Below are 72089 nucleotides of genomic sequence, written 5' to 3'. Positions count from 1 at the left end.
TGTACTTTGAGAGTATTGAGAGCCTTGAAGCTCCTCTACTCTTGAGAGAACATCATGTATTAATGCACCTTCCATGGATTTCATAACTCCACAACTTGGAGTATTTGATACAATCTTAGGGCCATTTGTACTAAATGTACTCTGAGAGTGTCGAGAGCCTTGAAACTCTTCCACTCCCAAAAGAACATCGCTCATTGACACATCTTGCATGGTTTTCATAGATCCACAACTTTGTTTGACATCTAGTTTATCAACATCCATGTAACTCATCCATGTCTAAAGTGACAAAGCTTGGCACGTAGGCATATGCTTTAAGTCCTTTGACATTGTAGTATACTTGGTATTTATCATTGAAAACCAGATGCCTCTTTCTAATCTTCAAAAATTGCATGCTCGAATCTCAAATCCTTACGTACCTCATAGTAGGGATCATCCAATGAAGCAGCATTATCGTCCATACCATCATCAACAACTTTTAGAATCCTCATCTACACAAATAACCATTGCTCCACATCTCAATACTTGACCTTCTTCTATGTTCTTATTTGCAAATGATATCATTTGTAAAATATCTCCCACTCTACAATCAAAAGATATGCACTTTGTATTCCTGATGACATGTGTTGGATAAGTCTCATCTCTGTCCCATACAATAAATGATTTATTGGAAGTATTATAGGGCATAACATCTCCAAGTATTTTCATATCTCCACATTTATGCTTAAGCTCAACATGTGCACTAAGAATCTTTGATACAATAACTGCCACCTTATCTTCGCCAAGTCTTTTAAAGTGGCAGATAGAATTTGCATCACTATGATCATGGATTGTAGCAAATGCAACTACTCTTTTGCAACATAATATCACCTCCCACTAATACATTAGTCTCTTTTCAATAATCTACTTATTAGTTATAATGTTTTATTAAAGAACAATAGACTATTCAAAAATTTTGGACTTATGTAAAGTCCAATTTCAAAACTGGACTTAACAAAAGTCCAAAAATTATGAATACACTCGTAATGCTATTTTTAAAGCTATAACATCAATAGATGACCAATTATCTTAGAAAGGTGGTGTACATATACACCTTCTTGGTGTAAATTACACCCTTAAGAAAAACCATCTTTAAAGCTAGAACATCAATAGATGACCAATTCTTGTAGAAAAGTGGTGTACGTATACACCTTCTTGGTGTAAAATGCACCCTTAAATATGAAAACATATTTCATAAAACCTTCACGGTGTAAAACATACCCTTAAGGTAGGCAAGGTCAAGGGATTGCACCACCCCCTAGCCTATTGCATGTGCAATATCTTTGGGGGGGGGGATTTCTCCTCCTCCCCTCCCCCCAACCTATTGCGTGCACAATAGGTTGGGCAGGGGGGTAATCCCCCTCCCCACCTCTGACTCCACCTCCCTCCCTCTCTCTCTTTCTCTCCCTCTCTCTCCCTCTCTCTCTCTCTCTCTGTTGTGTTGTCGATTGCAACAGGGAGCCATAGGTTAGGAGTGGAAGGGGAGGTGATGGATGGGGGAGGCTGACAAAATATGAAAAGGTGAGAGGAGAAGAGTGGAGATGAGGAGGGAGGGCACAGCTAGAGAGCACACCACAAATGACTAACTGTACACTAGATTTAGTTGAAATTATAGAATATATACAAACCCTTTTCGGATTAGGGTTAGGGCATTTAACCCTTTCCTTTATAGCACTTTATGTGTTAGTGCTATGCACAATATGGAACACATGATGTTGAGATGGTTTCTCAACACCTTCCCTCAAGATCAACATCATGAAGTAGACCTTCCATCAAGATGATGATTCTGGGGAATTGAAGAAGGACTGAGCATTATATTCCATCACACCTCTTTAATGGAAATGTCCTTCCTCTAAGTCAAACCAAGATGTCGGTGCTTCTCGTAAAGCTCTTTGCCAAGTGGTTTGGTAAATATGTCTGCAACATTTTTTTTGCTATCACAATGCTATAGTGTGATGTCACCAAGTAACACTCTTTCTCTAATGAAGTTCTCTCTGACATCAATATGCTTGGTCCTAGAGTGATGTATGGATTCTTGGCCAATGCTTGAGCCGATTGATTATCTCAATTATATATATGAAATTATGCTTAAGTACATGTATCAATGGATCTTTAAAAATGAAAGCTTCGATAAATTAAATCATTAGTATGCACTTGCTCACAATGCTCGGGAAGAACAAAAGTATCACTTTCATTGGTCCAAATTTTGGTGGAGTCTATTGTAAAGAAACCCCTACTATCTTTTCTCATTGTCGCATGGGGACCATTGTAAATAGTTCTAAAGCATTTTACATCAAGAATGAAAATACTAAATCGTCTGAAATCAATTTCATAGATTTCGTATATGGTCCCACAATAATCCAACTATGAGGAGAGAAGATTGGTATCCAAAGCACTTGCTCGGCTATCTTGTGTGAAGTTAGCCATGACTCCACAATCATGCATGACTCTCTTTGAATCGATGCGTTCCACTCGAAAATGTCGTCCATATGACCATAATGCACTGTACTTTTTGTACAGCAAAAGAGCATCATTAAAACAATGAAGATGCATCTATTTTATAGCATATATTGCCACAAATAATTACTTAATCACGTCAAGAGGTAAGAAACTTACATGTATGCATCATACATCTAGATGATAACTCTCGCTTGTGCTCATTTATTGTCTCTCCATTGCGTTCGGCTTTACATAGAGCCAGTTGTAGCCAATCAAGTGACATGTGAGTGGGGAGAAGGGCGAGATCCCATGGATATGGTTGTGATCGCTTGTAAATTACTCTGAATCTCTTCCTTGCAACTATTCTTTCTACTTTGGCCACTTCATATCTCTCAATCCACTTTTGCATCTCCTTGCTATTGAGGATACAAAACTTATTGAATTTCTCAATTTGCTCTTTGCTCATCTTTCTTTCAATCCCTTTTCCTTGGGGAACCTCACCAATGATGCAATAATCATCCTTGTTATGCCAAGCCTGCGGCATATCGGGATCCGTGGATGCAAGAAACTCCATGATATATACTAATGACTCTTGCACAAGCCATCCCTTTGCCATGCTTGCTTTTGGTCTTTCTCTGTGCCTTACAAATCCCTTCAAAGTTTTCATAAACTGCTCGAGAAAAAACATCCACCAACTATGAACGGTACCTGCAATGGCCACCTCATCAACTATGTGCACAAGTAAGTGCACTTGAGTTGTCATAATGCTCGAGGGAAAGTGCTTCTCAAGCAAGCATACGGCTTCGATGGAGTCCACCCTAGCCTTCTCGATGCTCGATATGGAGATCTCTTTTTGAGATATCCACCTATTTCACATGCCCATGTAAGATATATTCATAATCAATTTACATATTATTCAGCTTAAATTGAAGAAAATGCAATCAATGTGATTTGATAGTAAGCATACCTCACAATACCACTGATCTTGAATATAGCATTTCTAACATCTTCTTGTAAGCACCCTTTTATTGTAATTGGGAGGATGAACTATCAAAGCAACAAAGAAATGTCAATAATATAACATAATCATAATTACACTAACGCATCACGATTATCGGTACACTAATCCTATAGCTTAGAATATCTGTAAGACCTTGTGCCAATCATGGGACTTAAGCCCACTAAGCTTATTGTCCTTTGAAAATGCTCCTTTCAAGCAACATAGGTACCCTGTGGGTGTTCAAAAAGAGGCAATGTCTGCCTTGACTGCTACCTCCTCTCTCTTGGAGAGGATCCATATGCTTTCAAGAGGACAACTTTTCTCGAAGCACGCACTTGGGGCCATAAACGAGACATCCTATTCATAGCACACAAGTCTTCTCGCACTCCTCTCAAGTCTTTGGAACCAAATAAGTGTGCCCAAATAGTAGCCCCCACATTCTTGAAGATATGCATGGGATCCAAGAGATGATTTATTTGTAATTGACCCTAATAAGGAAGCTCATGAAAGATGTATAAACACTTATTTCATTAATTTTGGACTTGTCAATGTACAAATTCATTTTTACATATACTTTTGGACTAGTTTTCAGATAAAATTTAAGAAAAACCCAATCTTCAAAGCACATATAAAAACATAAAAACAAGCATTTTTTTATATATTTTTTAAGGACATGAAACTAAAATTATAAAATTTAACGCAGCCTAGATAAGTTACATGAAAAAATAAGATTCGGTTGTTGTAAACTCTCTTAATATTTAATGGTGTTAATAAACACCTTCAAAAGTTAAGCCTGAGATTTTCAAGACTACAGCCATTCAATTTGATGAATTTTCTATTTTCAAGTCCTTAGCCTAAATTCAACCCATTCAAGAGCTGAGCTCATCTCTTCCTCATCGATGTAGTTAAAATTATAGAAGAGAAGTAAGGATTGATGAATTTTCTCCTGCATAACACTTTGTTTATTCCGAATGGCTTGCGCTTCCTCGGGGGAAAATCTTCCATAACGAGCCACACGCGAAGATATCTCACTTTGAAAGTCTATCAACTCTCTCCTATATGACTGCAATTCATCTATTTCAGTAGTAGCCATACTTATTTTTCTTTCCTCTTCCTTCTCTAAGCCCTTCTGACAAGCAAAGTCATCCTTCTCGTACTGGGTTAATGGAGCTGGATTTTGCTTTCTCTCCTCTCTCTTTCCTTGGTTCTCGGCAATCCATTCTTTGAGGCTGCTAATGGCTTGCTCGACAGAATCGATTACCTTAAAAAGATCCATAATGGCTGCAAGATGAAAGGAGTATGCTTGAGAAGAGGAGGTAAGGCTGCGGGCAAGATGGAAGGAGCAAGCTTGAGGAGAGGAGTAAGGTAAGAAGAGTAAAGTGGAAGAAGTGTGGAGAGGAGTAAGGTAAGAAGAGTAAAGTGGAAGAAGTTTTTGCTGCGGGTGAGATATAGAAGACGAACGAGGTGAGGAAGGTAACGAGAGTGAGGAAAGATATAGAAGACGAACGAGGTGAGGAAGGTAACGAGAGTGAGGAAGGTAACTAGAGGAGGTAAGGCAAGATGAAAGGAGTATGCTTGAGAAGAGGAGGCAAGGCTGCGGGGCAAGATGGAAGGAGCAAGCTTGAGGAGAGGAAGGAGCAAGCTTGAGGAGAGGAGTAAGGTAAGAAGAGCAAAGTGGAAGAAGTGTCTGCTGCGGGTGAGATATAGAAGATGAACGACTACTAGGGAATTTATAGAACTACAGATGCAAGACCGTAATGCGAGATGACTAGATGCAAGACCGTAATGCGAGACATTATAAAATAAATGATGGGATGCAAGACCGTAATGGGAGACATTTGAGACATGTAAGATAGTGATAGTACATTGAAATCTATAAAATAAAATAATGGAACACAAGAATGATATAATTAATAGAATCTCATCATGAGATATTCTTTTAATATAATATGTTAGTAATTATTAGAATCTCATCATGAGATATTCTTTTAATATAATATAAGTTAGACTTGCTGTACATAATAAATGATAGATTTTGAGTACATTGAAATCTATAAAATAAAGTGATGGAGCATAAGAATGATATAATTATTAGATTCTCATCATAAGATATTTATTGTACATAATAAATTAGACTTTCAAAAAAGTAAAACCTAATGTATTGTAATGAATAAATATCATAAAATATCCTAATGTATTGCAACATTTAACATAAGTTTTAAAAACACTATCATTAATCAATACAAACAAGATAAAAATCTTCAAGGACTCATGTTTCTTTCTACATGTTTTACAACTGAATAGAGTCTGATGATGAGTCCTCTTGAGGCTGTGATTCTCTAAGAGTACATTGAGTCTCTACTTGTGTGGATGGTGTACATTGAGATTCTACTTCTGGTGCAATCGGGATAGACTTAATCTCTTCCTCCTTTACAAGATGTGATGTTGTAGATGCACATTGAGTCTCCACTTCTTGTGTAGGAAGAATGCATTGAGTCTCTAATTTAAGTGTAGACTGTAATGCTTCTACTTGAGGCTGTGATACAGAAGGAGACTGAATTGTCTCTTCTTTTTCTTTGGCTCCCTCAGGTTCTTCATTGAGTCCATCATGTTGTTTCCCAATGATAGCAGTTAGATAGTGAACAGTCTTAGCCACAAAATCTTGTAGCTCGAGCTTGGTATATGCTTCTATGGAGACATGTTCAAAAATTTCATTGAGATACAACATGAAGTTGTAGGCAATTCTCCACCCACTACTAAACATGTCTTTCTGCTCCACTGCGAGGCGTGTCTGGAAATTTGGTTGGTCTTGATGCTCCCTGATTTTCATAATCGCAGAAACTAACTTGTTTGCAAACCTGTCCATCATGACATATGACAAAGTGAATTTGTGTAGTAAATAGTAAGATGCATGTTCATAATGATATGATAAAAGAACACTTACCTGAACACCCCGTGAAAGCCTGTAATTGAGTTGACAAACCAACAATGGTTGTCATCAAGGTCCCATACTATTAGGCTCCAATGTGAACTACATCACCAATAAAGAGCGATAAGATTTATCACAATATTAAGTATTAATTAACACAATATTATAAATAAGAGAGTAAAAGAAAGATTGAGACCATACTTACTTCTCATAGTATGGCATAAAGACAAGTAGTATGCCATCCAAGTCTAAAGGTTGTAGAATTGAACAAACATCATCTACTGTCTTCTTGGTATCACTAAGTACAGCTGAAAGAAGAGAATTGAGCATACAGACGTGATTCTGTACTGATCTAGGAAAATGAGATATAACCGTACTGCAGCAATAAATAAACAAATGTTAGAAGTAGATTGAATCAAATGATTGAAGTATCAAGCCAATAGATGTTCATATCAAACCTGAGGATGGCCATCATGACTTTGTCATTAGCCTCTTTCAAAGGGTCGGAGAGGATTGTAACTTCCTCACTACCAAAAGTCAAAACACGAGGTTGCTTGCTAATGATGACCCTAACCTCAGAAGAGCTCCCCATTTCGTCCAATACAGCGGTTACATCAGGACAACTTATGGGTGTAGCAACCAATGTTTCCTCTAGATGCTCCACCACGTTATCAATAAATGCCTTAATGATAGATGACATAAATGCATATAGATGCAAGTCTGTATATGTGGACAATGAGGTTTCACCGCCTCTCAAATTAAAAATTTGAGCAAGGAGCAAAAAGCAGTTATATCCGACTCTCCACCCACAACTGTGGTCATCATTCTGCTTCGCTGCAGGGCATGTTACATACTCTATTTGATCTTCCAAGTCACCCTCCATTTGCATAAGTGCATCTATAGCACCTACCAACTTTCGAGCAGATCTACACATCAAAATAGAAAACATAAATGAATGTGCGCATTGCATAGGATGCATCTCATTGACATAATTATGACACAAGTAGGTTATACTTACTCTGACACACTGCCATGGATAGACGCTATTGAATTGACAAAGAAGCATTGCTTGGCTAAGATGTCCACAATTACCAAGCTCCAATGCAAGCTGCATTATCAATTAAGAATAATTATTATTTGATATAATCCTCCACAATGTAAGAGATAAGCTAGGTAGGGATTGATACTCACTCCTCGTGATATGCGGTAAAGATAACTCGCGCCGCAGTCAAATCAATAGGTTGCAACCACTTAAAAACATCATCTATGGTTTTCTGCTTATTGCTAAGTACACTAGAAACAAGAGGATCGACCATATATGCACATCTTTGTATATATAACGGAAGCTGTTGTAAAACCATACTGCAATAAAAAGAAAAGAATATTAGTTCATTTGATCCAATGGAAATACAAAAGCATAAAGTCAGTAAAAAGTTTGTGTCAAACCTGAGGATGGCTATTATGACCTTGTCATTGACCTCTTTCTTGAAGTTTATGAGGATTGAAATGTCCTCTTCATCGAATATAAAAGTAAGAGGTTGTTCTCGAACTTGAAACCTAACTTGAAATGACTTCTCCATTTATTGCAATGTATGATTATTTTCTAGAGTCATCCGCCAGAGCAGCTTTGCTTTCTTGAGATGAGCTTTCTATATTCTCTGCTCTAGCTATGTCCTCCTCATCCTCCTCCTCTCCCTTCTCCTATAAAAGGATAAAATAATTATGAGATTCAAAATTTTAAATTAATTATAAATTTAAAAAGACCTTTAAATGAATAAAGAAAATTAAACATAAGTTTTCATACCTCTACATATCTTCGTGGTCTTTTTATGTAACCTTCAGAGGCAAGGTCAGTGTCATATCCATCTTCTTCTGCTTCCTTGCTATCGCTGGTGTCCTCACTATTATATCCAGAGCTTTGATCATTTTCATCATCTTTCTTGCTCTCATCATACATGATCATCTCTATGTCATCCTCTTCATGTGAGATTGGACCTTTCTTATCAAACTTTATTGTGAGAGAAGCCACGGTATCAAGGTATTCCAAGCAAGCAGGGCTCTCAATAATATTTACATTGTGTCCTTTTCTGATAAGAGCTTCAAACAGATGTCCCATTCGGCACAATGTGACTTCCCATCCGGACGGTAGCAAAAATTCCATCATACTAATTAAAAGATCAGCACTTTTTGCTGGCCTTTCATAGTGATTTGCGTTGCGATGGAGGGGACTTGGAGCTTCATGCTCTTCCAGCAGTAGTTGCAATCTCTTTGCATTCCCTCTTATATTGTTTTGTAAGGAGTGATCATTGTAAGGGCTCTTCATGCACAAGAAAAAGGTTTCTAGACTCTGTATCTTGAGACCGCATTCTCTCTTGTCCCTTTTTCTTGAGTATATCCCATTGTAAATCTTGAGCTCATTGCCATATTGTTTTTCTAGGGTAGCAGACATTTGTTCCTTGTCATGTTTATCAGCAAATATGACTATATTACATTGTCCCACTCTACCAATGGTGGTATGTAATATTCTGTCAAGGAGTTGACGGATGTCATCCGGTGATATTTCATAGACAAAGAAAAGCTTAGGTCTCTCCCAAGCAGTGTCGTCGGACAAAAAATCATTCAATGAAACTCCCTTGCACTCAACACTCTTTCCAGACTCTGAAATGATTTCATGTATGAAATAAAAGCCCTTGTTCAAAGTTTTTTCTTTTCTGAGAGTGTGGTTATTGATGACTTTTTGTGCATATGCATACACATTTTCCGGAATGTCACTTCTCATAGAGGGAGTAATTTCAGATCCATCATCTTCTACCTTCACCCATTTATGCGCCCAAGCCTTCTGTTTAGCTGACGGTAAAGCTGATGCCATCTGCCTCACAATGTTATGATCAATTTTACATTGGCTAATTGGAATATTTTTTTCTCCCAATAAATATTCAATTGCACTCTTTACTGCATCACGCTTGACCTGTTGGATGATGCAATCTTCCATGCAATGATCTTTATCCTTTTTGCCAAAAAACCATTCTTTGGACATTAATTTCTCTGCAGCAAGACTTGCGTATTTGTCTGGTAGGTTTCTTAAAGGCCTCCACATCCGAGCTGTCATCTCTTTTTTCTCAATCTTCTTTGCCTTCTCTTTAATCAATGATGGAGCCTCATATGTGACATCTCCTTTCTCACATGCAAGACACACGTCTTTGATCTGATGAAAAACTTCATCACTACGGAAAAGTATGCTTGTGTAGTCTTGATACCTATCCCTTACTGTCTTGAAGCTTGTAATCACCTCTGCTCTTTCCTGCTTTCCCCTTGGTACAATGGCACTCAAGCATGTGTAGAAGTCAACAAGATTATCCGCTTCCACTTTAGTTGCAGTTCTTTTGAGAGTGGTCAAAGGAGAATTAAAAGTTTTCCATATGGTCCTAGCTTTGAGCAACATCTCTGAAGTGGAGGTGATTTTTCGTAGTGCATAAATGTCATGATTAAGTCTTTCCGACTCAATCAAATATTTTTTATCGTTCTTGAAGATACAGATGCATGCAGAATAGTAGTGAAATTGAGGCACACTCGCGAAGGTTTGATAAGTAATTTCTCCTTTCTTGTATGCATCTCTAGAGCACTCATTACAAGCATAGGCATAGTGCTGACCATCTATTGCCTCAAATGTACAATGAGCTAAGAAATTTCTCTTGGCATCCCTTATATGTCGTTCTGGATCATTCACTGAACTCTGTCCTTCTTGAAGTGAGGGAACTTGTTTTCCGCGGAACTTAGTGAATTGCATCTCAAAATCTATAGGCTGAGAGAAATTGATGGATTGACTATAATCTCCCATGACTGGCCAAAATGTTCTTGGACGGAGTACCAAATTAGAAACAACTGGTTTTTTTCCATCAATCAAAGCCTGAAAAATCTTTTCAGCATAGGCTGTATCTAAGGTCCTGTTGTTGGTGAAGACACTTGCTTTGACCACTGTTGAAGCATGTATAACTTGAGTCTTCTGGCCCCATATATATCCTGGATCCTCATCTGTCACAGCCTCATTCAAGCGAATATTTAGGTTCTTCATTGATAACATTTCTGCTTCTAGATCTGACTCCATTTCAAGACCCTCCGCATCCTCTTCATGTTCTTCCTCTTCTCTTCTTTGCCCTTTCTTTGTATATGAACGACCTCTTTTTCCAGTTATAGGACTTGGAACTGTAGCTCGTGAAGTACTTGCCTTTTGCATTTGACGTCGAGGTTTATTTTTTAGGGGCTCAATGTGAACTGCTTTAGATCGCCCTACTTCTTCTTCTATTGCCTCAACTTCAGGTATACTTAAGGGCTTCACTTGTTCTGTTATTCCATCAACTTCATGAGTTACACCATCTAAGTGAGTAATACCATGAACAAGAGATGTGTGTGCATGTCCTGTCTTATCTGATGCATGTCGTGTCTCACTCAATTCAATTTCTGTCTGAGATGCATGTGCATGTCCGGTCTCCACTAATTCAATTCCTGTCTCAGATGTAGATCCCTTATAAGCATCCACGTGTACAAGACCCTCATCCATTGCTACAATGTGTTCTGTCTCATCCACTCCACTTCCTCTCTCATTTGTATTACCATGAACCAGGTCTACATGGCGTGTCTCATCACTTCCTTTCTCATGTGTGGATTCTTGCACCTTAGGTCCCTCCAATGAAGTTGAACCTTGTTGGATGACACCCTGAAAGTATTCAAGGATAATCTTTGACTGCATTTTTCTTGCTTCCTCAATGGGAAATTCCTCCCACACATGTTGAAGGATCTCCAATGCAGGAACCAATTCAGGAAATCTAGGTGCTTTTGGCGACGGCATCACAAAGTGCATTGCATCTTTCTTAGAAAGAAGAAACGATCTGTTGCTCATTCTTGACTTTGTGTAAATCATCATTGTACTGCTGTCTTTTTCAATTTTTATTCCTACTAAGGTGCCCCCTTGAATCAAATTGCTCTTTGAGAAAGATACATTTGATGCCCACTCATCTTTCTCCAACTCTCTCTTTGTCATCACTAGAATGAGATTTCCTTTACTTAAGACCAAGAACCATGCTTTCTTTGTTGTGTCAACAACTGTCCAGTTTGTGAAGTCCTTTGGGGCATAAATGCTTCCATTGTATTTCAGTGTCATACCATTGACAAATGCTGTAGCCTCAAGATCCATCCTGTATTCAAGCACAACACAAATTTTAAGTACTTTGACAAACTACAATTACTTTGAAAAATCAAAAGTACAATGAGTCCCATTAATACACCTCAAGTTTTTATTCTTCCCAATCATATAAGTATCAATTTCATGCTTTGGGAATAGCCTAAAAGGCTTTACAAGGCTTAGAGCATAAATGCTTTGGGAATAGCCTAAAAGGCTTTACAAGGCTTAGAGCATAAATGTGAAAAAAAATAAGGATTTACAATGATCTCTGAATACAAATTTGAAGTCTGTCATATATAAGTGCAAAATGCTCTGTCAACTCCCGCAACTGATATAAGTGTAAAATGCTCTGTCAACTTCCACAACTGTAATCTGTCATGTCCACTGATACAACTTTCAATCATCTTGAAAGTTTAAAAACCTTAATCGTTGCTTAAATGGTAGGGTTGTTGTGACTGTGAAACCGAATGTGAACGAATGGACTGTAGGAACTAGTCGGGAAATTTTGAGCATGGCTTTGATTGGTTTCTTTGGAGTTCTCTCCTCTAAGGACAAACTAATCTATGCTAATCTAGACTACACCAACCATCGAAGCGAAGAAAAGCAAGAAATAATTTCTTTTCCATTGTTCTTTTTAATATCCTTAGGTTGCGAATTAAAAGCAAAAAATAATCTATTTTCCATTATTCTTTTTAATACACTAAGGTTGTGAGTTTAAAAAAGATAAAATTTATATTTTATCTTTTTTAATCTCACACCCCTTTCTCTCTCTCTCCCCCCCTTCTCTCCCCCCCCCTTCTCTCTCGCTACCGCCCCCATCCTCCCACCCCACCTCCCCCATTCTCACTCCCACGCCCACGTCCATTCTTTCACCTTCCCCATTCCCACTCCCTCTCCCACTCCCATCCTCCCACCCCTTTCTCTCTCTCCCCCCCCCCTTCTCTCTCGCTGCCGTGGCAGCGGCCCCCCCCCTTCTCTCTCTCTCCCTTCCCCTTCTCATTTTAAAAAAGATAAAATTTATATTTTCAAAAACTAATTTACTTACAACTCATAAGAATTGAACATTCACATTAATAAGAAGTTAAAATCTTAATAAATTTGAATTTAAATAATAAAAACTATAAAGTAGTTTAACTTAAAGTTTAATTTAAAGTTTATGAAAAAATAACGTAAAATAAAGAAAACAAGACTTAAAATTAAAAATTTAATATTTACCTAGAAGAATATATTAATTCTCCCTAAAAAGAAATAAATTAAAGTAATAATAACGAATGTAAGTTAAACTACTTTTAAAATTTTAATTTAAAATGTAATAAAATTAAAATTATACTTTTTATATTCCAAAACAAAATGCATTATAGTCTAAATTAAACTAGTAAATTGAAAATGAAAGTGAAACTCATTTTAAATTCAAAAACAAAGAAAAATTTAAAATTCAAGTTTCTACAAGTTTTGCTTTTAGCATACATTTGTCTTTTCACATCCACGCGTTTGTCTTTTGAAACACAAGGTTGTCTTTTATCACAATTTTCACATCCACGCGTTTGTCTTTTGAAACACAAGGTTGTCTTTTATCACAATTTTCAAGTTTTCACACGTTTATCTTTTCAAACACAAGGATTCATAGTTTAAACAAAGGCGGGAAATTTGAAATTCTAGTTTCCATACGTTTCTCTTTTCAAACACCAAGGTTTATAGTTTTGTTTGTTTAAGTTTCGACTAAATCACACACCAATCTCCTCTAATATGCCTCATTGATCGTAGCTCCCTAATTCTTCCATCAAAACATCTCTCCTTTATCTCTTTTTGATCGTTGCCCACTCATTTTTTCTCCTCATTGGTAAGATTTTCTATCTCGATCGTACTTTCTCTTGTGCCCTTCCTCTCTAAATTTTCATCAAACACCAAGGTTTATAGTTTTGTTTGTTTAAGTTTTGACTAAATCACACACCAATCTCCTCTCATATGCCTCATTGATCGTAGCTCCTTTATCTTTTCTCGATTGTCGCCCACTCATTTCTCCTCTTCATTGGTAAGATTTTCTATCTCGATCGTACTTTCTCTTGTGTCCTCCCTCTCTAAATTTTCATCTCTCGTCCATCTCTCTCACTCTTCTCTCTCTCTCTTTCCTCTCCGCTCTAGTCTACGTTTCCTCTCATCTTAGTCTACTCTCTCCCCTCCTCTTCATTTCCCCTCTCTCTATCTCTCTCCCTCTCTCCTCACCTTTTCCCTCTCTCTCACTTGCGCTCCCCACTCTCTCTCTCACTTGCCGCGGCCTCCCCCCTCTCTCTCTCTCCCCTCCCCTCTCTCTCTCTCCCCCCCTCTCTCCCTCTCGCTGCCGCGGCAGCGGCCTCCCCCTCTCTCTCTCTCTCTCCCTCTCTCTCTCTCTCCACCCCTCCCTCTCTTTCGCTGTCGCGGCAGCGGCCCCCCCCTCTCTCTCTCTCTCTCCCCCCTCTCTCTCGCTGCGCCTCCCCCCCTTCTCTCTCTCTCCCCCCCCTTCTCTCTCGCTGCCGCGGCAGTGGCCCCCCCTCTCTCTCGCTGCCGCAGTAGCGGCCCCCCCTTCTCTCTCTGCCGCCCCCCTCCTCTCCCACCCCCTTCTCTCTCTCTCCCCCCCCTTCTCTCTCGGCACGGCAGCGGCCCCCCCCTTCTCTCTCTCTCCCTCCCCCTCTCTCTCGCTGCCGCGCCCCCCCTCCTCTCTCACTGCCGCGGCAGCGGCCCCCCCTCTCTCTCTCCTCTCCTCTCCCCCCCTCCCTCTCCCCCCCCCCTCTCTCCGCTCCCGTGGCAACGGCCTCCCCCCCTGTCTCTCTCTCCCCCCCTCCTCTCTCGCTGCCCCCCCTCCTCTCTCGCTGCCGCGGTAGCGGCCCCCCCTCCTCTCTCTCTCTCCCTCCCCCTCTCTCTCGCTCTCGCATCCCCCCCCTTCTCTCTATCCCCCCCCCTCCCTCTCTCGCTGCCGCGGCAGCGGCCCCCCCCTCTCTCTCTCTCTCCCTCCCCTCTCTCTCGCTGCCCCCCCTTCTCTCTCCCCCCCCTCCTCTCTCGCTGCCGCGGCAGCGGCCCCCCCCTCTCTCTCTCTCTCCCTCCCCTCTCTCTCGCGCCCCCCCTCTCTCTCTCCCCCCCCCGTTCCTTTCTCGCTGCCGCGGTAGCCCCCCCCTCCTCTCTCTCCCCCCTCCCCCTCCTCCCTCTCCCCCCCTCTCTCCGCTGCCGCGACAGCGTGTGGCGGCCTCCCCCCCCTCTCTCTCTCTCCCCCCCTCTCTCGCGCTGCCGCGCCTCCCCCTTCTCTCTCTCCCCCCCTCTCCTCTCTCGCTGCCGCGGCAGCGGCCCCCCCCTTCTCTCTCTCTCCCCCCCTCCTCTCTCGCTGCCGCCGCAGCTGCCCCCCCCCTCTCTCTCTCTCCCTCCCCCTCTCTCTCGCTGTCGCGGCCCCTCCCCTTCTCTCTCCCCCCCTCCTCTCTCGCTGCCGCGGCAGCGGCCCCCCCCTCTCTCTCTCCCCTGCCCTCCCCTCCCTCTCCCCTCCCCTCTCTCTCCCCTCCCCTCCCCTCCCTCCCCCCCTCTCTCCGCTGTCGCGGCAGCGGCCTCCCCCTCCCCTCTCTCTCTCCCCCCCCTCGCGGCTTCCCCCTCTCTCCCCTCTCTTCCCCCCCCTCCCCCTTCTCTCCCCCCTCCCTTTCTCTCCCCTCTCTTTCCGCCCCCTTCTCTCCTCTCTCTCCCTCTTTCTTTCTCTCTCTCTCTTTTGCTGCCGAGGCAGCAAGACTCTCTCTCTTATATTCTCTCTCTAAAAATCTTTCCTTCACTTTTTTCTCTCTAAGTTCTCTCTCTATAATAAAATATCAAAGAATACAAATTTTAAAAAAAGTACCTGGAAAAAAGTTGAAATCTATGCTTGTGCTTGCTTGTGCTTGCTTTTGCTCTTCCTCCTCTTTTTGCTTCTCCTCTTGCTCTTCCTTGTTGAAATGAGAGAAACAATGAGAGAAGGAGAGTATATATAAGAAAAACTAGGGTTTTAAGTGCTTCTCTCTCATTGGTCCTTCTATAACATTATCTCCTCTCCCATTGGCCTCTCTATTAGATTATCTTCTCTCTCTCTCCCACCCACTCCCATCCTCCCACCCCATTCCCACTCCCACCCCATTCCCACTCCCACTCCCACCCCCATCCTCCCACCCCACCTCCCCCATTCTCACTCCCATGCCCACGCCCATTCTTTCACCTTCCCCATTCCCACTCCCTCTCCCACTCCCATCCTCCCACCCCACCCCTCCCACTCCCACCCTCACCCCACCCCCACCTCCTCCATTCCCACTCCCACTCCCACTCCCATTCTCCCACCCACTCCCATCCTCCCACCTCCACCTCTCACTCCCACTCCCATCCTCCCACCCCCACCCCTCCCCCCCCATTCCCACTCCCACTCCCATTCTCCCACCCTTATCCTCCCACCTCACCCCTCCCACTCCCATCCTCCCACTCCCTCTCCCACTCCCACTCCCACTCCCATTTTCCCACCCCCCCACCTCCCCCATTCCCACTCCCACTCCCATTTTCCCACCTCCCCCATTCCCACTCCCTCCCCCATCCTCCCACCCCACCCCTCCCACTTCCACCCCCACCTCCCCCATTCCCACTCCCATCCTCCCACCTCACCCCTCCCACTTCCACCCCCACCTCCCCCATTCCCACTCCCTCTCCCACTCCCATCCTCCCACTCCCACTCCCCACCCCTCCCACTCCCACTCCCATCCTCCCACCCTCACCCCACCCCCACCTCCCCCATTCCCACTCCCTCTCCCACTCCCACTCCCATTCTCCCACCCCCACCCCCACCTCCCCCATTCCCACTCCCTCTCCCACTCCCACTCCCATTCTCCCACCCCCACCCCCACCCCCACCTCCCCCATTCCCACTCCCTCTCCCACTCCCACTCCCATCCTCCCACCCCCACCCCCACCCCCAGCGCCCCCATTCCCACTCCCTCTCCCACTCTCCCTTTCTCCCACTACCACCCTCCCACACTCCCTTTCTCCACTTTCCCACTCTCCCTTTCTCCCACTACCACCCTCCCAACTATCAATTCCACTATTACTTATGAATTCTAATTAAAACTATTACTTAAATGAATGATATTACTTGAAAACACTCATAGGATTTAAGGTTTAGGATTTCGTGGTTTGGGTTTAGGATTTGGGGTTTGGTGAGTTAGGGTTAGGGTTTAGGGTTTAGGGTTTAGGGTTCAAGGTTTGAAGGTTAGGGTTTGGGGGTTAGGGTTTAGAGTTTGGTGGTTTAGGGTTTAGGGTTTGGGGGGTAGGGTTTAGGATTTAGGGTTTAGGGTTTAGGATTTAGGGTTTAGGGTTTAGGGTTTGGGGGTTAGGGTTTAGGGTTTAGGGTTTGGGGGTTAGGGTTTAGGGTTTGGGAGTTAGGGTTTAAGGTTTAGGGTTTAGGGTTTGGGGTTTAGGGTTTAGGGTTTAGGGTTTGGGAGTTAGGATTTAGGGTTTAGGGTTTAGGGTTTAGGGTTTAGGGTTTAGGGTTTAGGGTTTGGGAGTTAGGGTTTAGGGTTTAGGGCTTAGGGTTTAGGATTTAGGGTTTAGGGTTTGTGGGTTAGGGTTTAGGGTTTGGGAGTTAGAGTTTAAGGTTTAGGGTTTAGGGTTTGGGAGTTAGGGTTTAGGGTTTGGGGGTTAGGGTTTAGGGTTTAGGGTTTGGGGGTTAGGGTTAAGGGTTTAGGGTTTAGGGTTTAGGGTTTAGGGTTTAGGGTTTAGGGTTTGGAAGTTAGGGTTTGGGGTTTGGGGGTTAGGGTTTAGGGTTTAGGGTTTGGGGGTTAGGGTTTAGGGTTTAGGGTTTAGGGTTTGGGAGCTAGGGTTTAGGGTTTAGGGTTTAGGGTTGTTATTGGTTAGGGTTGAGGGTTGAGGGTTTAGGGTTTAGGGTTGTTTTTGTTTACGGGTTAGGGTTTAGGGTTGTTATTGGTTTTACGGTTGTTATTGGTTAGTGTCTAATTAAATTTTCAAACAAATTCTGGATTTTAAATCATTAATAAAGTAGATTATTGAGAAGAGACTAATGTTCTTTATAATGGTTGTTACAGCTTATTTGCAAAGGAAACTCACAAAGGAGATGGCTACAAAATTTATTCCGGGGATGGAGGTGATTTTATGTTGCAAAAGAGAAGTAGTTGCATTTGCTACAATCCATGAAAGTGATCCAAATTCTATTTGTCACTTTAGAAGACTTGGCGAAGATAAGGTGGTGGTTATTGTATCAAGGATTCTTAGTGCACATGTTGAGCTAAAGCATAAGTGTGGGGATATGGAAATCCTTGGAGATGTTATGCCCTATAATACTTCCAACAAAGCAATTATTGCATGGGACAGAGATGAGACTTATCCAACACATGTCATCAGGAATACAAAGTGCATATCTTTGGATTTTAGAGTGGGAGATATTTTACAAATGTTATCATTTACAAATAAGTATGTAGCAGAAGGTCAAGTCTTGGGATTTGAACAAGTTGAACACTGGACATTTGCGCAGATGAGAATTCAAAAAGTTACTGATGATGGTATGGATGATAACTCAATGTCATTGGATGGTCCCTACTATGAGGTAGGTAAGGATTTGAGATGGAGCATGCAATTTTTAAAGATTGGAAAGACTCGGCATGTGGTTTTTAATGATAAACATAATGTATACTACAACATCAAAGAATTGAAAGAATATGCCAATGTACCAAGCTCTATTCCTTCAGAGATGGATGATTCCAATGCACTCAACTATAGCACTGACGTCTTATCAGAAGTCGATGAGTTCATTGGTACTGAGAAAGAAAAATATTTCACAAGTGATGCCTTATCCGGGGTGGATGAGCTCATGCACATTGAGAACTTGGGCAAAGATGTCAAAAGTGTTATATCTTCAAGCATGGATGGCTTCATGGATATTGATAAAGTTCTTGGAGTCAAAGCAGGTAACTATGGAATTATGGAAATCATGCACGATAGTATAATGAGTGATGTTCTCTCTGGAGTAGAGGAGTTTCAAGACTATGGAGTTATGAAATCCATAGAAAGTGCATCAATGAGCGATGTTCTCTCAGGAATAGATGAGTTTGAAGATCATTCTGGACACTCTATCACCACTGACTATGGAGTTATGAAATCCATAGAAAGTGCATCAATGAGTGATGTTCTCTTAGGAATAGATGAGTTTGAAGATCATTCGGGACACTCTAATGCCATTGTGACAAGTGGTTCTACGATTGTATCAAAAGTAGGGATGAGATCAACAAAGGACTATTCGGTGTTTGACTTTGATTGTGAACTTGTAAATGTTACAAATAGTTTGACGAATGTATCAAAAGCAAGGATGACATCAACAAAGGAATATTCAGTATTTGACTGTCAGAGTGATAAGATCAAGGATGCAACATCTCATGAAAACAACGTGACAAATAAATCTTACAAGGAGAACTACACAAATCCAAATAAGAATGTACAGAAGGTCCCAAAACGGACATACAGATGCATGAAAAGACAACGAGTGCAGGCAGATCCAGAAAAGCAACCAAAGAGAATAAGAGTAATGAATGAAGATGTTATGCTAAAAGCAATGCGATCTACATGCTGTAAGCATACATGTATGCGATCCATTAACTTACATGACATCAAGGGTTGTAGAGAACATGTCTGGCAAAGGAAAGGAAGCAGAAGAAATGAATACCTACTCACGAGATTGTCTTGCTTTCTTGTAAATGATAAGAGAAGGCGAAGTTCAGGACATCAAATAAGGCCTCTTATAAATGGAAAAAGTATATGCAATAATGCATATCGCATTATTACAGGATTATCACATGGCACATATTGGAATTTGGCTAATAAAGCAAAGTATGGAGTTAAATTTAACATTCATGGAAACATAGGAAGGCCCAAAACAAGAGCCTCAACGGTTGCGGCAACAGCAATTTTGAAAGATTACATTTATGAAAATGCTTTACCGCAACCCCACCTATCAGAAATGCATCTTCCGATAGGTTTGACCAAAAAAGAAGTATTTAACTCTATTGGAGAAACATAGAGGCAAAGAGGGCATGCACCGACATCTTTTCATACTTTATATACTCTTTGGAAAAAAAGCTTTGGACATGTTAAAATCCCAAAGAGGCAAAAAATGTCAAAGTGCAATGACTGTGATGATCTAAAGCGAGCACTTGAGAGTGCAACATCTCCAGAACAAAAAGAAGCTTACAAAAGAAAGAGAGAATTTCATCATGGACTTGTTCGACATTCTAGAATAAAATATGCATTTTGGAAGGAGCAAGCTATTTCTCACCCAAATGAGTACATGTGCATTATTGTAGATGGTATGGATCAAAATACAACAACATTACCTCGATTCGTTAACACTCCACCTAAGCTACAAGGCAAATACTTTTTAAAGACACATCTATGTGGAGTGTTAGTGCACGGATTTAAGTTTTTTGCAGACATATGGATTGATTCCTTGCATCTACACGATAGCAATCAAGTTGTAACATCCGTTATGAAGGCAATTCACAATGTACATGCAGAAAAAGGTCGCCTACCAGCAACTTTGAGAATACAAGCAGACAATTGCGGACGAGAGAATAAGAATGTACTCTTCTTTGCATTTTGCTCAATGCTAATCGCTCATAGAATCTTCAATGAGATTGAAGTTGGGTTTTTGTTGGTTGGGCACACACATGAGGATATCGATCAGGTATTTAGCACAGTTTCAAGAGAACTAAAACACAAGGACATGGAGACAATGGATGACTTGATAAGAAAATGTGGGAGGCAAGTTGGTGGCCGTAAGGAAGGAACAATATGCTCAATGGTTGAGAGGATGTATGATTGGAAGAGCTTTATTCTACCTTTCATACAAAAAGGTGGTGATGCCCTGATTGGTCATAGCGCTCCACACTATTTTCGATTTTTCTTAAAGGATGAAAAACCAGTGATGCAATGGCAACACTATTCTCTTGATACAAAATGGGAACCTGAAGAACCTTACTCTCTCTTAACTTCAATCCCGAGCAAAGAAATGCATCCAACATGGGCTCCTATAAAAGAATTCAGCGAGAAATCCAAAGGTGAAATAGAAGGCTTAAAAGCTTTTATTGCATACAAAGAGGAAATGCTCCGGAGATTTCCTGATTGGAAGCCCTCTTGGAAGGAACACACTACTGTTGTAATTAGCAAGACCTACCAATTGATAAAGGACCTTGCAAAAATTCGAGAAGATGATATTAAGGCAGAACGGCCTTTATTTTGGCCAAATGTTGGTAATGACTTGCGTCCAGCATGTGGTCTCTTTGAAACTGAGTTTGCCCATGATAACACCATTCAAATATCGAGAAAGAGTGAAGGTGGTGGTGGTTGTCAGATGAGAGTGAATGAAGATGGCACCCAAGCGACAAGTGACGACAGAAAGGACATTCTGAACAAGCAAATGTTTGGATCGCTCATTTCTGTGATCATGATAGAAAAGGACATTCCAACAAGCAAATGTTTGGATCGCCCATTTGTACTAAACTCATTGTAAAGGAAAAATTAAATTATTGAAAAGGCCACAGGAGATCCTTTGTACAAAGACTCATCCAGAGCAATATTTGTTGTAAAACTTATGACATGATAATGTAAAATTGCAAGCATAGCTATTGCTATTTTTTGGAGTATAAAAGAGGCTTCCATCATGTCTCATGTGTATATAAACCTTGTAATTTCTTGAATATTCAAGAGTGTTATAGTTTTCTGCATTGAAAGTAAAAAGAGTCTTACAGGTCTCTTATGTATACATTTTTAAAATGTTGTGAATCCTCAATAGCATGGTTTTTCATGGATTTAAACTAATAACTCGGATTTTTTATTTTAAGAATATGATTCTTATAAACAAGAAATACAAATTTAGGATTTAATAGTAGTTTTTGCATTATTTGTACAACATTGTAGAGAGATATTTTGAAATTTCTTATGTGAAAATGATAGTGCCAGAAAGTAAACTTTTGATTCTCGAATGACAGTTTCATAAAGTAAACTTTTCAGTTGGGAAGGATTTTAAGGAATAGTCCAAAAGTAGACATATGAGTCCAAAATTAATGAAATAAGTGTTTATAGCCTCTTCATATCATGAGGAGGTTCTTCTCCATTTGCCCTCCAAGCATGAATCCAGTCACTTGCCTTCAAATATGGTGGTGGTGGATCAAGCTTACCTCCACGCGGGAGATGGTCCAGCGAAAGGTATCGAGCATGACCTTCATAAAGATTTTTCCTCATATGTTTGGAGTATCATGCAAGCAGTTTCAAACCCGGTCCACAAACAAGACAAGCATAGTACCCACTTGTAACAAGTCCTACATGTGTGCATGAATGTGTTAGTATAAGACATGCATGCAAAAGAGAGTCATAAAAGCATAATCCTATATTATACATGTAAAGACACAACCATGTACCTGTGCACTCTCCATAACCTGGGTAGTCATGCATGGTCCACATCAAGATACCCCTGACCAAAATATCATTGGTATGTCTAGGAGCTCTGGAAATATCAAAGACCCGCACTTCTCTCCATAAGATCTGTAACCCCTCTATCAAAGGTGCCATGTACATGTCCATATTTTTGGCCTTGTACTTCCCTAACACAAGTAGTGCAAGCATGAGCTGTCCCTTCTTTATTGTTAGCCATGGTGGGATATTGTAATTCACCAAGACTATGAGCCATGTTGACCAAGATGTCGAGCGTAACCCAAAAGGATTCACGTCGTCCATGGCAAGCCCAAGATGTAAGTTGCATGGCTCCCTAGCAAAGTCTGGCCACTGATTGTCTATGTGCTTCCAAGCTGCACAATCTGCGGGAATCCTCAATGTGTCATCAGTGGACTGATGAGATGCATGCCAAGTCATCAACTCTGCTATGGATTTGCATCGAAACATGTGTTGTATTCTTTCAATGATGGGAAAGTGTCTTAAGACCTTTACCAATATCTGCTCACCCTGCAAGTCATCTGTATATCATTGTTCCCCACACTTCGAAAAACTAGCCAAATCTCCATGCTCATAATGAAAGAGAATACAATCATTACGGCAAGCATGGATGGTATCATAATCCATACCCACCATTGTTAGCATCTTCTTTGCTTCATCTCTTGACACGGGCATGGTATTTAGTGCAGGCAACATCTTCTGGAGAAACCTCATTAAGGCTAAGACACTTGTATCTGGCCACCTATACTTTGCTTGTAGATTCAAGATTGAGAGACAAGCCCGTAGTTTAGACATCCTAGCACCCTCGTACAATTGTGTTGATTGCAACTCTCGCATTTTGACCTCAGACTCGGACATCACATGTACATGTGATGTAGTGCCCCTAAAAATAGAATCCATCATGTCCATCATACCCTCGTCATCATGTGGCACATTTGGGAGACTATAGTCTTGCTCAAAGTGTGAAGGTATATGCGCACCCTTGCCACCCTCCTCATCCTATCTCAAGATTTCATGTAAATATAAGATCTTGTCTGAAGGTTTCGTGTCATAATGGTATGCAATATTAATCACAAACTCAAATAGCATTGGCTTACCGATGATCCATCACCACATGCAACACCAATGGTGGATACTGGTTCGGGCTCCTCCCCATACATCCGCAAGTGGCACATGACAATATGACATTGATGGCGTACTTCTCGCTTCCAATGAGTGCAATGACAATACAACCTCTCCGTAAGCCACTCTGCACTCTCGGGCATTGGCGCATCATCTGGCGAGCTTCCACTCGTCCCTTCCATGTGCACACCTCCAAAATCACAACATGAGCTACAAGGAAATCTATTAAGTCCAAAAAATAGCCACCCATGAGCTCCTTTCCTCTCTTCTAACAATAAGTGTCCTGAACCATCGTTAATTTGGTATTTCTCTTCCTCCTCTTTCTCCTTGTTTGTAGGCTTATGCTTGTCTCCTTAATCCAATCCCTTTGAAAAGTTGCTTCTCCAAACTCCTTTCTCTAACTAGTTATCTGAAAAAATGGTATGTTCCCTCTTTTTTGTAGGGCCAATCCACAAAGCACCGAGTGGGACTTTTCTAGGTAAGAAAGTGCTTTGTCTTTTTTCCTTTTGTTGTTTTCGTTATTTGCATTGGCCTACAGCTAACGCCTTAAGCGCTAGCTACAGTGATGGGCATAGGAACCCTCTCTTTCCCTCTCTTCTCTTATTTCCTCTTCTTCCCCTCTTTTCCTCTTTCCTTCTCTTATGCTTATGCTTATGCTTTTCCTTCTCTTATGCTTATGCTCTTTTCCCCTCTTCTTTTTCTTCCCTCTCTTCTCTTTTCCCCTCTTCCTTATCTTCTTTTCATAAGCATATGCCTATGCCTATGCTTATGCTTATGCATGAGCATATGCTCATATGCTCATGCATAAGCATAAGCCTATGTCTCCTTCTCCTTCTTTTTCTCCTTTCCTTCTCTTCTTTTCCCCTCTCCTTCAGTCTCTTTTTCTCCTCTTTTCATAAGCATATGTATTTGCCTATGCTTATGCTTATGCATGAGCATATGGTCATATGCTCATGCATAAGCACAGGCATATGCTTTCTCTCTTTTTCTCTTATGCTCATATGCTCATGCATAAGCATAAGCATATGCTTTCTTTCTTTTTCTCTTATGCTCTTTTCCCCTCTTCCTTCTCTTATGCCTATGCTCTTTTTCCCTCTTCCTTATCTTCTTTTCATAAGCATATGCCTATGCCTATGCTTATGCTTATGCTTATGCTTATGCATGAGCATATGCTCATATGCTCATGCATAAGCATAAGCATATGTCTGCTTCTCCTTCTCTTTCTCCTTTCCTTATTTTGTAACAAAAAACATTCTTTTGTAATTACTTTAAAAAAACATTAGTGGGGCAAAACAGGGCTTGTTGTGGCCCTGTTTAGCCCCACTAATGTTTTTTTTAAGCTTTTGTTAATCGTCGCTATATAGCGACGTTTACCAGTGTCACTATATAGCGACATTTACCAGTGTTGCTATATAGAGACACTAATATAGCGACCGTTCTTTCTCGATGCTAATAGCAACGTAAATACCAACCTTTGCGCCTATTAAAAAAAATGTTTGTGTAAAATAGGTCGGTATTTCTATCGGAAAAGGGCCTATGCCTTGTAATGTCTTCGACATAGTCACTGTCACATTATCCATGCAGCCTTGGATGACTTCCTCTATACTCTATTCCAAACTTTCTTGTACCTCTGATTCATCTCAAGACTCTTTTGGCTATATTCTAGTGAGACTATTTTGGATTTGCCATAAACTGTGCAAGTGAACCTACTGCATAACAAATATTTGGTTGTGTGATAGTTAAATATATAAGATATCCGATGATTTGGCAATAGTACCTATCATTGACGGTAGGCTTTTCTAAATATCTTGTAAGTTTCATGCTGAGAGTTGTGGCGCCATGAGCACATAGATTAAAGGGCTAAGGTATGTGTTAAGGAAAGAATCAAAGTAGCCACCCTAGGATGTGGATTACATGATGTGGAGATGTGGATTAAGGATATCCACAAGGAGAGATGTGGATCAGAGGATCCCACATGTGTTGACTATTCAAAGGGCACTTTCTATATAAGAGGCCTATCATGTATTGTTGAACACACACATTGCAAGAGATATAGATTTGCTATCTCCCTCTCATGTCTTATTTAGTGTGCTTTGATCCTCCCTAGTTCTTCCGCTGATCTTGTGTGCACTAGGCAATCCGCACTTTGTCATGGTATCAGAGCATAGGTTTAGCTCTCCTAGTTTAGCTCATTAGTAGGATTGCTCCCACCTAGATTAGTTTTAGATCTAGAGAGTAGAGAGTTCAGTTTATTGTGAGCTTGAGTGTTCCTTATTGCTAAGAGAGAGAGAGAGAGAGATTTTCCGTCTCCATTGTTCTTGTGAGAAAAAGATAGGGATAGGCTGCCTCCTCCACGAACCACCTCTGCCTTGAACCTTCTCTACAACAACCATTGACGTCTATTGCTCTCACGACCTCAACCACCCTTCACAGAGGCAACTGCGACCTCCAGCGACTAGCAGCCTCCATCATTCCAACATCCTAAGATCAAAGGCTTTAGCTAGGACTCCATCCTTCTTGGTGGCCTCCTACAACAACCTGGGCTCAAAGGCTCCATCGCAACTTCTTCCTTGACCTTCCAAGCGGCTCATTCAATGAACTCTCCAGTAGCCACACAAGCCTCTAAGTGAGTGGCTCTCTAGCAACGGTGACTTTGTTTGTAGCAAAAAGGCCCATCCTCCACACAGCAAGCACCTTCTCGTAGTTGCCATCCGTGCCTGCGTGGTCCAATGGAGAAGCAAAGTAGCCTTGACCAACAGTAGTGACTGATCACCAACAACTACGCTAGCAATTCCAGCTGCTTCACCTCGATCGCGCAAGTTTCAGTAAATTAGAGAAGCAACGATCCCAAAGGATTGACAACGCAGGAGCGAAAAACCATAGGATGTCGATGGCGCAAGACTAAGTAGGCAAAAACCAAAATCATAAGCAAACCATCTGCTCCATCCTTGCCATAGCCAAATCTTCCATTTCCCTTTGCCCCAGCCCTGATAATCCGAGAGCGTAGGTTTGGGAAGTCCACCCAAATAGGACATTCATGGAAGAGGAGGAATCCAAGGGATGACGAGTCCCAGCATCAATAGCACCAACGAGACAATGTCATCCTCACTCCAGCGCTACTCCGCTCTTAGCTCTCCTACAAGATAGCTGCCTCCCACGTCCAACAATAGCGCCATAAGCTCCCAATGGCGGCAGTGGCTGCTCAAACCTTGCTAGCTAAAGGCTTCTACCGACGACCTTCTGCCAACGGCTCTACCAATCGACTGCTGCACATAGCATGCAACCGCCATTAGGACTCTAGCAAAACTCCAACAATCTGACGCACATCTCTCTAGCCCCTTCTCAGAGGCTAATTACACTTCGACGCCTCCATATGCATCCAAGCCTCCGTCGCTCTCCAACTCTACAGCGCCGATGCCCACATTGCCCGCATCGCCATCGTCATTTCTGAGCTTCTCCAAGGTCTCAGACCTTAGAAAAAGCCACGTGGCAGGCCGTTGTTAATTCTAGGTTAGATTAATGCTTTGGTTGAAATTTTGCCACGTGGCAGATAAGGCTCAATCAAGTATGGTTAACTTAACACACCATGGTTAAGTTAGAGTTAGGGTTAGTTAAGCCACATCAACATGCACAGTCAGCAGTGCCTTCTAAGCACACAGCCTCTTGTTAAGCACAGTATCAAATTCAGCATGTGAATCCCTATGCCACATCATCAAAGGCCCCTCTTCTTTACAAAAACTTCGACAAGGCGTAACTTGCAATCCAGGAGGAATTTGGACACGCTTCAAAAAGGAAAAGTAATCGTCTTTTTGAGCTCTACGCGCATGTCAGATCAAAATCATCATTAGCAATTAGACATTGCCAATATTGAAAGAAATCGATTGGTAAGACCTTTGCAACAAATGGAAAAGCGACGCATGAATGCAAAAAGCATGCCAAAAGCACAAGTGCATGAGATGACCATTGAGCATGGCATCCACACATAAAGCATCAAGGCACATGGAAGAACAAAGCATCATGCATCAAGCTACGTCAAGCAAAGAAGAGAACACCATCAACATGTATTGAGAAGAAAAACCCTTGCCACCTTTAGCCCACGCATTTGTAAATCAAGCCTGACCACCTGAGAGTAGCTATGAAAGCACCCAGGGGAGGTATTGACATGTAAAAACCACACTTGACCACCTTAAGTAGCAATGCATGCACTAAGGGGAGGTGATGGATTTGTAACTCACATCTGACCACCTTGCAGTTGCCAAAGGATCATGGCACCAAGGGGAGGTGTTGAGAGTTGTGGTGCCATGAGCACATAGATTAAAGGGCTAAGGTATGTGCTAAGGAAAGAATCAAAGTAGCCACCCTAGGATGTGGACTACATGATGTGGAGATGTGGATTGAGGATATCCACAAGGAGAGATGTGGATCAGAGGATCCCACATGTGTTGACTATTCAAAGGGCACTCTCTATATAAGAGGCCTATCATGTATTGTTGAACACACACATTGCAAGAGATATAGATTTGATATCTCCCTCTCATGTCTTATTTAGTGTGCTTTGATCCTCCTTAGTTCTTCTGCTGATCTTGTGTGCACTAGGCTAAGTACGATCCGCACTTTGTCATTTCAAACTCTGTTCCATGGGAGTGGCTGCAATCTTGCAATCTGCCATATGAAACTTCTTCAAGAGAGTGTCAACATATTTTAGCTGACTCATGAAGGTGCTTTTTGAATCTCTCAAGAACTCAATACCAAGACAATAGTACAAAAGTCCAAGGTCTTTCATGTCAAACTCTGCAAATAATTCATGTTTCAACTTTTTTATGAAGCTATCATTGCTTCCGGTCACAATCAAATCATCTACATACAAAAGTGCAATAGTAATGTCTTACCCTTGAACTTTGTAGTTGAGAGCATGATCTGCATTGGATTTCATGTATCCCAAATTAGCAAAATACTTGTCGATTCTATTGTACCAACTTCTAGGTGCTTGCTTTAAGTTGTAGAGACTTTTCTTGAGATGGCAAACCTGATTCTCTTTCCCTGGTTCAACATAACCTGTTGGTTGTTGCATGTAGACTTCCTCGTCTAGGTAACCATTGAGAAAAGTATTCTTGACATCGAGCTGGTACACATTCCATCTACTGAGTGTCACTAGTCATATTAAGAACCATATGGAATCCATGTTTGCTACTGGAGGATAAGTCTCATCATAATCTTGACTGTACTATTGTGCAAAACCTTTTGAAACTAGTCTACCTTTGTATCTTTCAATGCTTCCATATGGATTGTACTTGACTTTGTAAACCCATTTGTCTGTGATAGCCTTTTTTCCTAGTGGAAGGTCACATAATTACCAAGTATTATTCTTGTACAAAGCTTCCATTTCTTCATTCATAGCCTAGCTTGTCAACTGTGTGTTCAAAGTACACTGGCTATTTTGTAGCCATGATGGTGGCGGTTTCCACCTAAATTGCTTTCCCTTTCTGAGCATATGTCAATTTGGCAAGTGGTCTGCTTTCCCTAGTAGACCGTTCGAGTTGTTGTTGCTCTTCTCAAGGTGTCTCTGGCAATTCTTGCTCTTCTTCATTAAGCTTTTTCTGTAGATGATTGTGTAATCGGTGTGTCATCTCCTAAGCATTTGAGGTTTTCCATTATGATTCCTCATCAAAGATTGCATCTCTAGAGATAATGACCTTTTGGTTGATGGAATCATACAACTTGTATGCTTTTCTTTCTTCATTGTAGCCAGCCATGATGCATTTGTGTGACTTCACATCCAATTTTCTGCGATGGTCATCAAGATACATCATGTTTATGACATGAGTGCCACAGAATATACACCATTTTTTTGGAACAAGGCGTACAATATGTTATCCTATGTAGTGTTGCCAATTGTGGGGAGCCACATGTAAGGAGGTGGAGGGGGGAGGCCATGTAGGGGGGGCAGAGGGGTGGAGAAAGGGGGAGGGGGGAGGACGAGAGGAGGGAAGGGGGGGGAAGGAGGAGAGGGGGGGAGGCGGTGGAGTGGGGGAGGGGGGGAGGAGGGGAGGGGGGAAGGGAGGGGGGAGGAGGGCAAGGGGGGAGGCAGTGGAGGGGGGTGAGGAGGTGACCCCCCAAACCAATTGCGTATGCAATAGGTTGGGGGTGTGGGGGGCACGTTTTGCACAAATCAAGATAACTAAGTTCTTCCCTTTTTAATTACAAGTAATGTCTCCCCTTCCCTTTTCTAAACAGGATGTTGTGCTACCCATAAAATTAATGTCTTCCCTTTTTAATTTACAAGTAATGTTTCATAGCCTAGTAGTGAAGTGAAATTTTTTTGACAAAGAGATCATGGGTTCCATTCCTCATTTTGCATTGAAGCCCCCCCCGCCCCCCCCCCCTAATTGGTGTGCTCTCTAGCTGTGCCTTCTCTCCTCATCTCCACTCTTCTCCTCTTTCGTCTTCATATTTTGTCATGGTATCAGAGCTCCCTTGCCTTCTCCTGAGGCATTGAGATCATCGTGTGAGAGATTGAGAGATCTTGAGTGTTCTCTTCCGTGTGAGAAAAATTCCATTCATCTCCATGTGAGAGAGAGTTCTTCGATTGAGAAAGAGAGAGTTTCTGTCCATTGTTCTTTCTTTGTGTGTGAGAGAAATTTTGTTGAGAGAAAGAGGGAGAGTCCTTAATACTAATTTGTGAGACCTCTGTTGTGAATACATTCATCTCTAAGTTCTGAGAGGGACTCCAAACCAAAGCAAGCTACTCTACCTTCTCGGAAGCCTCTACAATAGCCTGTTCAAGCAGCTTGTGTTGCAGAGTGAGTCTTTAGTCAACATCGACCTCCTTCTACAGCCTCAACAAATAGGCTGTAAGCCCTAAGGCGACTCCAACAATGCTTCATCCTTGTCTTTCTCTAGTTGATCCTTGAGTGGAACCAGTGGGCTCATTACAAATCTCCTATCACTACCTCACCACCGACTGTAGCTATGTGCAGCTCCAACAACTACTACAACATTGTTGACTAGCCTTGTCCAAGTGACTATAGCAGTGCCATATTTCTGCCTTCTCCAAATGCCCATCAACAGCCACTGCACATGGCTCCTGCAAGCCTCGCCATCTACCAACGACACTCCTAGCCTCTAGAATAGCTGATAACTCCCAGGTTGCTCACAACCTTGTAATGGCATTCGAAGACAATTCACTTGTGCAGATATTTCTTAGCAAAATGCAAGAGCTAAAAGGAAGAATGGTACTTTTAAAGTAGACAGTTCTAGATCAATGCTCAGTGAGAAGCATCTTCCGAATTAGTATTGGGCAGAAGCAATTGCCACTGCAAACTACTTGCTTAATCGGCTTCCAACTGAACTTATTTAGGGTATGACACCTTATGAAGCATTCATTGGATACAAGCCATGCATTGGGCAACTCTACATATTTGGTTGCATAGCCCACATGTGGCATCCACAAATAAAGCATGTGCATCTACAATATATTATGCAATCAAATGGTGTATCTATACACCACCTATTAGGCCATATTTGTGTGGAGGTGACCATTTTGTTGCAAATCTACCCATCATGATGTATTGAGTTGAGGTCACCACTTATAACTTTAGGGAATTTTTAGCTTTAGAAATACTTTAACAAGGAAGTAACCAAGTTTTTGGAACTTCTTCTCAGCATCCACAGAAATATCAGTAGCCAGTGAAAGAAATCCAACTAGTAAATCCCTATCACGTTTTTCGGATATTGATTCGCTTCTTCTTAACACGGTTCACGTCCCACTTGTTCTCGGAAGAGCCCATTCCTTCATTAGCTTACCAAGCTCATCTTCATTCTAAATGCATCTATAGAGAATGGATCTAGAAGCGGCCATTCTGGACTATCAAAGTCAAGCAAACTAACTCAAAATGAAGAGAAAAAGTCTAAAATTTTTGAATAGTGTGTTTTACTTTCTTTTAGAATCAATTCCATGGTGATATAACTTTATGAGGCTCTTATTTATAAATATGGGTTTCCAATAAAGGGTTTAGGGTTTGGCAAATACGATTTATAATTTAAATTTAATGGTATAGGTTTTAGGGTAATACATGATGGTATAAAGAAAAGCACAAGGAAAGAGGAAAAGATAAAGGAAAAGGGGAGAGCAACAAAGAGGAGTAGAAAGGGAAACCCTAAATTGCCCTATAAAAGGAAGTACATATGAATAGCCCCGATGCTCATCGTGTTGCTCTCGGACCTATCGATGCCGACCCCTCAAGCTCTCGTGTCAATCCTAACCCCGTCGATCCCCCCGACCTCGTCACTTCGTGGTGACCATATGTATGTGTTGGAGTGAAAGATGTGAGTGTAAAAGAAGTGTTTTTATTTAGAGAGGGTTACAGACAAGTAAGGTTTATATTTAGAGAGGGGTATGTGACCAGGAAGATGGCATGACTACTATGAAATGAAGGCCCCAATGTGCCCCCGCATTGCTCTCACCCTATTGATGCTGGCTCCTTGAGCTCCCATGTCAATCCCAACCGCATTGAGGCCCTAGCCTCAATGTGCCCACGTTTCTCTCAACCCCATAGATGCTGCCCCCCGACCTCCTCAATCCCATCGAGGGCCTGAGCACACCCATCACCCCTCACCCTGGCGACCATATGAATGTGTTGGATTGAAAGAAGAGAGTGTTTATATTTAAAGAGGGGTTTAAACAAGAGGATAGTTTATGTTTAAGTAAAACTTTGACTATATATTTAGAAGGCTCCTTCATAATCACTTCTTAGTTAGAAGGTCCAAGAGGAATGAGCTTCTGTTAGAGATGCAATACAAGAAGAGGAGGAAGATTGTGAATAGCTTCCAAAATTCATGGTAAGAAAATTTCCACCTTCTTCTAGCATTTACCTTCTCTTTTAATTTTGTTGTGAAAAGGTAGAAGGGCAACAGTAGAGGAAACCAAGAAGGACGAAGGAGAAAGAAGAGAGGGAGGCATGCAAGAAAAGGGAAGGGAAGGGAGATGAGGAAGGAGGAAGGGGGATGGAAGGGAAAGGAGGAAGGTGAGGGGAGCCCCCTCCTGAGGAGGGGGGGAGCAAGGTACTTAGAGGAGGGGATCCCCCCCTCGTCCATGGCATAGCCGTGGTTATGCCATGGAGGAGGGGGGTCCTCCTCCTCAGAAGAGGAGGGGAGCCCCCCCTCCTCCATGCCCCTCCTCCTCCATGGTGTGGTTGTGGCAACGGATAGGCCATGGAGGAGGGGAAGCCCTCCTCCAGAGGGCTTCCCCTCCTCCATGGCCTATCCGTTGCCACAACCACACCATGGAGGAGGAGGGGGAGGAGGGTAGCCTCCCCTCCATGGCACCACATGGAGGAGGAGGGCACCTCCTCTCCTCTCAAAAGAGAGGAGGGGAGCCAGTGGAGAGGGGAGTAGGATCCCTACAAGGGGAGGAGCTTCCTCTCAGAGAGGAGGGATGTGAGGGGAGATGAGGGAGCTACCTCCTCTCTTTTTTAAACTATTTTTATGGGTAAGGATGGGAGGGGAGACTCGAGAGGGGAGATGATGAGAGGAGGAGGAGAGTCACCTTTTCTTTTGTTTTATTTAACTTTTTTATAAAGAGAGAGGAGAAAGAGAGGAAGAAATGGAAAGAGGAAAAGAATAAAAAGGGAGATTAGAAATGAAGAGAGTGAAAGAGACAATGAAAAGAAATAAAAGGAAGGACAAATATATTTTGAGTTTATTTAATAATTATAATATTAATTTCTTTCTTTAAAATGGGACTTTGCAAGACATCAAGCAAGCATTCATGATGATGTTTCTTATCTTTTACTTAGTCTTTTGCATTGATACATAGATAATAAACTTGGCTTGCTTTCTTTACGATGGTGGAAGTTGCATCTCAATATTTACTGACTTCATTTATATGCACATTATGGTAACAAATGGTCATGTTATTTATGAACACTACCCACAATCTTCACAGGCTCTCATGACCATAGTTCACTATGGTTAATATACGTTATGAATTGTTGCTTACAAGTTTTGCATTGGAATTTGAGTATCGAGTGCATTGTGTTGTGTGCATGCTATCTTGAGTACAAAAGTGTTCTAGGCATCGAGTACACATGTGGTTTAATAGTAATGGAGACTGTTGTCATTAAGAAGGCATTGGAGAAGAGAGGATCACATGTGTACTAGATGCTCAAGATGATTTCGTACTCAAGACAGCATTCGTTCAACAAGTATCAAATACTCGTATTTCAAATACTCCAATGTAAATTCTATGAAAAGCAATTCAAATCTATATAGCCAACTATGGTTATTAAATCTTGTAAAGATAGTGATTTGTGTTCATTTAAAACGGACTCGTTGTTACTATAATATGGAAATAAATGAAGTCACTCAATATTATGATGGACCTTTCATAATCTTGAAGAGAAAATGCCTTTGTTATGTTGGTATCAATATTAAAAGATTATGTAAGACTTTAATATAAGGGCAAGCTTGTTCAATAGATTTGTCAACATGCCATGGACATTGGTCTAATGGCCAGGATACTTGGCACATCCATCACTCTCATCTATCTTGAGGTGCGTGCAAATTATCTTGGCCATTAGATATGGTTTGCATGGACGACATGATCCAATTCTTTCTTTTTTTGAGAATTTATGATGAATTCAAATATGTAATTATACTTTTTGATTTTTTTCAGTGGTTGTAATAGTAATGTCTTTCTAAATAGGACTTTGCAAGACATCAAGCAAGCATTCATGATGGCATATATTATCTCTTACTTAGTCTTTTCAATTGACACATAGACGAGAATGTCGTAGAGAATGTAGAAAGGAATGTAGTGTCAATGTCTTACTTTTTATATTTTGAATTTTAAAATTTTTTATTTTTTTCCTTTTTTATATTATAGTCACCTTATTTCATGCCATTTCTAAGAGGTATGTATTTTATTTATGTTTGATCAAAGGTTAATAATCTACCATGGCTGCACCATCTCTTGAGGAGCTCTCTATGAAGTGCACAGTTGTCATTGCAAATGCAAAGTTGCATAAGAAAGCTAAGGAAATCAATGATGAAGACAAGCTTGTTTTATTGTGACAAGCGATTCATGCCACTAGTGAAGTCCTTGTTCTACTAATGCACATATTAGAGAACAAGGAAAAATCAGATGTAGCATCTTTGGATATGCTTAAGCTTAAGCTTCCTTCTGCAATTGGGTATATGCAAACCTATGAAATCATTACCAAAGAAAATGAAGTCATGGTTATGATTATTGGAAAATTATTGGTGGATCGTCGTTGCGGGCGGTGTGGTGGCTCATCATCTTAGGACCTGATGAAATCATTAGTTTTTATGACAATTATGATGTAAATTTCTATTATGTTAAACTATTTTGAACTAAGCTTTGTTTGATGGATCACACTCATGTAAGGATGGTATAAGCATACTATTATGTCAAACTATTTTGAACTATGTCAAGCTTTGTTTGATGAATCAGACACATTTCAGCAAAGGTTGTTGCTTACATGAAAGGTATTTGCAAAGTCCCATGACCATACCATACATACTTCTATGGCATAAGCAAGCCAATTCACAATTTCCTAACAATTGTGCATGAAGCACGGTCACAAAGCATACCAATGCATAATTTTTTGACAATTATGTACCCTCCACAGTAAAAAATGAAAAAATGTGCATGTCCCACTATACAAATAATTTTTTAATGTTATGAACTTTTCCAGTATCAATTCCCTACTCATTCAAAGGTATTTGCAAAGTCTCATAACCATACTATACATACATCTTTGGCATAAGCATGTCTGATGGATAACACTCATGTAAGGATGGTATAAGCATACTATTATGTCAAACTATTTTTAACTATGTCGAGCTTTGTTTGATGGATCAGACACATTTAAGCAATGTTATTTGCTTACATATAAGGTATTTGCAAGGTATTTGCAAAGTCCCATGACCATACCATACATACTTCTATGGCATAAGTAAGCCAATTCACAAATTCTTGACAATTGTGCATGAAGCACGGTCACAAAGCATACCAATGCATAATTTTTTGACAATTATGCAGCCTCCATAGTAAAAAAAGAAAAAATGTGCATGTCCCACTATGCAAATGATTTTTGAATGTTATAAACTTTTTCAATATAAATTCCCTACTCATTTAAAACTCATTCAAAGGTATTTACAAAGTCTCATGACCATACCATACATGCATCTATGGCACAAGCATGCCAAAGAAGAAGAAGAAGAAGAAGAGAGATCAGAAGAGAGAGAGATCATACCACATTACTCAAGTGAGTCCCTCCCCTACCCTCTCTCGTCCCCTCTCTCCTCCCCTCTTGCCCCTATCCCTCTCATGGATGCCCTTCCCCTCCCCTTCTGCCTCCCACGGGGGCCCTCTCCCATCTCGCATAGCACTCCTTGAGCTTCCCCTCCCCCTCTTGGCCGGCAACGCAATCGTGCAGTAGGATGGGAGGGAGAGGGGAGGGGGATGGGTGGGGCACACAACCCCCTACCTAGGCATGCCATCACAATCATGTGCCTGGGGAGGGGAGTACCCTCACGGCCTGCCTCGTGCGACCGCAACTACACGACATGGGAGGGGGAGGGGTAGGGCACACAGCCCCCCCTCCCTCAATGCATGGCTGCAGTCGCATGCCAAGGGTGGGGGAGAGGGGGAGGGGAGAGCTTGAGGCAGAGGAGTGCTTATTCCCCTCCCAGAATATAAATTTTGTTATACAAATAAGATTAGAATTGAATTTTGTTTTTTTATATAAATAAAATACGAAATGATTTTTTTAATTTCTTTATATTAAAAAGATTTGGTTATATAAAAATTTTTAAAAATGAATTTTGTAAATATATAAATAAAATTAAGAGGGTTTTTTAATTAATTATTTTGTCTTTGTATTTTTTTTAATTAAATTTGTTTAATTTCATTTTAAAGCTTAGCATGTGGAGTAGTCCTTGGTCCCTGTGTTCCCAAGGCATGGGAGCTATATGGGACCACTTCAAGTGTTAATGTCTTTAGACTCTCTCAAAGAGGGAGATCTTAGGAAGATTATTTTTGTGAATTTTAAATCTAGTTGATTCCAAGTCAAGGATCAATACATGGGGTAGTCCTTGGTCCTTGTGTTCACAAGGCATGGGAGCTAGATGGGACCACTTCAAGTGTTAATGTCATTGGACTCTCTTGAAGAGGAAGATCTAGATGATCGAGATGTAGCGAGATTGTTTTTGTGAATTTCTAGGTACTAATTTTTAATTAAATAATTAGATACCATGTTAAAGATTTTTCAACGTGGGTGTTGGGGCATCTTTTATTGTAACTCTTTTAAGCTTGATGGGATCCATACACTCTTCTCTAGCTCTCCCGCTTTGTTTCTCATGATTTGAAACCTTAGCACAATTCTGTCTTGACCCGGTTGTTGTCACTTTGAACCTCTCTGTACTCTTCTGTAACCTCTAATCTCTATGAAGTCACCCTTCTTTTTGCAGTTGTTTTCAACTATCTGTTGGTCATATTTGCGGTTGGTTGCACATTTTGTTGGTTGATAACCAAGGTCCAAGGTATTCATGCGTAAATTCAATTACGTTAAAATTCATGTCTTTGTGACATACACCAAGACTTCAGTTTTCAATCTGTTAGTCTTTCTTATCTATTAGTCACCTCAGGTAGTTGACGACATCAGTTGGTTAGTCATTATCTTGACCTCCTAGTAGTCGACAACTTGCAACAGAGTAAAGTAAGCAAGCACAAAAGGTGGTGAAGCATCAATATCTACTAGCACATTCATTCACAGCAAGTAGAATCTTGAGCAACAACGGCGACAAAGCAAGGAGGGTCATGTTATCAAGAGCTACGTACAGGGTCTGAAGGAGGCATTTATTACAACTGTTGCCGTTTTGTACAAAATGCATTTTTTCATGTACTGCTAAAGTTTTATTATTGATGAGGTTTGCCAGGGAGACTTTACATTGTGGGTTTTTAGAAAATGTTTTCTTCGTTATTAGTAGAGACTCAGTTTATTTGTCGAGTGTCTTGGCAGTTTTTGAGAAGGGACTCTATTTCTTTGATGTCTTATTGCCAAGAACCATAGCTTGGTTGCTTATGCTATGGAAGCCATGGTTTCATTGCTAGGAAGCAGCTTTTCTATTGGTTTGGTGGTGGATAGAACATTCCATTCCTACTATTATAGGGGCACTTATCAAAGAAATGACTCTTTACATACTTGGGTTCATCATAGATCTATGAAATTACCGAGTAATGCAGAGCCTTTGACTCTGTTGATTTTTGAAAAGCATTAGCATTTTTTCTACATGTTGCTGTTTGGCAGAGATTTCGTTGAAGACTTTGCTTATCAAGCACCTTTGGCAATGTCTTGACGATGATGACGACCTGTTGGTTTTCTGGTCAAAGCTCTTTGTTTGTTTTTTTCTAAGGCTCAAAGTCTCCTTATTTTATGACGCATGGCATTTAGTCTATGGGTCCTTAAGCTCTCTCCAAAGGTTATTCTGTGTAGGTCAATTATATGGTGGATTAGTTTATTTTGAGCCTTTCTTGCCTTGTGTGGACTTCAAAGGAGGTTGCTTTGTTCCGTTTACTAGCTATGTTTTTTTCTTCCATCCTTGGCTTCAATGGCTTAAGAAAGTTTGTTGGAAAGCATTTTTTTCCAAGTATTGAGAATATGTATTTGAACTCTCTTTCTAATCAAGAGGTCATTGTCATGTATTTATGGGATTTTTTTTTTATCTCGAGAGTGCAAAGAAATAGAAGAGCGTGTTGGAATCCTCTAATTATCAAAGTAGTATGCATGTAACCAGAGGGGATTTTGAAACCTGCAATGGACTTCTCTAGTAAGAAGAGAAGAATGCAAGTTTTTAACATTCGTTCTTCTAAACACAACAGTGTATAAAAAATGACTATGCAATGCCCATCATGTTGTGCCACTTGTTGGCATTGAGAGGGGGTGTTGGAATATCTCATGTAATGGAAGCAAGACATGGGTGGGTGTGTGGGTCTGGCTAAGTATGTGACGATGAGCTAATGACATGTGGGTGAGTGGGTTAGGGGATGACCATATTCTTGTATAAGTACACAAAAAAGTTGGAGAGTGTGGTGTGGAAGTGAAATCCAAACATTATAGTTGGATATTTTTGCTCTCTCTCTCTCTCTCTCTCTCTCTCTCTCTCTCTCATTTAGACTTGAGCTTCTTCTTCATGTGAGCTTTCCCCCATCTTAGCTTCTCTTCTTTGTACTACATTGTTAAACTTCAGAGCATATGATCTAATAACTCTCTTTTACAACCAAACTGCTCACAACACGTAAAATGGACTTTTCTTCAATACACGATATGAAAGATAACCACTCATATGAAAAGTCACATGAAATATAAGAAACTAAAGATCCAAAAAGATTCTATATCACATAAGAACTCTTAGAGACTTGTCGCTTAGCTCGACTAGGCTTGTCGCAACTTACAATACGTGTAAAATACTAAGGACAGATCCACAAAGGGCTCAACACTAAATGGTGAGGCTTAGCCACATAAAATGATGGACCCGATTGCATAAACACCCGACACATGATTAGATAGTAGATGCCACACAAGCCGATGAAGTTCTACTGCAACACATGCAACATACATACCACTATATAAAGAAACACATCAATATATGGAAGAAAAGAGTCGGCTAGATAACAGAGTTGGCTATTGGACCACATTTCGCCGATTTCAAAAGCCATTCTTTGCTAAGCACTATGAACCAATCATGACATGCCCTCTTTGCATTGTCGCCAACAGTTTGTATCGAAGTTCACTTCGTTTGAGTGGAGTGATATGACCAAAACTGTTAACGCCTAATTTTCACACCAATCACGGGCATAGGCACACAGATTATCCTCCCAGCCAACCTCGGTGGTAGCAAACTTAGAATCTCTAATTTTCGTGAAAGCTCCTGCTTGCAAAATTCCACCGAGCCCCAATTCCCTACATGGATCTGGTATGCCACATGTCTTCATTCTAAGGTACCTCCTAAATGCATCATTTACCCCTCTCTTGGGATATCATTGAAATCATTTGTCCCTTGGCACATTTAATGCATTTAGACCCTTTAGCCTTAGATCCACCTAGTCTTGTGCCATGTCACCCTCTTTAGCATGCTAATAGAATTGAGACATTGTCAACGTGTTGGTTGCCAAGACATTTTAGAATACGTTCGACATTCATCATCACTGATTGAGTGATTTCTAACCTGCCTCTCCTACCAAAAGCAAGTGACAACTACAAAGTAATATGCATTATCTTGCCTACATTCTATTTCTTCTTTGCTTCAATGTCCATAAAAAGGTCATTGATTTGTGCTGTTAGTTTTGTTTTCCTTCAATGCCGTCTCCTGTTAGCTTCATACTTTCTTATAACCTATAATTTTGGCGATATTTCTCTGACAAGGCCTTGATTGCAAATGAAGAGTACACGCCATATTGTTGCTAGGTTCCATAAACCATGTTCTAGAGCAGATATATATAAATGCATAGGCAAGATTCAATGGTAGAAGATTGCTATAATTCATGGTAGAAAACATATACCTGTATTTCTAGAGAGCTTTTGTTGGTAGGGCCATGGTTGCAGGGAAGATTGATCATTTGAGGTTCCACATTGCACTTGAGTAGAGAGAAGGAAGAAGAATTTGTAGAAGATTATAAGGCAAGAAGGCAAGAATAAGAGAGTGAGAAGAGCAACCTTGCTCTGATACCATGCTACAAAGTGGAATGCAAAGAAAAGAAGCTAAGATGGAGAAGCTCAAGTCTAAACATGGGGGGGAGGGAGAGAGAGTATTCAATTACAATGTTTCGATTCACTTCCACACCACACACTCCAATTGTGTGTGTACTTATACAAGAATATAGCCCATCCCCTGATCCACTCACCCACACAAAATGCTTAAACAAACCTAGACACCCACTCGTGCCTTGCTTCCATTAAATGAGATATTCCATCATGTTCAAGTCTTCAAGTGGCCAAATGGATCCATTAAAAGAAAGTTCCACTTATTTGTGGACTTGAAGAAGTTTTAAAACTGTAAGGACTCTAAAAAATAAATAGAATAGTTATGCCATACACCCACTTTAAAATCTAACAATGGTAAATAAATAGCCTTTAAAAATGCTCCCAAATTGAATGGTTGGAGTTGGTAAAATTGTCTATATCCATGCTAATCCCAAATTGTCATTTGAAGAAGATGAAGGTTCTTTCTATTACATTTGTATGATCGTTAATGTTCACACTAATACATTTATATAATATTCATCGTCAACAATTTTTAGTTTCTTATCTTTGTCATCCATTGTTCCCTCTAGGAAAAGATTGTCCATTCTCGAAAACTTTAGGTGATTGAATTAATCCAATAGGATGCCCTATTTTTTAAAAGTACAAAGCTTAGTAATGGCAACCCTAAACATATACATAATCTGATTGATATGCATCATTTTCCCTTTAAATGTGCAACCTTATATCTCTAAATCAAGTATTAATGTTTCAAGAAAATTTTAAAAGAACATATAGTACTGAGGTAACATAGAAAGTGAGACCCACACCTCTCCAACTATGTTATTCATCCTCGTCGCTCGATCCTCAGCAAATACCCTGGTCTGATGAATTATATGGATCAACGGATGCAACTTCTAGCATAAAGAAGAAATTCATCTTGGGCATTTTGGGATTCATTAAGTATAGATGTTATGCATGTTTTCCTTGTGTTGGTATGATACGTGTTAACGTCAACGCACTAGCCTATGAAGTTGAAATCTCCTAAGATGTCATAATGTCATCTTGAACATGAACCCATGTGATATTTGGCTTTGCTGGCAAATAATGCTATATACTATGCTGTCTATTGTATTGTGAGCCTGCTTGAGGACAATCACCATGCTGCTGCTGATGCCTTGCCCCAAGCAAAAATATGGGGCAAAATTGTGTGTTTCAACATGTATAAAAGATAGGCAAAGACAACTCTTTTTTAAGGAAGCGTCAAGATATATTTTTTACTTTGTAAATTAGATCCCTACACATCTTTTCAAGGCAATAAGGCTTAGAGACTAAATGTCAAAGAATTTTCCATCCTAAAATCATTGACCAACATCCTTTTACTACCATTCACTATTTAATTATGACTAGTTTCCTAGCTAGATCAAGAACAAAGTAACGCTGAGGAAAACCCAGCGACCTTCAGCCTGACAAACTCATGCAAGCCTATTAAATGAAACAAACTGCCATCTGTGCATACTACAGCCATTCAGCTTGAAGAACATCTAGCAGCATGTTCAGCAAGAACGTTTTACATCAGGAAGAGAAATATCTGCACATTAAAGTAAACATCACGAAACACAATTACTGAGGATAATATCTACTACTCTTATCGTAAAACTCCCAATCTTCTGAAAGTGAGCATAGTATCTACTACCCATATAAGAACATTGTTAAGTGTGCTCAATCACATTTCTTGCCTTACAACCCACATGGATAAGTGGAATAACAATTCCTGGTCTTGGTACTTACTCAACAATTACTTTACTTGATCTGTTTATACATCATGTTCAATTTCAACTGTTACCTGCACTTGATACCATGTTAAGTGGTTGGAACTCCAGGCAGTTCCCATCGGGGTCCCGGATAAATATCTGTGGCTTTAAAGACTCGCTCTCCGTGAATGGGATACCTGCACAGGACGTCCGTGAAACTCGATTAACGACCCATTTAGAAGATTCAATCCATAAAGTTGATGCATATAGGATTGCCCTACTCAACTTTAATGTAGTACGCCGTGTCATCTTCAGAATGCACACCAAATCCTGTGGCTAGACCTGAATACTGGGTAAAACAAATGAAATTTCCCTCTTCTATCTAGCCAGCTCGTGTAGGTGACTGATTCATAGGCACAACTGCTAGACATTTAAGACAAGGCCTTGCTAGAGAACCCACCAAAGGGTATCCTGCAGTGCGGAAGACTTGTAGATAGCCCAGAAATTACACGCGAAGGTGTTTCACTATGGAATCAACTGTGTGTACTTCACAACCATACATGTGCATACAAACTAGCAAATAGACTGTGCTCAGAGACAAATACAGAAGCAACTCGTATATATTTCCATCCGTTGTCCAAAACCTGGACAAGACATAATACCAAAAGGTTCTCCTACCTCTAGATCTCTGAGCCCACGTGCTCCATTGAGCGCATGTAGACTCTCCATCCAAAGGATCTCTCCACCTTGCTGTCCAGAACCTCAGCCTAGGTGGGCAGCTTCCTATGAGCTATGTCCGCTGCTCCTCAGCCTACCTTTGTCCTCCTGGAAGTAGGCCCAAAGGCTGCTGACCTGCTGCTCCTATCTGCTCTTCAGTGGCTGCTCCAGATGATGTGTTATGACGTCAAATGCCTCTTCTTTTATAGGCCCAAGGGGCCCTGAAATGGACGGACCCCCTAGGGAAAAATAGCCATTCTAGGGGCCGACTTTGCTGCCACACCAGCCGACCCTGCTGGTCGGCCTGGTAGGCTGGCTATAAAGCCCTGCCATGGGCTTGTGCTGGCCCCTCCAGCCACGTGGCTTCCACCCACAGTTGCTGGCTGGTCCAGCCCATAGTAGGGGCCCAAAACTGCCCCATTTCCTGCTCCGGGGGTCCTGCCATGTAGCTGTACAGTTTGAGCCACCTCGGCACTGTCCTGCAGCTTCCGTACTGCTTGTGTAGCAACTCCGTACACCCTCAGGCCTCCCTTATGGTTTCAGATGTGCTGCCCACATGACAGCCATGCTGTCCATGTGGCAGCCCCTTCACTCTTTCCCTTGTTGTCTGAATAGTGCCCACATCGCAACCATGATTCTGCCCATGTGGCATTCTCTCAAACCCTAGGTTGACCCCCCCCCCCCCACTCTCCTCATATGGGGGCTTACAGATGGGGAGGTGACCTTCCATATTCAAAAACCCCCTCTCACCGACCCATCTTGGCCCGATCGCAATCCATCGATGAAGATGCTCCAATAGCTCCCGTGTCATAGCCCTATGGAATAGTCTGGTGTCGTCATAGCCTTTCTCTGGCTTTTCAACCAATGGCTCCCGCTCCGTGAGGTCCGGTTTCGCTTTTGCACACCAGTCTGGTACTTAGGCCCATATTTGACAACACCTAATGGCACCACCAAATTCAGTCAACGAACCATCTCTGAACTCGAGCTCTCCAAGTACAAACATCATCCAGCCGTCCCCCTCATGATAGGTGAACAGCCTGAAGTCCTCCAGGAACCAAGCTCTCAGGTTCTATTTCAACCCATCCTCCGTCTGGCTAGGTCTGCAACCAAACAAAATACCCGAGACATCGTATCCAGGGCACAAATCCACTTTACCTGGTCCGTCACGCTCGAACTGCGGTTCTGTATTGTTGTCCCCCTCAAAGTCACAGCCACCTTCTAATCCTGAGTCTTCAGGTCCTGTCAAAGAATCCCCCTCTGCTTCAGTAACACCAGCCAAGCACCCAGATGACTCTAGGCACTCGTCACTATCCATCACCTTCACAAAGAATCCTGACTCCTAATCTGACCAATCCTCAATGTCTGACATCTTGACAGTAATACCAGGGTCCACATATCTAAATTCTAATCTCAACAGCACACGGAGTGGCCACTAAGAAAAGTACTCCTACCGCCACCTGTGCCGACTCCTCTGACTCTGAGCTGGGTGGCACCCTTCTTCTTCTGATTTCTTCTTTTTACAATCTTTCACAAAATGTCCTACCTCATCGTAGTAGAAGTACTTCCTCTCTTTCTCTTCTTCTCGTTGTCTTCATCTAAGAGTCCACTCTGTCGTCAAATTTGGGCTTGCCTTTGCCATCTTACCTTGCCCTTGTCTTTGCTCCCATCTTGAGCTACCAGGGCCTTGTCATCCTTATCAGTACAGTTGTACTTCTTTTCCCGAGCTTCTTGCTGCAATAGAAGTCACCTCCGCCGCCCTGTGCCCTGCAGTCATCGTACTCACAAAACGCTCCAGGCGAGCATTCCTAGCAACAACCTTGCCACTAGAAACTCAGCTCCTTGAGCTAAGTCTGCATCCCTCTGTAGGTCACCTTCACCTCTTGTGTATAGGCCCAAGGATGGCCCTCTTGCTGCTTCTCCTTACTCTTGGATTGCTGTTCCAAGTGATGTGGCCTCCTTTATAGGGCTCAAGGCCCAGCCAACTTGACGTACCCAAGAGCCTCTTCCTAGCCAACTCAGCATGCCCCTACCAGCCGACTGGCTTGGGGAGGCTATAAATAGCCCCTAGGGCTTAGTTCCTTGTTTTGATTGGCCTTGCTTGGCCACATGGCTTCCAGCCATTGGCCAAGGCAGTTCTACCCTTTAAGCTTTGCCCCAAACCTGCCCATAGGGTTCCTAGTGCATTTCTGTCCTCTCCATGTGTGGACAGCATCTGGATCTAGATCTGCCCTCCATGGTGGATCTCCTTTGCCAGGTACTTCCATATTCTCTTTGCTGTCCACATGACAGCTCATGTGCTGCCCATATGGGCCTATGCCTATTACTACTATTCTATGGTCCACCCCCCCGATGCACTCCTCATATGGGGGCTCACAAGTGGGGAGGTGACCAGTCCGATTCCAACATGATGCCCAGGCGAATGAGGCATACCCTCTACTCAAGCGTGCCTGCATCGCGGGTCTCATAGTGAAGCTGGGTCCGGAGAAGATAACCCCAAGATAAGTGTATGATGAAACTATCTCAACAGATGACCCCGCGAATGTGAATTGCTCCTGACGCATGATGGCTCGAGATGTATTGAAGATCATGACCTTGGTTTTACCCAGGTTGACCTTCAAATCATGAGACTCACAAAAGGACTGTAGTGCGTCTAGGTGTCTCTGAAGCCCCTCTGCTGAGGGAGACAAGAGAGCCATGTCATCTGCATAGAGCAGAATCTGGATCAGCGTGCCCGCAAGAGAGCAACCTACACCTCCCTGTGGCTGCATCACTATCTCAAGCTCATCAATGTAGAGGCCAAACAAGGTAGGCGACAAAGGACACCCTTGTTTGACCCCGATGGTGCTCATGATCTCGTCTGTCCACCTGGATCCTACCTGAACTCTGCCAAAAACTCTCTCGTAAAGTGCCATGACAGCCCAAATGATCTCCTGATCATAGCCCAAGTCCTGTAGGCGCCGTATGAGGCGGGCTCTCAGAACCGTGTCGAATGCCTTGCGTAAATCGCATGAGTGTTCCACGACTCTCTTTGCACGCATCCATGGCTCCCCTGGTCGAGCTCGTCCTTTGACCAACTGCCGCCAGTTGACCTGCACCACCTTAATCTTGGTGATGTGTTCTTGTACCGATTCCTCCTTCATCCATACTCATGTTGTACAGCTCTGTCTCGAGGTCCAACATTCTCACCTCATTGTCGAGCTCGTACATATCCCTCAATGTCGTCCAGGCCTCAAAAGAAGTGTCCGCCATCTCAAATATACAGCAGCACCATATCCACCGTTGTACCCACAATGCTAGCCAAGGCTTCCGCATCCCGAATATGCCATGCTCTCACTAATACAAGGTATGCTGGCATTGTCACCGCCGCCAAGGATGATGTGGCTGGAGTAGTTACAATGGCCTGAGATATCAGCAGCTCCGTCCCCGTCACAATCCCCCACGAGTCCCTCAACACGAAGTGGCTCCGAACCTTCGTTTTCCACAATGGGTAGTTGGTCCCGTCGAGCTTGCCTGTATCACCAAAATTTGGGATCGAGTATCTATTTGCCATGATAATGAGCTGAAATAGGAAAAGGGTTTTAGAGTGTCGTACACCTGTCTGAACCTGAGCTTCCCACCTAGGTACAATCCTTCAAACACCAGCGTACTTCAGACACCAAAGATAATTCCTCCAATTGAATGAATCAAGGTCATCCTTCAGCAAGGTTCTTGCCTTCAAGCTCCACTTCTCGAGAACTTCTGCCAAGGCTCTGATAGAGAACTGAAATCCCACCAGAGGGTATCCAGCAGAGCAGAAGACTGATAGATAGCACAGGAATCACACGCGGGAGTGTTTCACTCTGGAATCAAGCTTCATCAAGTGTGTGTACTTTACACCCATACATCTGTGTACAGACTAGCAAATAGGCTGTGCTCAGAGACACATATAGAAGCAAGTCGCATATATTTCCATCCGTCCAAAACCTGGACAAGATACAATACCAAAAGATTCTCCTACTATATGCCTGGCACCTCTAGATCTCTGAACCCACGTGCTCCACCGAACATATGTAGCCTCTCTGTCCAAAGGATCTCTCCACCTTGCTGTCCGGAACCTCTTCCTAGGTGGGCAGCTTCCTGTGAGCTATGTCTGCTGCTCCTCAGCCTGCATTTGTCCTCTTGGAAGTAGGGCCAAAGGCTGCTGACCTGCTGCTCCAATCTGCTCTTGAGTGGCTGCTCCAGATGATGTGTTATGAGGCCAAATGCCTCCTCTTTTATAGGCCCAACGGGCCCTGAAATGGACCGACCCCCTAGGGAAAAATAGCTGACCCCAGGGGCTGACTTTGCTGCCACACCAGCTGACCCTGCTGGTCGGCCTGGTAGGCTCACAATGCACACAATTCTTCTCTGCTCAAGGACCTCAACAAGAGGTATATTGCATCAAAAACCCTGCTTTGACAATCTGTCCCTTTGTGCCAAATGTTGGCTGTTTCCTTCCCCAAACCTCTGCCAAAAATTCTAGTTTCTGCTCAAGGCATGTTTCCCCAAAGCTTTGCCAAGTAAAGTTTTCTGCTTAAGGCATATTCTTGATCTGACAGTCTGAATCTGCAATAAAATACTCAGATCTGACTGTTTGAACCTCTGGGGAAAACATACAGGTCTGGCCTTTTTTTCCCTTTTAAAGGCCTGTGGACTGGTTAACCACCTGTTGTGTAATTAACTAAACCAGACTTTCTCTGGAAAAAAAAAATAACTAAACCAGACTGGAGTCTAGTCAGCTCAACCAGTCCGGTCTGGTTAGTCTAACTGGACCAGGGTCTGGTTAGCTTCTTGGGGTTAAGTTGACCTAACCAAAGGGGCTAGCCCCCTTCTCGTCAACCTTGTCCAGGGATTCGCCGTACATGGCTACCTCCGTTGAATTTCTGGCTGATGCTCAGCTTTTTGGCAATTAAAGGAGCTTGGTTCAAATCATATACGCCATTTCGCCCCTAATTGTGGGCTTAGCAAATTGCTTTGCAATTAGCCCAATACATATTGCAATCCGCCTTGCCAGCAATCAACGTGAGAGCCACCCTGCTACAATGCCTTCATCCGTATTGAGAGTTGTGCAGCTCCAATATTTGATGGCACATCTACATGTCCGCCTTGCACCTCAATCGAAAACTTCCTGTTCATTTTCCAGCACCACTTCTCACCTTGATACCAATCTCTTTCCCGCTAGGACCGTCACCACCTAAGGAGGCAGCTAGTCTGCACTCTGATACCAATACAACTTAGCTCTTACTCGATTCAGCCTTTCACTCAGTTATGCATTCAATCTCTCCCTCTCTCATCTCTCTCTCACAGCGCACTAGGGCCCAGAATCCAATCAGGCTGGACCCCCCCGAAGGTATTTGATTGCAAAAAGTTTGCTGAGTACAAATCCACAGACTCAACTCTGTTTTACCTTTTTCTTACGTAAATCTTTACAAAGGAGAGGAGGCAGCTCTTCATACTTGGCAACAGCCACATGTCAAGATCTTAGCTACTGGCTAATATGCCATATGAGTAGGCAGCTATGGAGGCTTCCAAGTCCTTGGTCACATGTTAGCGATAAACTCCTCTTGGTAAGCAGCCTTAGCCTCCCTTAAATGTAGGGCATTTTACCCCTCTTGGTACCTGCAACAAATTAACGCAGAATATGACTATGGCACCCATTAATTGTTAGCCCTTGCATGCAAGGTAACTCTAGACTATTCCTAGTGACTGTGGCCGTCCCCATACATGTGCGCATATAAGATAGAAATACTCTGGTTGACGGAGGCCAACTCTCTTGACTATAATTAAGGTACCGAGGGTCAAGGCGCCTTAATTGAAGCCAAAACTCTCTGACTAACTTGGTTGACCGAAGTCAACCCTCCCTTGCTAAAGCCAAGCCAACACTCTCTAACCAAATTCAGCTCTGAATTGCTTTGGTTATCTGTAGTCAACCCTCTTGGCCTAAGCCAAGTCTCCCTAACCAAGGTTAGCCTTACTTAACCAGAATTAAGTATCTTTGACCAACGGGGAAAATAACTGGATCCAAACATACACCAAAATATGGGGTAGCTAAGCCCAAACTCCAAACCTGGAGCTTTTCAAACTAAAATAGAGAGGAGAACACCCACTACAAGAACAACAAATGCTACAAGAATTCACACAATTTTAGATTTGTTTTTCAACTTGAGAAGTTTTTTTGAAAATTTGAAAACAACCAAAATCATTGCCAAAGAAGTATGGAAATAAGAATTCAATTGGAGATAGCATCAAAGAATTGCATATTTAAAGTCAGTACTGCTCTTTTTCCTACCACATAGGAATGTTTGTGCTGATGCTTATTTTGATGCTGTTTGAAAAAAATACTGACAACTATATCATCATTATCAGTTTTGGGTAAAATTAATTTAATAATTAGGACATGGCCATCACCCTTATCCGCCTGCCCAAACTAAGGTGATGACCAAGGCCAATATCTGAAGCTCCTAACCTATAAAGCCACCAAGTGTTAGTAAGGACTAATTTGGGGAAACTAGCAAGCTCTCCACCCAGCCATAAATCTAGTATAAAGGATCACCCTTCAAGTCTGAGCTTAGCCAAGCACCAAGCCAAATGTTCACTACTACAGCCCTTGTGTCCCATCCCACAAAAGTCCACCAATCCAGTTGTTGAGCTAGACTAGGCAGAGGCCTGCTCTAGGTCCCCCATCTCCTAGGGAGACCGCCCAATGGGTCCCCACACATAAGCCTATATATAGAGCCACTGAAGGGTGTCTCTTACGGTCACACTAGACCCATTTTCCCTTGCTTGGACTAACCCCATTGCAATGCCAGCTCATGCTGCGGGTCATAATATTTCTACCACCACAAAACAACCATACATTAGGAAATTCTAAGCAAGAAAATAAAGAAATTACCGTTGTAAATGCGCGACTCTCCCAAGTGTTATCATTGTTTGTCGTGTCCTCCCATTTACTAAGGAGCTCAAAAAATCTTCTCCCAATCTATCTATCTATCTTCCGAAATTGCTTTTGCTTGATAAGTCCTCGATGCAAAAAAGCTCCTCTATCAAAACCAAGCTATCAATTGCATCTGACATCTCTTTTAGGTGAGACCGTAAGGAGATTTACTAAGATGAATATGTTCCATCCAAATGTATTCACATATATGCCTAGCATTTTACTCTCTTTTTGTCAATCTCATGCTTTCTCAGCCCATATGGTTGTTTAAAAATAGGCTGAGTTCCAAGAAGAAGCTCTATCTTATGGTCCACAGTCCGTTGTGGAGCTAAACCATAAGTCGATTCAAATGGAAACACATCTAAGAATTCAATTAACAGTTCTTAAAGAAGTCGAGACTCCTCAAAATCCACTAAGATCTCACTTATAGAATTCAAATTAACTTCAGAATTTGGAAACACAGCATGACAATATAGTTATTACTAGCTCTAGCAATTTGGGTTAAATCCATAATCCTCCTACTCAATCCAAAATCCACTGAACTACATTCCAAATCCAGAAATTATCCAAAGGAGAAGAATATTGATGGCTTTCTAAATATTTCAGATTATTATTAACATTTAAAACTGAATTTTAAGATTGCAATGCTTCATTGACACATGAAAGAAAAGACATGTTCTCCTATTGTACTTCTTCACAAAACTACAGCGGGTAACCCAAACATTCCAAACAGTGATGCTGGACATTGTTTCCCATAAGTTGTCCTCGAGTGAAGGCATGTGGCTATCAAGAAAGGGGCATCATGTCATGTGCCTCTATCCGTAAGACGCCTGGACCCTCTTTGTTGGAGAGACCGGAGTGATAGAGAGGGGACTGAGTGATGGAGAAGGCATGACTCCCCTTCACCAGCAAGGCAGCCATCCCCCAAGTGAAGTTCCCTGCATCCTCTGTGTCCTGGCAACAATCTGAGAGCCCCCATCCAGATCCTCTGTGCTATGGGACAGCTCCAAAGACAATGAGGGATCATCTCCACATCTCTATGAGTGCAGCAGTAACATTTGCCATCTACTCGCATCTGCTCTAACCATGGACCAACGGGCAAACCTCCATGGGCCACCATTCAGAAGAATTAAGAATTCTTCCACGGTCTACAGCTAAGTGCATAAGCATGGCCAAAATCTGAAACATGTTCGACTTAAGGGCATTCTCATAAGAACATGAAACTATTGACAAATTAGGTCTAATGAAGCATATGTGAGCAACACAATCTAGATCACTTAACATAGTGTCCAAAGAGAGGATGGGAAAGGAGATGAGGCAGGTGGAGGGGTTGAGCTAGAGGAGGAAAAATGAGAAAAGTATGTTAAGAGGGGAAGTCACAAGTTGCTTAGAGGAGCGATCTGTTTGCTTATGCCCCATCTCAAGATTAGTTTCAAGAGACGCTTCGAATCCTTGGCCAACTACTAGAGGCTTGTGCAAGCCTCTAGGCTTCAAATCATTTCAACAAATTTTCCCTATGTGAAACTTAATGCCATAGGTTGAGTTCACACGTGTTCCATGTAGACTATCTGCAAGGATCAACAATCTCTAAGACCTTCAACACCTAGAATCACAACCATTAGCCAGCTTCACACAACATGGCCTCTTGTGATAAGCCAAGCTAGATTTTTTTGGTTCAGATTTAAAGAGAAAACCTTTAAAACTAAAGAAAGAGTGGAGGGGAGGTCAACAAAAGGAGAGGCTTAAAAGAAGAGTGGGTTAAAATATAAGGGGTAGAGGCAAGGAATTCTCTACCAATTCCTTCTCAAGCTCATCATTTTCAGTCAATCCAGCATACAATTGGGTTGGGCGGAGGGGGAAGTGCTGGTAACAGTGCTGGTAGATTGGGAACGCAGCTAGAAAGAGCCTTGCAGCTTGACCTAGTGTGAAGATGGAAAAATACAGTGCATGTGATTGCTGACCACGTGCACATAGGGTGTAAAGACCCAATAGCTGAGAGTAGAAAGACCTATGCTTGGCCTAAAGACCCAATAGCTGAGAGAGAAAGCTGAAGCTCGTGTAAAGTTTCCCTTGGGTTGCAAAGTGGAAGGCTTCTTTCAATTTGAATTCTGGCATGATCGCTGGGCTGGGGAAAGGCTGCAGATCGGTGGATGCTTTTTTGGTTGAAGCATTCCGAAATTCCAATATATTCTAGTGAGAAAAGTGGGATATGACTTTTCTGTGGGCGTTTCCTAAAGGTGCATGAGGATTAATTTCTTTAGCTTTTCTTAACGCTGAAATTGGCCTGGAACTTGCAGAGTAAGAAACAAAAAATTCAAAAACACCTTTCAAATGAACTCCTTCCTGTGATGGGCACCCAATGAACTCCTACTGTAGCCCTCAATCCGCAGTTTATGGCCGCGCTGAAGGAGTTAATACATGGGTGGGAAAGAATCTTGCCCTTTTGTGTTTTTAATGTTTGGGACAAGTGGGAAAGCTAACAAGGAAAGGTATGCATCGGAGCAAAATAGCATTTTCAGCAGAATCAAAGAGCACTACCTGCATTATTTAATACAGCTCGGAGTCGTTCTGGGTTCTCTATATGCAGACACGTGTGTCTGTCTTCTCCACCATGTACAGGTCGTCCAGTCACAGGATCAGGGTTTGGCAACTCCATCAAGTGGATCATCTGATTACCAACCCATAGCCAGGCTCCCCGAAAATAAAGAGTTTCATCGGGACGAAGATTACATACTTTCAGACCTGTCATGAAAAGACAGCAGCATTGCAATTCAGTCATTAAGGTCCAATTATCTAGCAGAGACAACACCAGATTAGTCCCTGCAACTGCCTCCCTACCAAGCACACCGCAATAAAATTCCAGAGACTTTTCCAAGTTCTTGCAGATGACTCCAACATGGTGAACACCAACAAACCCAATATCTGCAACTCAGAATTGTAACAAACCAGACATTAGTTCCATTTTTGACATGCACAATAAAATTGGATTCCCTGAAGTAAAGGGAAGTAAATTACTTATAACATCAACAATATTTGATAGAGGGAAGTGTTGAGTGCTCCATCCTTGTTAAAGATTTACTAGGACATGTAGTAACCCTTTACCGTCCCAAACGTTCCATTATTACAAACTCATGCGACATATAACAGGCTCGCAGGAGCAAACCTCCTCCTTCATTGATTCCTGAAGCAGTAGAGTTAGGATCCACTTTTCCCATATAAATTGCTAGCGAGCTTCCAAATCCTCACTTTAAAGTATCAGCCTGAGTATACAAAGGCCACAAATTGCCATTAGTTTCTTGGAATTACTCTGGATAACAATTGAAAATATTCCTAAAATGGACTTGGCAGCTAGACTTCCACAATACTTGACTGATGTGCATATGTGGAGACCTTTAGAGACATATTACAACTGCACATGCATTAAGACTTCTCACCCTTTGCCTATAAGCTGTATCTAAAAAGGGGGACATCAATCGTCCAACAGATCATTAAAATACAATGTACTGGATGACAATACACCCACATGTCTCAACAGTTCAAGGTTTTGTCTTTGTAGTCATACTAAAAATTGTCACTCATTCTTCAATTCTCTAAAGAAGAGGTCATCTATCTTGCTATGTTATCAATCATCAAAAGAGACCAGTAATATTTGCTTGAAGGATTGCTACTCCTAGATTGCATCAACGAAGGATGTTAGGAGTATCATTCAGATGACTTGAATTAGATCTACAACACTTTTTTCCTTAAAAAGATGATGTTAATTGGCACAAAGCTTCCAGCAACTCAAGGGGGAACACCTCCCCTTACCCTTTGACTTTGTTCTTGTAATTCGTGCTGTAAGCGAAATCCCCTAATCTACATACATCACAAAATCTAAGACCAAAAATCAAGCAACTGTGAAGTCTCCCTGTCTCAAACTCTCTGTTGGGAGATACATTATGGGAAGTAACATAATGCGCAATTTATCAGGAAATTATCCATCAGCTGCAAAATACGAGGTGTGCCATCATTATTCAACGGCATATTCAAAAAACCCGAGAACTCTATTTGATGTAAATTACATATTTAATCCTATTACAAAGCCTTCAAAGCCCTATAGAAAGAGCTAAAAAAGTAGAACCAGCAGTCATGTTAAAATTAACATCTGCAAATTTTAACACGTAGAATGTATGTACAGAGCATCCACATTAAATCAGTGAATGTACAATTTCGTGAAAGAATTTCAGTAAAGATTTCGCTTGAAACAAGTAGGAATGTATTATGCAACTGGTCCCATCTCACTCTCTTACTCAAGTTTCTGATGAGCTAGAGTAATGCACATCAATGATATTTCCAAAGCATCATTTCCAAGGTTGATACAATCCTGGAGCAATATATCTCAATGAACAAAGCTGTTACATCGATATGGAGCACCACAATACATACACATTGTGTCACATTCAACAGATTAAAAAATAGTTCACATTGACAAATTCACAGAAATAATCTGATAATACATATGTGCAATAAAGTAGCTGAGAGTCAAATCTCAAGTGGTGTGTTCTTAAACATCCTGAAACAGGGCACAATCCTCCATTGCTCACAAAATTGTTGTCCCCTTATCCTTAAAAGTATTGTAGTTGTATAGAACCCATCGCTAGCAATAGCGGCTGAGACTTATTATCAACCATGGTCTTTATCCTAGAGCATATTTTATCTCTCTAACTGGACCCCCTCCAAAGCAGGGATAGACAAAACACATCAGAATCTGCAGTCTTTTTTTGTGGGGAGGTGACAGAAGGATCTGTAGGGCAGCCTCTTCATGGTCCAAAGTAAGCGCCGAGTACAGGGGGTCCCACTCCCCCGCCTCCTAGCCACGCATATCTCCCCACTTCCCAAAAAGAGCATGCTGGGATAGTGGGGAGGGTCTCAAGCCTTCTTTATATCCAAGGACCCACAAGAGTCACCATTGTATATGGGATTTCTATCCCCAATTTTCCACGTGTCACTAGCGCAACTAGGGGCCTCAATACCCCTTTAATCTTTCATATATCCAAGGTGCCACCATGAGGGGGGGTTAGGGCCACACAACAAGGCCCATAATTCCAATAGGATCTTCAAGGTCAGATGGTCATTCTGCACTAGATCCAAGGAAGAAGGACTTGGAGTGGTTGATGTTAAGCAGCCTGCTCACAAAGTGGTAGTAGCTTGGATCATTAAGGCAATCCTTAACCAAGGGCTAGACTGGACTCAACTTCTACTTCGGAATTTCAAACATGTTAGACCCCTTAGAGACTCCAAGTAGAAAAACTGCCCCATTCTTGCAGCTCTTTGTAATCCAGACCCGGTTCAACAAAAGGAAGCCCCTTGTGGAGGGCTCTGTGGAGAGCTTTTGAGGCCATTAAAAGTCAATTAGTGTTGACTGGCAAAGGGTCCTACATGAAATTAGGACCCATTTGGTTCTCTGTAATTGTCAAGGGTAATCCTCTTGAGCACAGGGAGATGGTCAAGGCTAGATCCCTTTGCAAGAAAGGATTGCAATGCTAGGGTCAGCTATGGCATAAAGAGAACATGAGGTGGAAGTCCTGGCCGGAGATCAGAAGAGCGTTTTGACTTTCAAACCAGGATGCTAACTAGGTATGAGCAGACTAGCACTTTGGGATGGTTGTATGCAACAAAGGGGAGGATCCACTTTGATTTATCATGAAGAATTTAAATGGATAGGCACATCACAACTTCTGCCCATACCAACACCCAGGAATGACATTGAGGATATCTGCAGAACCCCTAATGCGAAATGGAAGCTAAGAGATAGTAGACATAGGTGGAAGAACAGGTTCTCTAGGATCTGGAGTAAGGATATACCCAAAAAAAAGTCCACGTTGCTCTGTTTAATTCTTCACAAAGCTGTCTGGACTAACACCATAGGGGAGACCATTGGAAAGGGGCGTGCCCAGGGCTATTTTTCATCTTTTTGTTGCTTGACCAAGTGCCAAGAAGGTGTGGAATTGAGTGCAGTTACAGGTTGGGAAACCCCTAAATTGTAAGGCTATACTCCTAGGGGATGCGTGCAAAGTAAACGGGAACAATGAATAATAATCAGCTCTCATGTCTTGCGGTACATCTAGATTTTCATGAGTAGTTTGCAATTTAATCAGGCTCATGTAATGCTAAAGATCTTTTTCTTGGCTGGTTGAAGAGGAAGAGAGAAAAAAGGGAGAGAACGAATTTCAATGACATGCAACAACAGCTTTATAAAGAAGTTGGATGATTATGAGAAGGCCTACAGTCAACACAGTGGCCCTCACTAGCTTCAAGATGACGTGAAAAGCTTTCTTTTTCTCCCGAGTACCTGCTTTTCCAGATCTGGTTTTTACTGCTCCAGCTCCTGTGTTTAATGCTTCAACTACTGTTTCTACTGCTACAGTACCAGTGCCAGTGCCTCTGTTTTCAGCACTTACTATTACAGCTCCAGCCTTTACGATCAGATATATTTTGTAATTCACAGTTTACCTCGCTGTGTCTTTTTGAGCGGTTGAAGTATAGGAACAATATGCAAAGATCTATTGCTAATATAATACAAAATCTTTTTTTAAGCTTTAAAACAACAAACTTAATGCATTTTTCACCCCATCATAGTCACCCACAGGTTGAAAACCATAAACTTCATCCCATATAGCAGGGACTCCATCAGGACTAGCTACTATGGCATCTCCACTGACATCATCAGCCCCCAACGGTGGGTATGGACAAATGTATAACCATAAGCTCCACACAAACACATGTCCACACACACATGTGAGCATCAATTTCTACAAAGCTCTTCCTATAGAGTTTCAATCAAAACTCTTGAGGTGGAGAATAAACTCGGTCATGACAATTGCTAGCACTAAATGAGAAGGCTAATCAAAAAGCAGTCCACATTTCCTTCCTTCAAGGGCTACAATTCCCTGTGAAAACAGGCATATTTCATTTTAGTCTCTCCCAAACCAACAATTACAAGCAAACTAGCTTACAAAAGGTAGTTGATAGGGCAACGCACCACAAGAGAGAAAAAGAATTATCGCAATATCAGAAGGCCACAACTTGGATTAAAACGTCACAAAGTCAAATCTGCATGTCTACTAACCCAGGATCATACCCAAACTCATCCTCTAAAACAAAAGTGCAGTGTTCACCCCATTAAAGTCACCCACAAGACTGACGACTATGAACCTCATCATGAATAGCAGGGACTAACTACTATCACACACGTCCATTTATACCAAGCTCTTTGTATTGTAACTCTGAAGGCTAAGGGTAAAGTCATGACAAAGGCTAGCACTAAAGGAGAAGGCTAATCAAAAAAATAGATCCTTCAAGCTAAACTGCTCTTGAAGAAAAGCATATTTCACTTTAGTCTCTCCCAAACCAAATAAGCAAGCAATCTTAAAAAAGAAATGCCAACACTCAATATCATAGTCCTCCGTTCCTTAGGTGCTATTCCCTAGCGTGAGTGGCACTTGGACCTCTTGGAGCCAAACCGGATGCCTATTTGAGGTCATGACTGAGGCTATGCCATAGAAGCTATGGGAGAACCGCCCCCGTGAGAGGAGGATTCCTCAAGAGACTTTCACACGAAAAGGTATTTGTCCATGCACCTGCCTGCCCTTGTGGGAAGAGTTACTGCACCGGCTGCTGCTATGCATGCCCCATCCTAGGGGCTGTCCTTGCACTTGAGTGCATTAAAGGGCGTGGGCAATTCTAAACGGGATTGAATATGTCATGACGGTTGAATAACAAACATCATTAAGCCTAGTAACAACATCTGATATTAGATGGGCAATCGGGCACCTATGGCTGTCGTCCACTAGTGACTCCGGAATTTAAGCATAGATCATGACCTTTTGATTGTGAAACTGTGCACAACAAAACAAGTAGAGCACAAGGTCCTTGCTGTACTGCAATAGATATATGAAAAAATGGTGCAAAAACTAAATGAAAAGAGGAGCTTGCTCAAGGGACGAGTTCTTGCTTCTTTGCTCACTTCCTTCAACAAAACAGCTAAATGAATTTGATATTCGTCCATGAACAGAACAAAGGAGTTTGCTTTGTCAGCGATCCATTGATCTTGTTGCTGGTCCAGACTTAAAGCATTCCTTGAATTGTGAGTGATATCTACCTAGTCTTTCTGTTACCCATCATCTAGCGACTTTGTCCAAGGAAACTGTCTAGCGGAAACAAATAAGCATAGATGTAAAATTAAGTTTCTACAGCTGAGACGCCATCTGGCATGGCGAGTTATTTGAGATAGAAATTGCTAGTGTACTGGCAAACCCGCACCGCACATCTCGTAAACCAGGCATCGCTCCTTCTTTTTCCAAGCCCAAAAGGTTTATAAGAATTCTCCGTAAGCCCACAAGCTGTGCGCTCCTCACAGGTCATTTCGATTAAAATGGTAGCAATCGACAACGAGATGAATAAAGGGTTGGAGAGTGGAGTGAGAAGGGGAACTGGGAGCGATCGAAGGACACCTGATGGGGGGAGCGTGCAAGGCTGCAGCAACGAACAAACCCAATTGGAAAACACCCACAAGAGCTTAACGTGGAATTCACAGGCCGACAAAGACTTCTTACACGCACCAAAAGACAAGGGACGGCCAGCAGTACGTACATGCACGTCATTATTCGCCCGTCCGTACAGACAGGAATATTCGTGATGATTCTTCCTTGATTTGTGCCGCGTGTCGCCGAGGCCGTCGCAATACCGGTAGCAGTGGTCCCTATACCCTGCTTGAAAACCCGGTTTGTAGAGCAGCCGGCTATGGATGAGCTCGCCACCCCACATGGATTATGCATGCTACGTGTATTTGCATGCATTGCCAATTGCCAGTCTGTTGACTGGCACATCACCCTTCTCCTCCCTGATGGAAGCTAGACCATCTTCCTGAAGAAGTTGTCCCCAATAAGCCCCCCCTTATACCGACAATGCCAAGGTGGCAAGTGACACATGCTGTTGCACAAGTGATGAGGCTATAGTTTGAGCCTGTGGATGCATCTCCTTGAAGACTAGACAAAATGGCAATCAAACCCCGCACATGTTCTTGGTGCCCACATAGATTTGTCATTGTACCTACTCAACATCTTGTGTGCATCCTTTAAGAGGATGCATGCTTTCCAAATGGCATTGATGGTATGAGGCAATTGTATACATTTACTAGAGGGCTACTTATTGAATCCTCTTCATGTCAGGCGTAATTGTCATCCATTGGGCCTAAGCAACGGGACACTTTTTACTCTATCAAACAAGTTGAATGGCTTTTGTCATTCATATGGCCTACCCAAAAGGTTGGCGTAGGAATTTCCAAGTACCAGAGGCAGAAGCAGCAACAAACGAGTTGGAGACAATGGAGGAGCAAGGGTGCAGCTTCTTGGATGTATCACGGGAGATGATGTGGGCGTGGAGCTTGGAAGTGGGGGGAAACTTGAGAGACAGAGAGAAAGAGAGAGGGAGGGAGGGAGGGAGGGAGGGAGGGCGGGGGGAGTGAAATAGTAAGTTCGACATGGACCAATAGTTGAGAGAGAGAGAGCGCGATAGAGAGAGAGGGAGGGAGGGAGGGAGGAGGGCGGGAGGGAGTGAAATAGTAAGTTTGACGTGGACCAATAGTTGAGAGAGAGAGAGAGAGAGAGAGAAAGAGAGAGTCCAACATGGACCAATACTAGTGGGTCAACAATTACAATGAAAAGAATTCCAGAAAAAATGAATTTTGTTTCTTGGAGGCTGATAAGACCTTCCCTTCCACAGGGCAGGCCAAAAGGATATGAGTATCTTGCAACCATTCCTTTTACATCGTTCTAAATTGCTTTAGTTCATAATCCTCCAAATCAAGGGACTTTATGCTCAGACAAGCCAAAGTTTTGTGGTCAACATAATGGGCTCCCTCATGGAAGCACAAGAGGTAGAGTTTGGTATGTGATGTGAGAACAAGACAAAATCTTTAAGAATGGAGATTTGCAAGAAGAAATGCACTCCATGAAAGGTGGAGGAGAGCAAAATTTGATGTACAATTGACAAATCTAGGGGTGGAGGATTTAAGATAAAAGAGCAAATATAATAGATGGCATTTGTGGTCAACATAAACGTATGGCACATCAACATCATCACTAGGCCATTGATGATGATAAGATAGCATGATGCACCAAAGGGTAGACAACTAACTTGGATGTACTATAAATTCCTCCTGCAACGGTGAGGAAGTTGGTTATGCTATTACCATGCTTGGGGCTTGCCAAATGAGCATTAGAGTGCCCAAAGCTTTCATTGCCAGCTTCAAACCATGTGGCTCTTAAGGTAAGAATTAGATAGTAATGACCTTCCACTCATAAAGGCCATTAGGAGGGAGCCCTCCCAGTCTTAAACAATGGCAACAAAATGGCGATTAGTGCTTTTGATTTATTTGCTCATCTAGTGTAATGTCTTAGATCAAGTTAATGTCAAGATTTTCGAAAGTTGAAATTTTTTATACGAACTTCAATTGTAAGCACAATTATATTGCACCTATAACTAATAGTATTTGCACCTACTTGTGGAATGTAAACTTTTGCTTAGATTTGGTGCAACTCGGAGAAAAGCATGTCGCCAAATTTTTGTACTGATTTCATCTACTACTTCTATGCCTTCAATTCTTGAAACATTCATATCAATTACATAGTCTAAAATATCAGAGGGAGGAGAAGAGAGAGGGCACAATGAGAGCACACACACACCATGTCCTGTAATTGCATTCCATAAACTCTGTGAGTGCCCAGACTTCCATTATCTGGCCATTCTTAACTTGAAGCTATTGAGCTTGCCTTTCTAGCGGCTGAGGTCGGTGATTTCGTCAAAGACCTGAAATGAGGTGATCACTTGGTGCTAATCAGAGTTGGTAGGCCAGAACTTCTCTTGTTCCTGGACGTCTTTGGCCTACTGGAAAGTTGGCCTCTTCATCAAGGTCAATTGGTGGCTATTGGAAGGGTTTTGTATTGGAACAATGTGGGTTCGAGAATATTGTGCAGCATGTTGTCATCACTGTATCAAAGAGCCTTAAGAGATCCGCAAAGAATTTCTGATGTCCAAGACTCTTTTGTTGCAGTGGGTGAGTGGTGTGCGTGATGGCAGTCATGGATGTGGGTGGGGTGGTGGATTGTGAAGGGTGAAAGTTGGGGGGTTAGCAACAATGTGTTGTGCATGGATTGATTGGGTGAGGTGGCCTAGGTAAGTGCATAATTTAGTGCGATAAGGGTTCTAGTGTCCAAGCAATTCATCATCATCTAGATCTTGGGGCTTAATGGAATTTTAAAAAGTGTTTTGTAGTGCTTCCTCCTCCGAAAGATATTCGAGGTATGCAATGTGGAGGTTTTCAAAAGCATTAATCCACTCTGGGTCATAGTTTCCAAAATTATATTGTAAAATGATATGATGCTAGAAGGATTATATTGGGTCACACCATTATAGAGTAGATAATCCTCGATGCGAATGGCCTCTTGACGTCCATGCACTTGCAACCATCCAAGGCCTTCGACCAAGGAATTCGGATTACAAGGCTTGTTCAGAAGGGCCTCGGGTTTGAAAAGTTCTAAAATGGCTTCATCAGGATGGAAGATAAATGGCTCTTGGAGAATGTGCTACCGATCTAAAAAATAATGAATTATTAGGGTGTAGGGGAAGGTCAAATATGTCAAAATCTTCTTCTAAAAGGAGGTCCCCGCTTAAAGAAATGGCATGGCTAGAATAGGATATGTGAAGTGCAAGTGCTTTTCTAATAGTGTATGCCATGTGTAGGGCAACTGGGTGTGTGAGATCTATGCAATGTTGGTAGAGGCGGCAGTTAATGTGTTAAATCAAAAGTGCAAGGTGTCATCTATAGTGCATGGGTGAAGAGCCTAGGTTATTAATTGAGTCAATGCCGTGAGCAGCCAGTTCAATGAGTCGATGCCATGAGCAGCCAGTTGAACTCTGTCTCTTGTGGGGGTTGTTGTGCTGGTACTTGTGGACCCTATTGTGCCTATTGCATTTCTGCGTGGAGATATCGGACCCGCTTTTGGTACTTGTCCAATATGTTGTGCATTGGTTCAAGTGTCCAATATGTTGTGCATTGGTTCAAGTGTCTCGTATTGGACAGTTGCTCTTTTTTGGCCACATGGCAATGTGCATGTAGTTTGTTTGAATTTCTTTTGGGGAGTTTTCTTAAGCTTCCTAGAATTGTTGTTCCAATTGCATTTCTTGTGCATGCAAAAGCCAATTCCACCTCGGTCCTGGTTAACCATGCCTAAATATACGCATTTGTTGCCTGTTGTTTGTGGGAGGACTCGATCAATTCTTGGCAACAATCTCTTGTATTTTTCTGTGGATCTGTTCCATAGTAAGATCTTGTTGGAGTTGACGTTATTTACATGTTTTAGTCAATTGAGTTGAGGTCTAGAGGGCCTCTTCATTGCAATGTTTGAATATGTCCAAAGTTGTTTGTTGGAGTTGGGCTATGGCTTGCATAAACTTGAATTCCATACTATCGGCATGTGTAAGATTTTGCACATGCAGTTGATGGTATCTTCTTTATTAGTGTAATATTGGGCTAGACCAATGGCCGATGGCCTCCATAATATCCAGCCGTTGTGACCCTGAGGCTTCTACAAAAGGCAACATAACATTCTTTCCTTTCAGGGATGAAAAGAGGTTAGCAACCATGTTCTCTGCACTGAGTCGGTCCTGCTCCATAGGTTCCTAGAGGGGAGGTTCTAGGACCTAGTCATCTGGTTGTTTGGATTTAGCTTGAGTTGCTGAGGTAACTCTAGAGGTATGTGGATCCAAGAGTGGAGGGTCAGGCCAATGGTCTTTATGCACATCCTTTGTGTTTTCATGCTACCTTGGCCTTGTGGCCCTTTCATCTTTCTGAAGCAATTGCCTCCCACTAAAGTCTTGCTTCCTCTTTAGCTTCCTTGTCTTTAGCAGTTTATGTCTCTGCCGTTTGACTTGACTCCCCTTGGCCAATTTGCTAACTTCATTTGAACTTGCTAGCTGTGGATTCGTAGAGCAAGAGTTGGAGAGCAGGAGTCCCAATGGAATGGGGGCCCGTGGATCACCACTTTGTTTTTCATTGTGAATCCAAAATCATTTGGGGCAACAACCAATGTGCAAGATGATAGATAATGGGCATAAACAACATTAGGTCGTCGATTTTGTGATAGTGTTGTGTTCAGGGCATCTTCAGTTCTTGGAAGAAGCAATCAGCCTAGTTTGTGAGCTTTTGTGGAAGACTGTGGAGGTGGGCAAGATGAGTTGGAGCATGATGTTATGAGATAATTGGAGAGATTGATCTTGGTTGGGAGTCGGAGTACCCGGGCAGGCTTAATGAATTCGGGCTTTGTTAGGTCACTAAAAGGGATACCGCCTTTATACCTTTAGAGGGAGTAGTTAACCAGTCCCTATAGAGGGAGTAGTTAACCAGTCCCTATATCTTTTCATTTAGATTATAGAAGTTTTTAAAGGGCTCATCGATGACTTGGAGCTTAAACAGGTTTTATACTACATCAACGCTTAAGGTGAGCCCATGTTCCTAGCCATTGGAGTCTTCAATATGTCGGGCGTTCATGTTAACGTTGTGATTCTCAATGAATTGCGACACCAGTTTGAGATCCAAGTGACATGAGAGCTTTGTGCCCATGGCCTCTAAGTGGGGTTGCACCTCTAGATCTTCCAGACATTTGTAGCAACTGGCTCTATGGTAGGTGGCTTTAAAGTCTGAATTTACTATGTACATGAATTTGGAATGGACTACCATGCCATCCAAAGATTCAATCCATTGTTGTAGAATGGCATGTTCATTGTAGAGTGGCAGAATAGGTGGGGTGTTGACCCTTTTTTTCTTCGAATGCCATGATGTTGAAAGTTGTACCGAAGCCTCAGGATCCGACTTTGGTTGGAGCTCCTCTGCGGCCATTTGCCTTGGTAAGGAAATGGAAGGGGTCCAAGAGGTTGATGGACTAGCAAAGGTAGTAGGCTCAAAGGAAGCCATCACATTTGATTCTTTGGGTGCGAACATTTCTTCTTCGAAGTCAAACTAGTAATCTGGCTCTCAATCCAAAGGATTCCTTAAAAGTCGGTCCACTATATCGGAGGAGTTTGATGACATGGGATGGTTGTGGAAATTTTGGAGGAATTTCAAAGCATAACAGCCAAAAGATAAGTCAGTGTCTGGGAGCCTAGGTGTGTCTTTTATAGGCATGGGCTAAGTTAGCAGCACTAACTTAGCTAAGTTAGTGGCGCTAACTTAGCCCATGCCTATAAAAGACACACCTAGGCTGAAATTTCTTAGCTAAAATGGCTAGCACATGGGAATTTTAAGGTTTTGATAGTCTTATTGACTCCTATATACTGTATTAATCACTTGATTCTGTATTTTGAATTGATGAGTTGGTCCCTTCCATCATCATGTTGACATAACTCTAAGTTAACGCCCTACTGTGAACATGCCTTTCTAAGAGTTTCCAGGTGCTTTCAGAGTTGTGCCACTTGTTAAGACATAATTAATTCCAAGCACTCAACTGTAGATTTGGAGATCATGAGGTGGCCAATTGATAGACCACGTTCACTTAGCTCTAATTCATCCTATTTTGCAAGTCATGTTCTAGCTTCCTAGACATTGAATCCTAGCTAAGAATGTGTTCCTTAGACCTATGAATACTTATTGAAGCACTTAGATGCAAAGTTATACCATGAGGTAGTACAACCAACAATCATGTTGACTTAGGTAGCATAATTCAATGTCCTATTGGAAACTAAGACATTGTCTGACAAAAATAATGACTTTTGATGTTGAACCTCTTTCCTTACTGGCCCTTCAAATATTGAGATGCTATAGCTGGCATCATGAGCTAACATGTCAACCTCCATGCTGATTTAGGCATAGGCTAACATCATCATTGAAGGTGATGTCCTAATTTACCAAAATACCAATTTGTCATTATAGGCCTCCTTCTTGCTTCTGATAATACTCCCTTAGGCACTAAAGTCAACTTAAGTCAACATCAGGTGGCGATAGAGACTACCACCATTTTAGTGGCAAATCCAACCACCATGCTAACTGAGGCATAAGTCAGCATTCTGTTCTCAACAAGGACTTCATGTGCGGGTTATGGGCCAAGATGTGTTGTGGGGTTTTCATTAGTATGAAGATGGGTCTTGATGTCCCCAAATGTGATCTCTAGGCTTAAGCAAAATATCACATTGACTTAGCTCTAAATTAGTGTTTTGTCTTTTCTAGACTCTAAATTATCTGTTCTGGACTTTGATATGATCTGTTGCTGGCACATAGTGATGCTCCAATGGAAAATTCAGCTTATGTACCTTGATTGGACTTGTGCAATTGGGACTCCTTGGGATCAAGTGGAGTCAACTACAGTCTCCATGCATTGGTGTGCTAACAACTCACGATAAAACTAATAAGTGATTTAATGTGCTAAGGGGCTACTGAGATTGTGCAATGTGTGTGAGATTGATAGATAGAACTCTATGGCTTGACCCCTAAGAGTTCACCTAAGTGGATGTTGATTGGGCTGACTAGATGGCAAGCAGTGAGAGCAAGAACACGAGACTTGATGTAGATGTTGATTGGGCTAACTGGATGGCAAGCAATGAGAGCAACAACTTGAGACTTGACTTTAGACTAAGGAATAACTCACACCTAGACTAAGGATACTAGAATGAGTTTCACAGACCCTGGATTGTACTGACTTAATGCATGGGAGTAGTCAATAAGTGAGTGACATGGAGTTAAGGACCAGTTCTAATTGACTTTCCAATAGTGTCACGTACCTCATTGATAGCCATGAAGAATAGGAGTTTAATGTATCTACTAATCTAGTCCTCATTATAGTTCAATGATCCTTAAGTAGTGTCACATACCTCATTGATAGCCATGAAGAATAGGAGTTTAATGTATCTACTAATCTTGTCCTCATCATAGTTCAATGATCCTTAGAAAGAGGTGTTGTTGGGACACTGATGAGAACTTTTATTGGTGATGAGTTCTCCCCCAATGGCAGCAACATTGCCTTTATATCTTGGGGTTTGTTTTAGCATATACTTATGGGTCTACTCCATTTTAGGAGTAGCTTTTTGTGGATCTACCACAATGGAAGTGGATGGAACATTGCTTTGAAGAAACAATGGTGAGATCAATTGTCTAGCCATATCTTGTGTAGTCTTTCTTTTGTCAATCTAGCAATATGTTCTTGTGTTTCTACTCCATTTTTAGGAGTAGGCTCATGTGGAACTATATCCAATACATCCATAGTTATTGATGTTTCATGCTCGAACCGCTTTGGTCTCCAATGATACCATTGTGAAGGTGGAGATTTATTATCGATGGAGCAATGGGAGATTGTCACATTAGTGAAGCTTTGGTACCCAAATTTGAGTATTTTCTTGATAATATCCTTGTGATTGCAATAATAATTTGGGAATCCATCATTGTTGCCACTTTCTTATAGGTAACTCTTGGGTGCTTGAAGGAACTTGATCATGTCAAGATTATGTGACTACACTGCACCCATGTCCCCTAAAATCCTCCTCAACCACACTACTTCGCAAGAAGCAAAGCATGCTAATTTGTACTCAGCCTCGGTAGAAGAAAGAGCAACTATGGGTTGCTTCTTACTGACCCATGACATAGCTCCAGATCCAAGAGAAACAGTAACTTGTCACTGATCTCCTCATGTCTACGTCTCCTGCCCAATCCGAGTCACAGGATCCGGTCAAGATGTTGCCCTTGGTATAGGTGATGCCATAATCAAGTGTGCCTTTGATGTATTTCAGCACCCACATCCCTGCCCTCCAATGGTTCTCCTGGGGCTTATTGGAAAACCTACTTAGTACACTAGTCACAAAGCTGATGCCCAGCCGCGTGTTGCACAAGTAAATCAAGCTGCCCACAAGCCTTCTGTACTTCGCTTCATCCACCAGTGGTGATGAATCCTCATTTGAGAGCTTCGCGTCAACCTCCATAGGGGTGCCAACTGTCTTGCACTCAACCATGCCAAATGCCTTCAGTATCTCTCCAGCATACTTCAGTTGTGAAATGAAGATCTGTTTTGGCTCTTGCCATTCAATCCCCAAATAGAAATGCATCAGTCCGAGGTCTGTCATTTCAAACTCTCTTCCTAGCAAATGCTTTGTCTGTGAGATCTTCTCTTCATGGTTCCCTATTATGACAAGGTCGTCCACATAAAGGACCACTATCATACACCTGCCTCCTTCTCTGAAGATATACAAATTTGCATCAGATGGGCTCCTCCTGAACCTGTTTTGTAGAAAGTATGCATTAATTAACTGGTACCATGCTCGTGGGGCCTATTTTATCCCGTAAGGTGCCTTCTTTAGTTTACAGACTTTACCTTTTGAACCAGGGATCAACCGGAGATCACAAAACCTGGTGGTTGTTCCACTATACCTCCTCCTTGAGATCTCCATTCAGAAAGGTGGATTTTACATCCATTTGAAACACGGGCCAACTTCCTTGGGCTGCTAATGCCAAAACACTGCGAATTGTGGTTAGTCGAGCTGTGGGAGCAAAAGTATCCTAATAATCAAAACCATGTACCTGTGCAAATCCTTTTGCCATGAGCCGAGCCTTGTACTTATCCAACTTGCCGTCGGACTTATACTTGGTCTTGTACACCCACTTGGTGCCGATTACCTTACATTTTGGTGGACGATCCACAAGGTCCCAAGTGTTGTTCTTCATTATGGAGCCATACTCCGACTGCATAGCCTCCATCCACCTGTCATCACCCTGTGCCTCTTCAAGACACTTGGGTTCATCAGCACGGATCACCTCTGTCATCAAAGCATAGTTGACCAAGTGTTCCTGCGCCCTTCTTTGCTCCTCTAATCTCTTGGACCGGCGATGTTCGTATGGTTCCTCCTCAATGGCTAGAGGTTCTCTGCCATCCAAAAGCTACTTTACCTACTTCGGGAATGGCCGTTGCCATTGTGGTTCTGCAGGTTCTTCTTCCTCTTCTTTATCTTGAGTCCTACCAAGCATAATTGGGGGAGTTTAGTCTGCTATTGGTGGTTGTACTGGATGGATATCCTGGTCTTGGTTGTCTGGGAAGGAAGTATCCTCCTCCAAGTGATGCGGCTGTTCTGAGAAGACCACATTGCGACTCACTATTACCCTCTTGGTAACAGGGTTATAGAGACGGTAACCCTTTGCCTCTTCACTGTAGCCTAAGAAAATACACTTCCAGCTCTTCGGTTCCCATTTGGTCCTGTTAGCATCAAGGACATGCACAAAACAGTCACATCCAAAAACTCTAAAATGTGCAGCTAAAGGTTTCTTACTAGAAAAGGCCTGCAGTGGAGTCATCCCATTCACAGCCTTCGTGTAGCTACGATTTAGAATGTAAACTACCGTGTTACATGCTTCAGCCCAGAAAGTCTTTGGCAAATCTTTCCCTTTCATCATACTCCTGTCCATTTTGCAGATGATGCGCATCTTGCATTCTGCTACTCCATTTTGCTGTGATGTATGTGGCGGGGGTTTTTGCCTCTTGATCCTGTGCATTTTGCAGTAACTTTCGAATTCACTTGATGTGAACTCTCCACCTCTGTCTAATCTCAACTTCTTCACCTTCCTCCCCGTTTCTTTCTCGACCTTACGTGCCATTCTTTGGACTTACTAAAAGCCTCGTCTTTAGTCTTCAGGAAGTATATCCATATCCTTCTACTGTAGTCGTTGATCAACGTCATGAAGTAGTAGGAACCACCCAAGGCTTCCGTCTCCATCTTTTCGTGGAGGTCTGTGTGAACGAGCTCTAGAGGAGCCTTTGCCCTGCTTGCCTCTTTATGAAAGTAATGCCGATGCTGCTTGCCCATCATGCAAGCTTCACATACATCGGGCAGATCTGTAATTTCTGGTAGGTCTGCAATCATTCCACTTTTATGCATCTCCTTTAAAGAACTAAGATTTAGATGACCAAACCTCTCATGCCACAGCTTAGTGTTCTTCACATCGGCTCAAGCACTGAAAGCTGAGAGTTCGTAGATGTTGTTGCGTCGTGTATCTTTACCAATGACCTTCCCTTGAAGATCCAGAATCTGTGCACCATTTTTATCGAATTGAACTTTGAGGTCCCGATCTGTGATCGCAGAAATGGACAACAAGTTCCTCTTGATATCTGGCACATAAAGAACATTGCACAAGTGTTTTACAACTCCACTTGACTTGAGAGCAATCACACCTTTTCCTTTTGCTGGACATTTTGCATCATTGCCGACTGCTACCAGGATGTCATTCCCTACCAGCTGTAGAGAGGTATACCAATCCTTCCGACTGATCATGTGGCGCGATGCACCACTATCAATAATCCAGGGTTCATCCGCAGGTACATGAACTGCCTCCGTGCAAATCTCCTCAATTGATATGAACAGCTCTACTGTTACTGCTTGTGCGCTGTTGCTGGACTCTCTCTTTACTCCGTTCTTCTCATCTGCAATCTTCTTTCGGCACTCATTCTGCTTGTGCCCTGCCTTGTTGCAATAGAAGCACTTGATCTTCTTCTTTCTCTTTTTATCATCAGAAGAAGATGGGTTACCAGAGTCCTTACCCTTACCTTTCTTTGATCTAGCATAGAAAGTCGAATCTTCTCCAGTCCTCGTCTTTTGATGCATCTCCTCCTCCAGAAGCATCGCGCTGAAATCCTCAAAGTTGAGGGGCAAATTTTTGTTCTACGTATTCAGTGCTGTAACAAAACCGTCGTACTTTGGTGGGAGAATCCGTATGCACCTTCATGCTAGATTCTCGATGGTGATGATGATACCAATCGTAGTCATCTGATCGCACAGAATCTTCACCCTAGTGATGAACTTCTCTGTCGCTTCAGACTCAAATAATTTCTCGTTCACGAGTTGAGTCTCCAGATTCTGAATCCGCGTCTGATTCATGGTGTCATACTGATTTTTTAAGACTATCCATGCCTCCTCCGCTATGGTGACATGTTGAATTAACGCCATGATAGAATCACTTACACTGCAGACAATAGAACACAACGCATCTGCATTTCTTCTTGTCCACGTGAGAATCTCATCCGCAGTTGGTACTATCTGTTGTGCTGCATTGGCCGAATTCATGGTCTCGGGACTAGCTTCATGTCCACCCCAGTAGCAGTATCCCAAAGCTCGTATGTGCTTAGGATGGCCTTCATCTTGAACTTCCAGAGTGGATAGTTAGTGCTGTCCAACTTTCCGCTTTTGCCGAACTATGGGATTCGCAGTCTTGCGGGCTGGGCCATCTCTCACAATCTGCTCGCAAACAGAAACACACTACCAAATCTTCTTGCTAGAGTCCAGGCTCTAATACCATGTAAGAAAACAATACAATGTCTGTGCTCAACAGATAACAGGATCTCGTACACAAGAGAGAAAACAGACAGTATGGAGAATCAAAAATTTGATTACTGTAAAACTGATACAATAGATGGTGTTGCCTCCTAGCCGTGCGCTCTTGTGAAAGAAGCTTCGATGGTGAGTTGGAAATAGTAGAAGACGGAGGCTGGATGCTAAGGAATCAGGGTTGCTATAGCCAGTGATGAAATGGGCTTCACGAGCTTGCTCTTATATAGCCACCACAAGTAGTCGGTTAGACCCAATTGGGTGACCAACCCAGTCTGCTCAAAACGGCCGATTGGGGGTCGGTCCCAAAATAGGCCACCGACCACACGATAGAACCGGTGTGCAAAATAGAGCAACTAACCTACGATCTCCGTTCGGCCCACAGAGCCATCCGGGATCATCTGAGGCTCTAAACGGTGGGCTCGCAACCTGAGAGGGGTGCCCTGGGAAATGCTCTGTCTACCCTCAGTGTAGTCAGTCATGGGATGCCTTCCTGTACTTGCATGTAGCCTAGTTGGCAGTGTGCCAACTCTATCTAAAGCCATCCAGCCATCAGGCCACACATGGCCCCCATCTGGTATCCAAACCAGGACCTACTGGATAACCGAGCTACTCAAATGCCTTCTCCTCATATGGGGGGCTTACAAGTAGAGTTAGCTGGTTCCCGCATAGTTACACAAGAGTGGAACATTCATATCTAACAGTAGAGACACAACAATACATAAAATTTGCGATAAAAAAAGCAAACACTACTCAAATTGAACATCTACACAACAAGATAATGACAGATCACATTGTAGAATATATGACTGAAAATATGTAAACATGATCATGTGCTACATATACATATCATGTCTTTTATGCTTGCAGAAGATCATCCATACATTCGATCTAAAAACATGGAAGCAAAACCAACTATGTCAAAAGAAAAAAAACAATTTTCATCATAAGGATTAATTTTGCTTAGTGAAAATACCTATGTAATCTGGACAATACCATGCTTTAAAAAACTTAGGGAGCCAAAAAAGGATTTTAGCCCTCCATACTTCTATTATGACCAATGTCTGAATGATAGTTCTATCGGAACTAGAAATGAATGCATCTAAACCACTATGTTGATTGCTCATCCAGTATCCTGTAGACTATTATGTTAAACTCAATACGTGACCACAAACTCAAGCATAAGAGGAGCATGATTCAAGTGAAATAATTGGCAAAGACACTTTGTAACTAGTATCCTGCTGCATCTAACAGAAAATATGCACCAGGTGTCAACAAGCTTCTATTTCCACCCCTATAAGCAAACTCGTATCTTGTAGTATGAAAAACTTTAAGAAAAACATTGCACTTAATGCATTAATAAGCCAGTGACCACTCATCAAGCACAATCGAACAATCATCAAGGAAAGTCTAGTCAAGCAAGTTGAAGCAAAAGGCCAAATATCTATTCGGATCTATGCCATGGTGTATCCGCCAACCATGAGTAGCAAAAGAACCTATGAAAAAAGCAAAATAGGGACATGCCTCTACCATGATCACTTCCATGCTACAAATAAGGGAATACATAGTCATTTTAGGGTACTTTTAGGGTTCATTCCCAACCACTAAAAAGAGAGCCAATGCTATATATTTGTATTCATAAAATCTTAATGAACATTATCATGTTCAATATAAGGATACGAGCCAGCTCAATGGGTAGTCTTAAACAAATATAAATACTATTCGAATTTTAACCTTATGTAAAAGCTTTTTTTTTAACACAAAGTAAAACTTGATTATACATATAGATGGGAATCAGGTCACCATTGTAAGTATGTATTTAGTAATTAAGTTGAAAATATTCCCTTAGAAAAGGGACATAGCTCAATCAACATAGTACCCATATTATATATCCAAAATTTACAAGATCTCATTCATACCATTAGAATGTTTTCATCACTTGTCATAAGTACTAACCTCAATTGGCGTTATGTATTTGGGTCAGAATAGTTTTTACTATAGGATATAATGGAGCAATACATTTATGTAATATCTAGTGATCATAGTTTCTAATATAGGATAAAATGGACCATAGAGTAATGTTGTCATTCAAAAATGATAATATACCTTCTTTGACCATATACAAGTATCATGCATTCATAAAAAAATTTAGTCATAAACTGCAATATAATGTGTCCATAATGCATGTACATTAAATCTTCATACATTAGAATGTGAGAAAGGGAATAATTTAACTATGAAATCAGGGATCAATGTAGGAAATGGTCTTCTATGCACACATGTATGCTAAGGGTCCATCTAATACAATATTGGAAATTGATGTGAGTATAAGTGTATG

The 72089-nt window shown here is 42.0% G+C and overlaps 1 protein-coding gene across 3 annotated transcripts; it reads right to left on the bottom strand.

The window, feature by feature from the left end:
* Positions 1–41725: 41725 nt before the first annotated feature.
* Positions 41726–58016, bottom strand: LOC147881151 (glyoxylase I 4-like). Of its 3 annotated transcripts, none has more exons than XM_087370063.1 (5): positions 57995–58016; positions 52527–52623; positions 52202–52285; positions 51902–52105; positions 41726–41891 (listed from the first exon to the last, which is right to left on the bottom strand). In XM_087370063.1, the coding sequence occupies exons 2-5, from the start codon at positions 52576–52578 to the stop codon at positions 41776–41778; spliced, it is 456 nt and encodes a 151-aa protein (XP_087226189.1). In that variant the 5' UTR covers positions 52579–52623; positions 57995–58016; the 3' UTR covers positions 41726–41775. The 3 variants fall into 3 exon arrangements, with proteins under 3 accessions (XP_087226189.1, XP_087226187.1, XP_087226188.1); XM_087370061.1 differs by having other exon boundaries at positions 57856–57995; XM_087370062.1 differs by lacking the exon at positions 57995–58016 and adding an exon at positions 57665–57687.
* Positions 58017–72089: the final 14073 nt, after the last annotated feature.

Source organism: Dipteris shenzhenensis, chromosome 31 (genome assembly GCF_047967505.1).
Source record: "Dipteris shenzhenensis isolate YYH24624 ecotype China chromosome 31, Dip_SZ_1.0, whole genome shotgun sequence".
In the NCBI taxonomy this organism is placed as follows: Eukaryota; Viridiplantae; Streptophyta; class Polypodiopsida; order Gleicheniales; family Dipteridaceae; genus Dipteris; species Dipteris shenzhenensis.
This window is presented reverse-complemented; position numbering and strand designations above follow the sequence as displayed.

Excerpts from the sequence above, each read along its gene's own strand:
- LOC147881151 (XM_087370063.1), bottom strand. The coding sequence starts at position 52,578 with ATGGGAAAAGTGGATCCTAACTCTACTGCTTCAGGAATCAATGAAGGA. Across the intron at positions 52,106-52,201 it reads ATTTTATTGCGGTGTGCTTG|GTCTGAAAGTATGTAATCTT; the intron begins GTAGGGAGGCAG and ends TTTTCATGACAG. Across the intron at positions 41,892-51,901 it reads AGCTGTATTAAATAATGCAG|GTATCCCATTCACGGAGAGC; the intron begins GTAGTGCTCTTT and ends CGTCCTGTGCAG.